The sequence below is a fragment of the Amphibalanus amphitrite genome, unplaced genomic scaffold (assembly GCF_019059575.1).
Source record: "Amphibalanus amphitrite isolate SeventyFive unplaced genomic scaffold, NRLGWU_Aamphi_draft 001995F_arrow, whole genome shotgun sequence".
Lineage (NCBI taxonomy): Eukaryota > Metazoa > Arthropoda > Thecostraca > Balanomorpha > Balanidae > Amphibalanus > Amphibalanus amphitrite.
The window spans coordinates 13,590-79,897 of record NW_024883488.1 but is presented as its reverse complement, the minus strand read 5'-3'; the positions used below and the strand labels follow the sequence as shown (position 1 = coordinate 79,897).

The 66,308-nt window shown below is 47.1% G+C and overlaps 5 protein-coding genes across 8 annotated transcripts; 1 reads left to right on the top strand and 4 right to left on the bottom strand.

Moving 5' to 3' along the window:
* Positions 1–16,573: 16,573 nt before the first annotated feature.
* On the top strand, positions 16,574–17,945 carry LOC122376045. Its single transcript, XM_043355711.1, has 2 exons — positions 16,574–17,344; positions 17,614–17,945. Exons 1-2 carry the CDS (start codon positions 16,631–16,633, stop codon positions 17,617–17,619), a joined length of 720 nt encoding a protein of 239 aa, XP_043211646.1. The 5' UTR covers positions 16,574–16,630; the 3' UTR covers positions 17,620–17,945.
* Positions 17,946–26,210: 8,265 nt separating this feature from the next.
* On the bottom strand, positions 26,211–37,880 carry LOC122376046. Of its 2 annotated transcripts, none has more exons than XR_006255508.1 (2): positions 37,042–37,880; positions 26,211–26,481 (listed from the first exon to the last, which is right to left on the bottom strand). XR_006255508.1 is itself a non-coding variant. In XM_043355712.1 (2 exons), exon 1 carries the CDS (start codon positions 37,817–37,819, stop codon positions 37,100–37,102), a length of 720 nt encoding a protein of 239 aa, XP_043211647.1. In that variant the 5' UTR covers positions 37,820–37,880; the 3' UTR covers positions 26,485–26,533; positions 37,056–37,099. The 2 variants fall into 2 exon arrangements, 1 of the variants encoding a protein (XP_043211647.1); XM_043355712.1 differs by lacking the exon at positions 26,211–26,481 and adding an exon at positions 26,485–26,533 and having other exon boundaries at positions 37,056–37,880.
* Positions 26,211–41,692, bottom strand: LOC122376047. 2 transcript variants are annotated; one of them, XM_043355713.1, is made up of 2 exons: positions 40,881–41,692; positions 26,211–26,460 (listed from the first exon to the last, which is right to left on the bottom strand). In XM_043355713.1, the coding sequence occupies exon 1, from the start codon at positions 41,627–41,629 to the stop codon at positions 40,910–40,912; it is 720 nt and encodes a 239-aa protein (XP_043211648.1). In that variant the 5' UTR covers positions 41,630–41,692; the 3' UTR covers positions 26,211–26,460; positions 40,881–40,909. The 2 variants fall into 2 exon arrangements, with proteins under 2 accessions (XP_043211648.1, XP_043211649.1); XM_043355714.1 differs by lacking the exon at positions 26,211–26,460 and adding an exon at positions 36,741–37,105 and having other exon boundaries at positions 40,866–41,692.
* LOC122376048 lies at positions 26,211–46,219 on the bottom strand. The gene is made up of 2 exons (XM_043355715.1): positions 45,397–46,219; positions 26,211–26,466 (listed from the first exon to the last, which is right to left on the bottom strand). The coding sequence occupies exon 1, from the start codon at positions 46,137–46,139 to the stop codon at positions 45,420–45,422; it is 720 nt and encodes a 239-aa protein (XP_043211650.1). The 5' UTR covers positions 46,140–46,219; the 3' UTR covers positions 26,211–26,466; positions 45,397–45,419.
* A 7,226-nt stretch (positions 46,220–53,445) lies between these two features.
* LOC122376049 lies at positions 53,446–56,638 on the bottom strand. 2 transcript variants are annotated; one of them, XM_043355718.1, is made up of 2 exons: positions 56,388–56,638; positions 53,446–54,649 (listed from the first exon to the last, which is right to left on the bottom strand). In XM_043355718.1, the coding sequence occupies exon 2, from the start codon at positions 54,639–54,641 to the stop codon at positions 53,826–53,828; it is 816 nt and encodes a 271-aa protein (XP_043211653.1). In that variant the 5' UTR covers positions 54,642–54,649; positions 56,388–56,638; the 3' UTR covers positions 53,446–53,825. The 2 variants fall into 2 exon arrangements, with proteins under 2 accessions (XP_043211653.1, XP_043211651.1); XM_043355716.1 differs by lacking the exon at positions 56,388–56,638 and adding an exon at positions 55,364–55,982.
* Between the last annotated feature and the right edge of the window lie 9,670 nt (positions 56,639–66,308).

Sequence of the window (66,308 nt, the reverse complement as noted above, 5' to 3'; positions counted from 1 at the left end):
TACCCTACACTGCCACCGACAGTCCAAGTTTCAGCTAAATCGGCCCAGAAACGGCTGAGATATTGCAAACACAAATTTATCGTATTTACTGGCGAATCCCCTTGGCGAGCGGTGACCAGCGCCGGTATTCGTTGTCAAAGGTCAATGACCTTCCGGCTCTGATTATTTCCAGTCAGTTTTTAAGCGAACAACTGAGCCTAAAGCACGTGCCCTCTGCTCGGCGCCGGTCGCGGCCCCCATCACGTGCACACCGCTGAACCCACCCCCTCAAGAATTTAATACGACAAATGAGTGCACGCGATCGACTTACAGCGAAAAATTTCACCCCCGTAGCCCTTACCGTTCCCGAGCAATAGCCTGTTTTTGCCGATTCTAATGCTAACCCTATGGCGCACATGAGCACGCGCCACGGGCGCACCCCCGGCCGCATCGTGCCCAAAATTTAATACGACCTGTTCATTTACGTGACCCACGAGTCGTGAAAATTTCACCCTCGTGCGTCAATCGACGGCGCCTTAATAAGCCTTTTTGGGAGTAACCCCGACGGCGGCGGCGTGGGCGGCGGCGGACTTTTTAAGATTTATAATAGTAGACTAGAGGTACAGGTTCACGCGATAACTGTATGTTTGATATGTATGATTAACGGATGCATTAGTTTTGGGTGAAGAAAGTTTGCATTTTTTATTGGTATTATTTGTGTAGAACTTGGTAACTGCTTTTAATTGAACTGTAAAGTATGATGGTGATGCATGCGAGTTGTGCGAGCCCTTTGTAAGTTAGATGTTACTCAATGCAACCCTACCCCCTACCCTACCCTACATACCCTACCCTCCTACCTACCCCCTACCCTACCCTACCCTACCCTACCCTACTCCTACTACCCTACACTACCTACCCCTACCCTACCCTACCCTACTCCTACACTACCCTAACCCTACCCTACCCTACTCCTACACTAACCTACCCTACCCTACCCCTACCCCCTACCCTACCCTACCCTTACACTACCCACCCTACCCTACCCTACCTACCCTACCCCTACCCTACCCTACCCTACTCTACTACCCTACCGTACCCTACCCTACCCCTACACTACCCTACCCTACCCTACCCCTATCCTACCCTACCATACCACCCTACCATACCCTACCACCTACCCTACCCTACCCTACCCTACCCTACCCTACCCTACCCTACCCTACCCTACCCTACCCTACCCTACACTACCATACCCTACCCTACCTTACCCTACCATAACCCTACCCCTACACACTGCCCTACCCTACCCTACCCCTACCCTACCCTTCCCTACCCCACCCTACCCCTACACTACCCTACCCTACCCTACCCCTACCCTACCCTACCCTACCCCTACACTACCTACCCTATCCTACCCCTACCCCACCCTACCCTACCCTACCTTACCCTACCCTACCCCTACCCTACCTACCCTACCCTACCCTACCCTACCCTACCCTACCCTAACCTACCCTACCCTACACTACCACCGACAGTCCAAGTTTCAGCTAAATCGGCCCAGAAACGGCTGAGATATTGCAAAAACAAATTAAGTGTATTTACTGGCGAATCCCCTTGGCGAGCGGTGCCCTGTGTCGGCCTTCGTTGTCAAAGGTCAATGACCTGCTGGCTCTGATGCTTTTCACTCAGTTTTTTAAGCGAACAACTGAGCCTAAAGCACGTGCCCTCTGCTCGGCGCCGGTCGCGATTCTAATGCTATCCCTATGGCGCACATGAGCACGCGCCACGGGTGCACCCCCGGCCGAATCGTGCCCAAAATTTAATACGACCTGTTGAATTACGTGACCCACGAGTGGTAAAAATTTCACCCTCGTGCGTCAATCGACGGCGCCGCAATAGCCGTTTTTGGGCGTCACGCCGGCAGCGTAACCCCGACGGCGGCGGACTTTTTAAGATTTATAATAGTAGACTAGAGGTACAGGTTTACGCGATAACTGTATGTTTTGATATGTATGATTAACGGATGCATTAGTTTGGGTGTAGAAACTTGCATTTTTATTGGTATGATTTTTGTAGAAGTGGGTAACTGCTTTTAATTGAAATGTAAAGTATGATGGTGATGCATGCGAGTTCTTCGAGCCCTTTGTAAGTTAAGATGTTACTGAACGCAACCCTACCCTACCCTACCCTACCCTACCCTACCCTACCCTACCCTACCCTACCCTACCCTACCCCTACACTACCCTACCCTACCCTACCCTACCCTACCCTACCCTACCCTACCATACCCTACCCTACCCTACCCTACCATACCCTACCCTACCCCTACACTGAGAAAAAAATTGACTCCATATGGGTCAAAACTCTTGAAAATGCTCCCCTGAAAACTCCTGAAAACCATCGATAACACCCTTTCCAGCAGAGTTATTGAGTGTGTTCTAGGGTAACTTTGAGCCTTCCTCATTTTGCGAAAGAGTTTTCAAGAGTTCTCAATGGATGGCGAAATGACTCCATGTGTGACACCCCCATAACTCTGTGACGCAACTCTCAATTACTCCCGAAAAACCTTTCCCGAGCGTTCCGACAGGAGTAAAAGGGGAGTTACGAAGGGGTTTTAGCATGCGTCGCGAGGCTGCCGTGGCCGCCATCTTTTGCGCGTAGTATACAGCACGTTGTGCCGGGCGGCGGGCGAGGTGTTAGTGAAGAGCGTGTTGACTTAGACGGACCTGACCTATACAGTGACGGATAATTGGACCTTACTTTGGATTTAAAGGTAAGCTTAGCTGTATTTCTCATCATGCTTTTATAGTGCAAAGTGTTATAATGCTGTGATGAGAACATATGGTAACCCCATGTTCTTGATGGGCTGGAATGGTCTGTAAGGGTAATCGATTTGTTTCGTTCCTGAGTGAGATAAAGATCGGAAACAGCATGCTCTGAGTTTCTACATATTGGCAAATATCATACATTTTTTCCCTCGAATAAATTTGAAAGTTAGGGTTATACAAGCTTTACACGTCATGGATCCTATTGTTATTGCCATATTGTTTTAATACCCATGTCAATGACAAATATCAAATTTGAAGGGCTTTCAAAGCAGAGTCAGAAAATTAAACTATCTTGGCATAAAAGCCTTGATTTTCCTAGCCCCTATATATAAAAAATCAGTTACCTACCACTGCCACTGTCCAATGGGGAAAACCACCGACAAACCAGCATGTTTAAATAAATTTTGTCTAAATTGTTGTATTTTTTTAGAAAGTATCCATAAATGAAGTTCGTTCTTTAATGTTAACATGGGTACGTATGCAGCGTGTAACGCGTCCTTAGCTTATTTTTAGCGACCTGCTCAACTTTTTGAGCGCTCAAGTACCTACGTTTATAGCATTTCCCTAATGTGTCTGCAACTAAGATGGAGGCTGTTAACTTGCCCTTTAGACTTTCACTGAAACTTAACTTTATCAAAATTGTAGTGCATAAAAAGTATGCTAACTTTGCAATCTCTTGCTTTCATTATTTTGACATAATGTGCGGAAATGCAGTATCAGTGCCAACATGTCAGGTCGCGTGTGTCTCGTCTCGTCCATCTTGTCTCATCTGCCTACCTCTCAGTCTCCTCCCTCATTTCTTCCTTCCATCTTTCCTCGCTTCCTTCCTAACTTCCTCCTTCCCCTCCCCTCTCTCTCCCTTTCTTTCTCCCTCTCTCCCTCCTCCCTCCCTCCCTTCCTTCCTTCCTTCCTTCCTTCCTTCCTTCCTTCCTTCCTTCCTTCCTTCCCTCCCTCCTTCATTATTTCCCTCCTTCTCTTTTTTCTTTCTCCTCTATTTCCTCCCACGCAATGGTAAGTGTAGGTACCTATAATTTCATGGTGATTAACATTTTTCAGGGGATGAGCTGGAGAGCCTGCATCGCATCCCGCAAGACACGTCGGAAGCCAACGGAGGCCCGCAAAATATCCATCCCACCATCGTGAAAGGAGAGCCGGACGAAGAAGACGCAGTATTCGTCGAGGCCCAGGAGGTGGTAGCGGCACCACCAGACCAAGCATTCCTGCTGTGGTAGGCCGCCTTTTGGATTTTTAACGTCAAAACTCGCGACCGTGTAGCATAGGTATGGAAAGAGATCCCCGGAGAGCGTGCCGCGGCGGGATGTCGAAAGCGTTTGTCAATTTTTGAAGCCTCCCACCGCCCCGGACTATGAATACACATTTCTTGAAATATATTTTTTATCTGTGCTTCGGTACACGAGCTTTGGGTGGTTACGCTATTCGTCCAATATTTATTTTCGAGGGGGGGGGGAGGTGACTGGAGTGAAGTGATGGGAAGTTTGGGCGAGTTTGATGGGGAGTAACTGTAGAGGTATACCATGAAGCTGTAAACGGAGTTTTGGGGAATAATGGAATGGAGTAATTGGGAGTAATTATGAGGCAGTAAGAGAGTCATTGAGAGTAATGGAAGGGAGTTTCAGGGAGTATGTTGTTTGTTTTGATAGGGTAAAGGAGAGAAATGAAGAGTTTTCTAGAACGGTAGGGAGAGTTGCAGAGAGTTTCTCGAGGGAAGTTTTGGGGTGTAATGGAGAGTTTTGGAGGGGGTGTAATGAGGAGTACCACCTGGGAGTTTTAGGGTGTCGTTTTGGTGAACTCCCTCTGGGGGTGTCATGCGGAGTCAGGATTTTTCTCAGTGTACACTACACTACCCTACCCTACCTTACCACTAACCTACCCTACCCTACCTACCCTACCCTACCCTACCTTACCCTACCCTACCTACCCTACCCTACCCTACCCTACCCTACCCTACCCTACCCTACCCTACCCTACTCCTACCCTACCCTACCCTACCCTACCCCACCCTACCTTACCCTACCCTTACCCTACCCTACCCTACTCCTACCCTACCCTACCCTACCCTACGCTACCCTACCCTACCATACCCTACCCTACCCTACCCTACCCTACACTACCCTACCCTTACACTACCCTACCCTACCCTACCCTACCATACCCTACCCTTACACTACCCTACCCTACCCTACCCTACCCTACCCTACTCCTACCCTACCCTACCCTACTCCTACACTAACCTACCCTACCCTACCCTACCCTACCATACCCTACCCTACCCTTACACTACCCTACCCTACCCTACCATACCCTACCCTTACACTACCCTACCCTACCCTACCTTACCCTACCCTACCATACCCTACCCTACCCTACCTAACTCTACCCTACCCTACCCTACCCTACCCTACCCTACAATCCCCCTACAATCCCCTACCCTACCCTACCCTACCCTACAATCCCCTACCCAACCCTACCCTACAATCCCTACCCTACCCTACCTACCTACCCTACCCTACACTACACTACCACCGACAGTCCAAGTTTCAGCTAAATCGGCCCAGAAACGGCTGAGATATTGCAAAAACAAATTAATTGTATTTACTGGCAAATCCCCTTGGCGAGCGGTGCCTTGTGTCGGCCTTCGTTGGCTCTGATGCTTTTCACTCAGTTTTCTAAGCGAACAACTGAGCCTTAAGCACGTGCCCTCTGCTCGGCGCCGGTCGCGGCCCCATCACGTGCACACCGCTGAACCCACACCCTCGAAAATTTAATACGACAATTGAGTGCACGCGCTCGACTTGGTGTGAAAATTTCACCCCCGTAGCCCTTACCGTTCCCGAGCAATGGCCTGTTTTTGCCGATTCTAATGCTAACCCTATGGCGCACATGAGCACGCGCCACGGGCGCACCCCCGGCCGCATCGTGCCCAAAATTTAATACGACCTGTTGAATGACGTGACCCACGAGTCGTCAAAATTTCACCGTCCTGCGTCAATCGACGGCGCCGCAATAAGCCTTTTTGGGAGTAACCCCGACGGCGGCGTGGGCGTGGGCGGCGGCGGACTTTTTAAGATTTATAATAGTAGATAGCAACCAACCTCTAATACTTTCCTAATAAAATTACAAGTTCAAAAATGGCATCAACTTCTTCAGATTACCTACTTTTGGCAACGTGCCACGTGTGGTGTGCCATGCTGTGCTTTTGTTATGAGAGAGCCCCCCAAAAAAGACAAACGAAATTCACAGCTCACGTTTTGGTAATATGGTTTTATTACGTCATTATCGTTTGACCAATGAAAAATCTTAATTTGACCAAAACCGTAATGATTCCAAAAAATTACCCGTAATAGGCCCTTTAAACTAATGACGTAAGATATTGTAATTCTTTTGAAAATGAATAAAACAAAGATGGAAGGCGCACACCGCTCTGGGCCATATAATACCGTTTCAGCTTACGTTTACGTCATTAAATTCAACGCTACAAAGATGATATTCACAAACAATCGTATCGTAAAATTATGTGAGGCAGAAAAAATGAACATTCTTTAAAAAAAAACTCCAGACTTTTGAATTTCCAGTTTGATTTTTTATTTATTTTCATTATACTCGAAGGTAGAACGCCTAGCTCATTTGTTATTTGAAAGGACGTCACGAGTTCTATTTAGATACTGAATAATCATTTTACGGTAAATATCCAAGGCCATTACAATTGATATTTCGCTTCCCATCGCTTCCGCCGATTCCATGACGGTTTTTCGTCCAGCAGATTTTCGTCGGATAATTTTTCGTCCGCAGATTTTCGTCCGACTTTTTTTCGTCTCGCATTTTTTCGTCTGTACATTTTTTCGTCTGTGCATTTTTTCGTCTGTTCATTTTTTCGTCTGTACATTTTTTCGTCCGGACATTTTTTCGTTCGTATATTTTTTCGTCTGTGCATTTTTTCGTCCGGACATTTTTTCGTCTACAATTTTAACGTAACGTAACCTAACCTTACCTAACCTAACCTAACCTAACCTAACTTAACCTAACCTAACCTAACCTAACCTAACCTAACCTACTGATGTTTGCCTACCGGGGGATAAGGAAAAAGTTACTTGCATGAATAGATTGCAAGCAATGGTAAGTCAAATATTTTTAGGTTAAGTGGTTATGCATCAGGCTTCAGGCCTTCGGCCTGAAGCCAGATACACAACCACTTAACCTAAAAATATTTGACTTACCATTGCCTGTAATCTCTCCTAAGGCATTGCCTTCGGCACTGCACTGCTTCGCCCCGAGTATTATTATGACGTCATTTGCCTCACAGTTGAATAGCATTGTAGTATGTTTTCACTCAACCTTGGGTGCACAGACGTAAAACTTATTGAACGAAAAAATGTCCGGACGAAAATATGTACAGACGAAAAAATGTACGAACGAAAAAATGTCCGGACGAAAAAATGTACAGACGAAAAAATGTACAGACGAAAAAATGCACAGACGAAAAAATGTACAGACGAAAAAATGCGAGACGAAAAAACGTCGGACGAAAATCTGCGGACGAAAAACTGTCCGACGAAAAAATGTCAGACGAAATTTTGTCCGGACACGCTTCCGCAGGCTGTTGAATATTTTTATACTTTTGTTTATATCTCAGTTTATTTTATCAAATATTTCTTTCAATAGATTGAAATACCTTTACCTAACCAAGCCACATGTGTCAGTATTATCTTTTATTGTTTATCAATCAATTGTGGTAGCTGGAAAGTGGAAACTGGAAAGCCTCATGGTTGTCCAATGCAAGATTGTCTTATCAATATCATTATGTAGATTCTAACATGAATTGTGATGTGGTAGGTACCTAGTTATGTATTGTTCATTAGTCATTACTTTGACTTACCTCTATGTTAATTGTTAATGCAAACTTTTCTGTTGGTAGGTATGTGAACTGTGAACAATCTTCATGTCACTCAATTCTCTCAAGTTGTGACCGTCATGAGCCTCCTTTATTTTGTATTCTGTATAATGTAACTGGATGCCTTTACTAATATGTCCTTTGTATAAGATTGTTTGTTTCTAACCATACTTTGGTATTCATAACTTCTTATGAAAGAAAGTTGTTAACATTTTGAGCACCTATGAGCTATGATCCCAATGGATCTCACGACAAAATTGGGGAGCCAGATCTATGATCCGAGTGGATCTAGCGACAAAATTGAGGGGTCAGATCTATGATCCCAGTAGATCTCTCGACAAAATTGAGGGGTTGGATCTATGATCTGAATGGATCTCGGATCGGGATCCATGGGATCGGATCTCAGATCCATTTTTCCGGATCCAAGCACATGTCTGGTAAGAAGACTGTGGTCTCAGTTTGGCCAAAAACCTTAAACTTTTCCTACGCCTGGCTAGACGACCCTACATGGCTTCCTAGCCTTGAAAGATCGTCATGAATACACTTCAGCTGAATGCACCGAGGCTGTGACTGCATCACCACTTCCCATCAGTCGCCGGAGGTCACTACAGTCGGGGGGCCGATGCAGTGGGCAGCTCGCAGTTAAGAGCCACTGAGAAGTTGATCGCTCTGTTCGATAGTAGCCGTTTTCACGACGGGCCATCTGGCGAATGCACCTAATTTGACCAACTCTGCACCAAATCTCTTGCATAGAACAAATATCTTCATGTCATGAATAGTTATTTCAGTGTTTTAATCGAAAATGATATCTGATAATTTGACAAATGAGGTATACCTATGAGCATTTGTACAGCCCAAAATGATAACTTTTATGAAACACACTAAACCTAATTTGACCAAATCTGCAGGAAATCTGCACCTAATCAGCACCAAATGTGTACCAGATGGCCGTCGTGAAAACGGCTAGGGATTACGTTAGGCGGTACGGGCGGACATCGATAGCAGCGCCTCTAGCGGTCATTAGGGAAAGCTGGGCTGTAGGCGACTAAATACCGGCTGAGTTGTCACACGTTGAATAGGTTTATAGACATCCGTCTTGTGAAAAAGGTGAACTTTTGCCTTCAATATTTCTACAGGCAATTTTAGAAGTGATCTTCACATCTTACAAAACCGTTTAGATAGTTGTATTCACTTCAAGCCGTCCTTATTGTTCTTGACGATGATGCTGGAACTATTTATAATCAGTGTTTCTAGCTTAGTAAAAGAATATATTGTTCAAACGATGGAAAAAACATAATATGAAAATTTTAAATGCAATTTCCTTTAATAATTATTCGTAGATTCTCTACACATCAAGGAAAATTTGCATGCTAACTGATAATTCAAAGTTCTTGGGGCCAGATGTTTTCTTCTTTTCTTACGTCGCCCCAATGGCCGCGAATACACTTGTGATAACGCCTATCGATTATGTACGGCACGTATCATGTGACCCATCTGTGCCGTCTGGGATTTTCGAAGGCCACTGTCACGTGCCATCCATGTTCGGGGATTCCCGCCAGGTTCTGCAGCGTGTGCAGTTACACGGACGTCTATTGCGAACATAGGGCGACGAACATGCGATTATGCAGTCAATAAAACTCGATTCAACAGGGTGCTATTGGGAAACGGCAAACGTGCTAAGCAACTTTCCAAGCTGTCACCGTGTAGATCCTGCACTCAGTCTTGCAAAATTGACTAGGATAAGGTCAGTGCGAAGTGCAACATCTACAAAATGGATACTGGTGGCCTCTCTGGTTCAAGACAAAAGTTAATCATACCGTATGCTAAAGAGAAAGCTTTGTCTCGCCCGTAATAGCGTGTTTGTGTGGTAAACACTTCAGTATTGTGCTATTTGATTTGGTATTTTACCGCTGTGAACTGTGAACAAATGTTGATTGTTGACATTCATAACTACCCAAAATAGTATTCAAAGATGCCACCATGCTATCTGAATAGTCATGAACTAACATAGCCCCTTCGAGGAAAGTGGTGGCGCCACCGTCGTCCTGATTGGTCGCGGGTGTGAGCGCTCCGCATATATTTGTGTTTTCTATCCGATTTAGACCAGAGTTGGCTCTGGGCTTTTTCCTAGACAGACTTAGAAGTGCGTCGAGTAAAATCGGCAAGTGTACACTCCCGACGATAGGATCTAGAGTCGGAGAAGTGTCTTTGTTTAGGGTGACCCAGCCTTGGTCCGAGCAGCGCGGGTCACGCTCGGGACCCTCATGGTATGACGTCACTTGCACCCAGCTTCGGGACAGGATTGGCTGGGATGGCCTCGGTGACGTCTAACATCTAGAGACGTCACTCGAGACCGACGGTTGTTTACGTCTGGCGGGTCAGGCGGCCGCGCCCCCGGCTCTTGGTCGGCCGAGTTTGAGCTGGCCTCCGTCAGGAAGGGACAAGGACACTGACCTCTGGTGGCCGGCTACGAAAGTGAAGCTTCATCGACGGGCCGGTTTGGAGCTGCAGTCAGAGCTGCTCGCGGGACCTCTGGTGTTGGTCTGCACTCATCAGTGACTGACCATGGGTAAAAAACGCAAGGCCGGCTCGCCGCTACAGCAGAGTCAGGGAGGAGCCGGTGCTGAGCCGGATCAGCGCCAGAGTGATCTGTGTGCGGAATTAAAAGATTTTATTGTCAGTGAAAATGCAAAGTGTGTGGCCGCCATTAAAGACACCAACGAAAGGCGCATCGCAGCGATAGAACAATCCATATCGTTTGCGATGGATTCGATATCGACTCTGGCAGCTCGTCAGCAGTCTGCCGACTGGGATATCCTGCAGCTACGGCGGGGGACGGCAGACATGGAAGCTCGTCTGCAGCGTTTAGAACTGCAGGAGGACCGTGTGCAGCAAGAAAAAAGACTGACTTGTCTTCTGTTCTCGGGCCCAGCCGTGCTGAACCAAAATCGACGGGAGGATGCAGCTGAGTTGATTTGTGCCTTAATCCATCGGTACATGCAGCACGATGTCGAACGAGCGCAAATAAGGGCAGCCTTCAGACTGAAAAGCGGGAAAATTATGATGGACTTCTACTCGGCGGCACCGGGCTCAGACAGGGATGTGATGTTCCGTTCCAAATCAAAGCTGAAAGGATCGGGACTGTACATCTCGGAGTCCCTGACTCCAAGAAGACAGGCTCTGTTCCAGAGTCTACTGCAACTGAAAAAAGAAAAGGCCATCTTTTCAGTCTTCACCAGGTCTGGAAACGTACTTGCTTGTAAGACACGTGACTCCGCCCCGATCAGAGTCAGTAATGAGGAGACTGTGCGTCAGCTATCGGGAGCCCGTCCGCCCCATCAACCGGAGCGAGAGCACACCCAAACGAACGGCCGAGTGTCGTATCTGAGGCGCTCCGCGGATGGCCCGTCTCAAGTTCGAGCCCAGGCGGAAACAAGGACGTCTCCCAGCCTCAACCCTGGAACTGGAGATCGGGATCGTGGAGGAGAGCTAAGAGGAACTCCCGCCGCGCGTTCCGGACACTCGATGGAGGGGGGAGCCGGCGGAGCCGGGGTGTCTCCCGATGACGTCACGGAGGACAGGAGTCGGCGCTCGTCGTCTTCTCTGCTAGACTGCGCCAGAGAGCCGGTACGGCAGGTGCGCCTGCTGCCGCCGCTGCAGGCCGCCTCCACCGCTGATGCTGCGGCTGTGCCGACGGGGAATGGGGTCAGCGGTGTTACTGGGACACCAGGCAGAGATCACCGACAGCCGCCGGGGGGATGCAGTCTACTCCTAGAGACTCAGTGTGCTCTAGAGAGGCGGACAAAGACAAGGAGAGCCTGACCCCCGCCGGCGACGTGGCTGGTGACCGGTCTGTCGCCACTCTATCATGTGAGTCTGGTGGCGGGGAGTCTCCAATGCAGACTGTGTCTCCGGCCACCTCCGAGGGGGCGATGGGGCTCTCGTCGCGGGGCGGCGGGTTGCAGAGGGAGGAGCGCACTCGGCGCTCTGGCGGGAACGACGGGGACCTGGGAGCGAGTGTGTCTGCTCAGGGGGGAACGAGAGCTAAGGAGCCTGCTCGGGGGCGGGGGAGTGTTAAGGTGTCGGAGCAGTCACTAGGTTCGGGTCCAGTAGAGGACCGTTTGTCTGCCGACGTGGTCCGATCGTCGCAGCCGTCTCGTGGTCCTAGTGGGGGCTCACGGGACATACGGGAGTTTTTCTGTTGAGTTATACCCTACGCAGTCTCATAGGCTCGATGTTATATGTTGCGCGAGTTATTACGCGTCGTTTGTTGGTAAGGTGTCTAAGGTACCATTGTAAGGTATTTGCACTGGTATTGACTGGTGATCAGCAAGTGTTCTTTATGTTATTTGTGCTTGCAGGTAGGTGGCATCCACGGAACGTAGCGATGCTTTGGATCCTTCCGACGAGCGACGTAGTGAACGAGCTGTATTTGATTTTTTCGTCTATGTTATTGCTTTGCTTTTCATCAGTTTCCTTTTTTATTTTGTCAAATACGCAATCAAGTCACACAAAAAGGATAGAGAATGAGTATGAGTCTAACAGTGCTTAGCGTTAACGTTAGAGGGATACGTCAGTTCAAAAAGAGACGAGACGTGTTTCAGTACATTAAGGGACTTAGCTGCGCACTGTATTGTCTTGTGGACACGCACATTACCCCAGAAATGAAGGATAGGATTCGCTCGGAGTGGGGCACTGATGTATTCATGAGTTGTGGATCCGGTAATTCAAGAGGCATAGTGGTATTGCCCAGCCCTGGGGCGCCGGTGATAGTTCATAGTTATGTTTCGGACGATTTAGGTAACTACATCATTATGAATGTCGAGTTCGATGGATATTTCAGATGTACTCTGGTGGTGCTTTATGGACCAAACGACGATGACCCATCTTTTTTTGTGGATCTATTTGATAAGATTTTCCACTCATGTGTCGACCAACTACCAGTTATTTTTGTGGGCGACTGGAATTTAGTGATGAACGAAGAAAAAGATACCAAGTTTTATCGACAGATAGGCAATCCTAGAGCTAGAAGGGTAGTGTTAGATGTAATTGAACAAGAAAATCTGATAGATGTTTGGCGAGAGCAGCATTTAAATTTATTAAGGTATACTTGGAGAAAACAAAATCCAGCCAAATACTCTAGACTGGATTTCTTCTTGGTGTCACCAGAACTTTTGTCATATATCACGTCATCGGATATTTCTTATGGGTATAGAACGGATCATAATGCAGTTACAATAACATTCAAGAATCCACAAGTAGATAAGAGAGGCTTATTTTGGAAGTTTAATAATAGTCTGCTTAAGGATGAGAAATTTGCCAATCTTGTCAAGACGGAAATATCACACATTAAAAGGCTTTACGTTTTACCCCCATACTCTATGGAAGCAATACAAGGGGATCCAGATATTCAGTTTACAGTAAACGATCAACTCTTTTTTGAAACCTTGCTGTGTCACTTGAGAGGCATTTGTATTCAATATGCAGCCCGTAAAAAGAGGAATACAAATTTAGAAGAAAAACGCATCGTCAACAGGTTACAGAATTTAATGAATGATGCAACAGGCGACTCTAGGGTTATCGAGGAAGAAGAGAGACTGAGGAACGAACTTTATCTGATTCGGGAGAAGAAGGTAGAAGGGATGCTTCTTCGGGCAAAAGCCAAATGGATTGAGCTCGGTGAGCGTCCAACAAGATATTTTTGTTCTCTCGAAAAGCGCCAATATGCTAGAAAGTACATAGGTAGTTTAGAGGTAAATGGGCATGAAACCCATGACCAAAATGTAATAATGAGCCATTTGAAAGATTTCTTTGAGGAAGTATTTAGGTCTAAAGGGAGGCGTAAGAAGCTAGGTGATATCAGGCACCGACTGGGCGATAATTTTCCGAGACTTTCAACGGATGAGAGAATGGAGATAGAAGGAATGCTATCTGTTCAGGAGGCAAGTAGTGCGGTGGCTAAATTGCATAATGATAAATCTCCTGGACCTGACGGCTTTACGTCGAACTTTTTCAAGTTCTTTTGGAAAGATTTAGGAATATTCTTAGTCAGATCCCTAAACTATGGTTTCGAAAATGGTCAGTTGTCCATCTCTCAGAAACAAGGCATGATTACTTTAATCCCGAAGAGTGGAAAGCCAAAAGATAGAATAGAAAACTGGAGACCTATTTCTTTGTTAAATACGACTCAAAAAATACTATCAGCAGCGATAGCAAATCGTCTGCGTAAGGTAATGGACAAACTGATATCTGTCAATCAGAAGGGGTTTATGAAAAACAGATATATAGGGGAATGCATCCGAACAGTATATGACATTATGTGGGACGCCAAGCACGCAGGCTTTGATAAAAAGGGACTGATCATATTTGCAGATTTCAAAAGGGCGTTTGATACTCTTAATCACGTCTTTATTATTGAAACGCTGGAACTTTTTAATTTTGGTCCGGAGTTGATCCGATGGATCAAGATTATGTTGACTGGAGCAAATTCATGTATAACTCAAAACAAGACTTCGACTGATTTTTTCCCGATAAGCCAAGGTTGTCGGCAGGGTGATTGTATTTCACCGCTGCTTTTCATTCTCTGCGTAGAAGTATTAGGGATTATGATACAGAATGATGCTTCCATTTCAGGATACAGGATAGGTGATGTGGAAAAAAAAGTTGAACAATATGCAGATGACTGTACTTTTATCTTAGATGGAACGTATAGCAGTTATACTAGTTGTGTGGAAACGGTATCCGAGTTCAGCTTGATTTCTGGTCTGTTCCTAAACATGCACAAAACACAACTTTTGTGGCTAGGGTCTTTTCAGGCTCCTGCGTTTGTAACTGATTCTTCGTTTGATGTTATTAAAGAAAAATTCAAGTACTTGGGCATTATTTTTACAAGCAACATGCTAGATATGAGCTCCATAAATTTTGAAGCAAAAATGATCGATATTAGAAACCTTCTGAAGGGGTGGCTCAGAAGAAAGCTTACTGTGTACGGTAAGCGCACGGTACTCAAAACGCTAGCACTTTCGAAACTAACGAACCTATTAACTGTATTACCTGGTCCTCCAGAAGACCTTATCGTAAAACTTCAAAGACAGTTTTTCAAGTTTGTCTGGGACAATGGACAGGATAAGATTAAACGTACTCATATGATTAGGAAGTTTGGTATCCCTTGTTTGCGTACTTTTAATGATTCCATGAAATTGTCGTGGATTAAAAGAATAATATGCTCTGATAAGGATTATGAACATGTCATGCAAAATGTCATTCCAAACAGTCAATTATTATTTACGTGTGGGGATTTGAGTGGAAAGAAAATGGAATCGGTAAGAATGAATCCCTTCTGGCAGGAGGTCGTTAAAGCATGGAATAAGTTTCAGAAAACTTTTCCGGTTTTGTCTGAAAGTATACATTCGCAGCCCTTATGCCTCTCGTCTTTTTTTAAGAGAGGTGGAGAAGCAATTTGGTATAAACGGCTGATTGACTCGGGTAGTGCGTATGTGGGCGATTTCTGGTCATCTGCAGGGAAATGTTTATCATATGTTGATTTTACGCAATCCTATCGAACGAGAATATCAATGATTGAGCACATGGGCATTTTAAGAGCCATAAAAAAGGCCTTTACTGGGCAAGTGCCCTATCGTATGGTAGGACCCAAGATGCAGCCCGCGCTGGAAGCAGTTTTGATACCCTTAACAGGATGCAGACATTATTACAAACAATTAATTAGATTTAACTATAGACCTGAAGAATTGCCCCTTAAATCAGAAGAAAAATGGAATCGGGATTTAGAAACAGAGTTTCAGTGGGACGAACTTTATCGAAGGTTTGTTTCTTGTACAAAGGACACTAGCTTACTGTGGTTTCAGGATAAGATTATGCATCGGATACTGACTACCAACACCTTTGCAGCAAAGTTTACGGATTGCAGTCCCTTATGTACTTTTTGCAATGCTGAACGAGAGACATTACTTCATTTATTTGTTACATGTCACAAGGTAAGGGGTATCTGGGAAAAACTAGAAAATCTTATGAGAAACAAGCTCGGCATTCGAATTAGGATAGATAAGGTGACAATCATAATGGGTATAGGAAAGGATCTGGAAATAGCGGAGGACGTGCAGATCGCTACACAGAGGATCCTTTTGATTGTAAAACGGTATATATACAGGACTAAGGTTGTAAAGAGCTCCCCTAACATTGTAGCGTTGAGGGAGTTCACTAGGCGCTATGGTTTGGCTGAAATAAATAAAAGTTCGTGTCAAGAAAATAGAAAAAGTAGAATACAGCTCGAAGCACATAAACGATTATATGATTGTTTACTTTCCGTGGTCTAAGTTTCACTGGTTGTGTTGTATGTACCTATGTATGTGATGCGTGCTTGTTGGAAGATATGTGTTGGTATGTATAACGAGCTATGTGACTGAGAAAAATAAATAAAAAACCTTATAAAAAAAAAAAAAAAAAAAAAAACATAGCCCCTTCGATAGACAGAGGCCCCCTGGCAAGTGGAATACGGAGGCCCCTGTAAGCCCGGGCCCCTCCCCTGGAAAATCCTGGCTTCGAAGGCCATTGAAATGTATTCTACCTAACACCTGACCGAGCTGCGGCCAGGGCATGGCGAAACTCTAACAACTACGCAACGTTCGTTCTTATTAAAGTTCATACACTTCTTTTGCATTTTGTCTGATCCCTTCGCAATAAATCGGTTGCTAGCCGACGCTCAAAATACCAAACAGGACCGTGTCAACTCCGCAACGCAGAGTCACTGGGGCCCTGAGGTGAGAGGTCTGCATACCCGAGTTGCCCGTCGGGTAGGTATATATCGGCCGGCCCCGGCCAGCCCGTCAGTCCACTGAGCGAGCCCCGCTCCGCACACACCCGTCCACAGACCCGACTCTCGGCACCTCTCAGCACCATGAGAGCCGCACCGCTGCTGCTGCTCGGACTGGCCGCCCTGCTGGCCGCCGGTGACGCCCAGGGCACGGCCAACTGTGACCTCGGTGACCCAGCCGGCCTGCGCGACTGTGTCAAGCAGTTGCTCATAGAGGCGCGACCCACAGTCGCAAAGAAGGTCGACCCTCTCCGTCTGCCCGACCAAATTGAGAAAAATACAAAGCTGACCAACATCAAGGTCTACGGAATCTCCGGCTACAGCGTCGACCGTCTGTCGGTGTCGTTCCCCTCCGCGGAGCAGATGGCCGTCAGTGCCACCATCAGCTGGCCGCACATCAAAGGCAAGCTCGACGGTTGGGCGCGCAGGTGCATTGATATCTGGATCACTGACCTGTGTGCATCAGCGAGCGCCAAGCCCGAGATTACCGTCGGCCGCACGGTGGGCTCGCTCACCACCACCCTCAACGTGCACGTGGGCGGTGACGGCCGGATCACGGTCACCGCCAGCGGCACCAGGGTCTCCCTCAACCTGGCCAGCATCCGGGTCAAATCTAATGTATCTGGCGTCACAGGCTTCTTCAATCGGGTGTTCGGGGACCCGGCGAGCAATTACTTGACCAAGAAGGCCAAAAGTCTGTGGAGCAAGCACAAGAGCACGATCGAACGTAAAGCTAGGGACGCTCTGGACAGCGCGGTGAAGGAGAGGCTGGCGGTTCACCTTAGCCGTCTTCTGAAGCTCTGAACTAGTGATGTCAATTACGGAAAATCGTGATACCGATACCAAACCAAATACCAACAATATCCATGAAAAATACCCAAACCGAACCGAATTGAGAATATGAGGAAAATACCAACTTTTTACCAAATTCTCAGCCTCTTTTACATTAGTGAGGATTCATAATACCAGCAAAATACCAAATGCTTTCGCCTTGAAATACCAAATACCAAGATTGTATCGGTTTGGTATCGGTATACCAAAATGTTGGTATCTGATTGACATCTCTACTCTGAACCATCACGTCGAGGGAAGTCAGCCAGGACTGAAGTCACTCTGAAGTCAGTCAAGATGAGCTTATGATATGCTTATGTTTGAGACACAAGATCCCTTTGTAAGGCAGACCTGTTGTCTGTGCTGTTTATTGAAGGGAAAAATGTCCTTTTGATGCAGTTATATCTGTATGCGATTTGCTCGCAATTAGCGCTTTAAATGAGTCCACTTGTCCTACCGCTATCATTTATAACATAACCAATGTGTTGTTGCATACGTGCATCTAGCATGCACTTTGTACTATGATGAGCTTCGAGGTGTCGTGATGCAATAAACAGTTTGCATTGCATATGGAGGCCTCTGCTAGCATGAATGTAGATGGGACGTGTGAAGAAAAGGCAGCTTCCTCTTCTGCTACTTCTCTGGTGACATGGCCGCAAGTTAAGGAGATTAAACAGCAAAGCATTGTCCCGTAATCCCGTAGATTTTCCGGACCCGTAGCTCATGGGTAGAGCGTTGAACTCCGCGCGTGCCGTGAGAGCACGCGTTCCCGGTTATACTCGTAACAGTCCGGGTTCGAAGCGCGACGGGCGCTTGACATTTATGGGCTCCTGATAGGTATGGTTGCGGTTGGTGGCATTGTCGTAGCCAGGCGAAGTCAGTGAGGGGACCGGCCGTGCGCGGCTACGTGCGCACGTTTAACTTTGGACTCTGAATTCTGCTATAGAACTGGAATTGCGCGATCGGAGGGTAGAGGGCAGGGTCACCGCAGCAAGCTTCGCTTAGCGGTGGCTCTGTTTTTGTGAATCCTTCCTATCAAAAGGTTCGGACTAAATTTATAAAGAAAAAATTGTGCACACATGCACTTGCAGAGGTTACCTGGCTTTAGTGGAAATTCAGTGGCCATCAAATGTGAAAGTACGCAACAGTGACCTCGGAGCCTTAATCATAAGATGGCCGCGCCTTACTGCATTCACAATGTATGCACGATTTGTAGGAGGAGATGCGTTGTACCTCAGCACATGCGTTCGAGCAGCTAGCCGTTGATGCGTTAAAGTTTGATGTTATTCCAAGTTCATGTGACGCGTTAGTGATTTCTGACAAAAAGAGGGACAAATCATGCGTCAAAGTTTGATGTTTCTCCAAGTTCATGTGACGCATTAATGATTTCTGACAAAAAGAGGGACATGCGTCAAAGTTTGATGTTTCTCCAAGTTCATGTGACGCATTCAGGGATGCGGAGCCGTGGAAATTTCAGACAGCTTCGGCTCCGGCTCCGGCTTCGGAGCAATAAAATCGGCTCCAGCTCCGGCTCTGGCTCCGGGTGAAATGTCATGGCGGCTCCGTCTCCGGCTCCGGCTCCGGGCAAAAATGTGCCGGCTCCGGCGGCTCCGGCTCCGGCTCTGCACCCCTGGACGCATTAGTGCTTTCTGACATCAAGGGGGTCAAATCACACTCCCCTTCCTCAGCCCTTGGTGGGCTAATAGCTAAGAGCTATGGATCAGACGGCATATTCAGTCACAGGCTCGTACTCTCACTCGCAGTACACCGAAACCTCGACAGTCTGCACCTTGGCTAGTAGCGACCTCTGCGCTGGGTGTTGATGTCTTCTCTGAGGGCAGGTGACAGCACCAGGCGGCTAGACCAGTGTGGCCCCGCGACGTGGCGGAGGAGGACGTTCCTACGTTTCTACATCCCCATTCTGCGGAATGGAGACATTTCTACGTCCACTCTGCAACTTCGAAGTCGCATCTCGAATATCTGTAGGGGAGAGCGGAAAGAGTTATATCATGTCCAAGTTGTATCAGGGCGAGTTGTGCCAAACTTATCCAATAGATAGCGCTCGTTGCACGACCAGCCGACGAGGTTTTCCGGGCGCCATCTTTCCCTGTTCTGTCGTGTGGCTGGGTGGACGCGTCTCGGGGTGAGAGCCGATTTTATGTTTTTTTTTAATGTCAGATCTCCGTAGCGGTGGTGAGGGTAGGTTCTAAGGCTGCGTGAGTGAAAATGGATTTCTCAAGCTGTCCCAGGGGGGCGACACGGCTATTCACGCAATGTATTCATTTGCGGGCCCCGCGGGGCCTCGCGATGACGCGGCTGGAGGCAACCACTCAGCGCGCTAGGATCCTTCTGGCGGGGCCGGGCGCCGCGCCGTAAAGTGTGCAATGAATGGGCGGGCAGACAGAGATGAGGTAGGTATTGAATTTGAAATGACATCATGAGCAATTGGATGGGGAGAGAGAACGTTTCTAATGGAGCTTGGGATGGGGGAAAACCAAAAATATCATGGTCGGATCAGTGCTCCGACGGGGCCGGGCGCCGTACGGTGCGTAGTAATTTAAACGGGCCAGAGATGAGTTATCGGATTCGGCTCTCTGGTGGAATTTTAACCCGCGCCCTGCTGGGGGGGTGTTTGAACACCCCCCCTTGTGGTTTTTCGCGAATATCTCAAAAACGGCGGCGCGGAGCGCCGCCGTTTTTGGTACACCTTATCATACATCAATTCTACACATGTTGTAAAAATTTCAGACCAAGGTCATTCAAGGTCAGGTCACCAGGTCACTTGAAGTGACCTCACCTCATAAAAAGTTTCAATGTCTGTCATAGCTACACCGAGTGACCGATCGCTTTGAAACTTTCAGCGATTGCTAAGAGCAATAGCATGTACAAAATGTATATCTCAGAATTTTGATATCGATGACCTAAGGTCAGGTCAATTTTGCGACCTCCCCATTATAAGTCAATGGGAGAAAATTGAAATGCGCCTCTTTTGGACGAAAGACATTATAAACACTCCCAAACACCGAATTACAAGTGGTTTAGACACACTGAACATGAAAATGGTGTCCGTGACCCTTGTTTATGCCCTGAGGTCATCTTAGGTCACGAATGGTATCTAACAGTTTTTCGCAAATAACTTTTGATAGAGGCATGCTAGAGCGATGAAAACGCCTTAGATGTGTTCAGCTCGACGATACGGATCGACTGATATGCAACATGACCCTTTCCGGTCAGGTCATGACCTTGACCTGAGGTCAAATTTTCAAGTTGACCTTTCAAGGTCAAGTTATAGTTCATTCGATGCGTCTTGACGAGAGGAACACGATGCCGGTGAAAGTAAGCTCGTACAAGGCTTGGGTCAAAAGTTATTGCAGAAAAACTGTTTCCGAAAAAATCGGCTATTTTTGCAGTTTTTGCCCCCTGGAGGCAAAACCGTTGACGCTAGGTCAAATCTGAGGGAATTACTCAGAAAGGGCGTTAATAGGGCTATCGAATGCGCTTTTCCGCGGCGCTGTAGCTCTATTGGTTCCTGAGTTATGCATTGGCTTCTTGGAAATTTTCGACATTCGACCTGGAAATCGGCGAAATTTTGCCTTCAATGACCTCTGGTGACCTGACCTTTGACCTGACCAAAAAATTGACCGAAGTGATTTCGTCATTATTTTTGACGCTCTTTCGAACGCCGCCTTCCGCGTATCGCTACGTGGCCCAGGAGCCGAGTTACAAGGGGGGGTGTTCAAACACCCCCCCCCCCCCCAGCAGGGCGTGGAAATCCAGGACCCCCAGCCGGGCGCGGGTTAAGACGTTTTTAGTTAAGCTCAGGGTGGGGCAGCCCGCTGGCGATTGCAAGGGAAGGCATTTGGGACAAATGTTATCCCCCACAGGCCCACATCCGGGGCAGCGTCCGAAATCGTCTTTCGAGAATAAAACGAAAACTTCACAACTTTTATGAGGAAAAGTTTATTGATCGGACTGCACAGTAGTGCGCAAGGAACCGAAATCCGATGTTTTTTTTTTAATTCACAGAAACCTTTTTTAGGGTATATGCTCCCCGATGTGTTTAAGACCGCTTCCTGGATCCGCCAGTTAAGAATATGTCACGGTCGATTATCGAGCTTCGGCGGGACTGGGCCGGCTGTATGCGTCGTACCTACAATGAAGAGGCGTACAGACACCTCACCCCACATCCTACTGCTCTATCCGTGCCTCTGGGTGAAGCACTAAAGCATCACGGACGGAAGCCCACAGGACCTGCGAGTCGACGAGGTGGCCGCCGGATACTGCAGCTCCCCGGCGTTGCCCGGGACCGAGGGTTTAACAGTAGTAATTTCACTGGTGGTGAATCCTCGTAATGTAGAGATAATATCCTCAAGGACCTCCGTTACGATTTTATATTCCTAAACAATATGGCACACCAATTATGCTTGCCTACGTTCAGGCATTATCCCTGATGCTTATCCGCCCACTACAACATGTGTTGTCTGTCAATCAACCATCGCTCGACGACGGGATCAATTCTAACCATCGGTATTCGGTTGTCAATTCACCCACCCTGTTTCCCTAAAAATAGACGGGTCAGACTCGGCCTGGGTCCTAACGAGTCCTAGAATCGCCAGAGACGGGATCGGGTCGCCGTTATTGCACCGGTCTTGGCGTCTTTTGGTACATATACATAGAGTAGACAGCTTCGACCACGGACGTCGGACCGTTCTACGAATGTACGCACCATCCAGGCCTAAGATGCGTCGAGCTTTATAAGAATGCAGTCTAGATCAATCAACATAACAATGGTGGTATGCAAACGCTTTAAAATCTCTCCCCGGCTCCCGCAACGTCCCAACGCTCCTCCGTTATACGCTCGCTCGATGCGTCCGCCGAGCCGGCTTGCCTCCAATGACGTCATCGGCCGGCCGGCGGCGTTCAAGGTCAAACGGCTGGTGTCCTTACCTGGAGTTCTATAGCCTTGGGCTGTCCGCTGTTTTTGAGCACGAGGATGTTTTTTCCATGATGGCGGCGAGGTACATTGTTGTATCAGAGCCGGGTGGGGTATGTTGTAACATGTATGTATGTACCTATGGGCATGTTGCTTTTGATCGCGAAAGCTAAGCCCTGTCTCGCGTTTGTAGGTAGCTAGTCAATACTCGTTCCATTTCGGCACAATGTGTTGGCTTCTTTGCTCTTAACGGGCCACTTTTGCATCTAGTCTGTTGATGTTTCGTTCGTTTCGATGTTTCTTTCGGATTGCATTGACCTAAGTTTGGTCTAATAAAAGTGAAGCCTTTGATTGAGCATATACATTGTATTAACCCCATTTAATGTTGTTATGTTCAAAACCAGTAGCAAGCACACTTCAGGGCATATTTTAACATACTGACTGCGTCCCATTTTGGGACGCAGCCCCCTGCCTTTGGGACGTAGCCCTCGCGAAATTTGGACCACTGCGTCCCACACTGAAATGCCACGGTTTCAGCCGTAAAGTGCGAGCAAAAATAAGTAACATGCCTCGGTCTTTTACTGTGTAAAAGATGTTGGCTTTCCGATTGCTTTGTGCCCTGATTTACTATGTACCTAAGCACATACATGCCCTCTCCAGTCCTTGTGCCCTGCCCTACCCTTGGTCATACACCTTATTATGTTCTTCCCTACTATACCCCTAGGATATGTGCCCTGCCCACTGCCCAGTGCCCTGTCCTTAGGTCTTGTACCTTGCCCTGCCCTTTCTTCAGCCCTGTGCCCTGCTCTGCATTCAGGCCCTGTGCCCCGCTCTGCCCTGCCCTCAAACACGATACTTTATATATTCTGCCTGGAAATTTGATGCGCTGCCTTCCCGTCTTTTGGCCCCGTGCCCTGCCCTACCCTAGTTTGGGGCCCCTGCCCTTCTCTGCCCTCAAGCCTTGTGACACGTCCTGCCATCAGATCCCGTGCCGCTGCCTTGTCTTCAGGTACTGTGCCCTGCCCTGCCATCAGGCCTTGTGCCTTCCCATGTCCTCATGCCCCGGCCCCGCGCCCATCCTCGAGCCTAATGCCTTGCCCTGCCTCAGGCCCTGTCCTGTCATGTTCTGCTTCCAGGCCTCATGTGCATTGCCCTGCCCTTAGACCCTGTGTCCTATTCTGCCATTAAGCCTCATGCGTTGTATCGCCCTCAGGCCCGTGCCCTGCCTCGCCCTAAGTTGCTGTGCTCTGCCCTGTCGTCAGGCCTTGTGCCGTCCCATGCCATCAGACCCTGTGTCCTACTCTGCCCTCAAGACCTGTATTCTGCATTGCCCTAAGGTCTCGTGTCCCATGCCCGCTCTCAGGCGCTGTGCCCTGCCCTGTCATCAGGCCCTGTGGTGTCTCCCGTCCTCAGATCCCGTGCCGTTTCCCGTCCTCATGCCCCGTGCCCTTACCTGTCCTCAGAACCTGTGCTTTGTTCTGCCTTCATGCCCTGAGCCTTGCCCTGCCCTCAGGCCCCATACCCTGGCCCTGTTTCACCGGTGATAGCAGCACGCTGCTATTACAGTGTCAAATTGGGTTCCCATGGAGACATCAACAGGCCCATTGCTCAAACACTACCACAAGTATGACGCCAGCTCGCGGAATTTGATAGCAGCGTCCGTGAAACACCGCCCACGTCTTGTCATACCTTCGGGGCCCGAAGGTATGACAAGACGTGGGCGGTGTTTCGGGCCTTGTGCCATACCTGTGTCTTATGTCTTGCTCTACCTTTAGGTACTATTTCTTGCCCTGCTCTAAGATCCTGCGTGTTGCCCTGCCATCAGGTGTGTTGACCATCAGGTGTTCTAAGGCCCTGTGTCTTGCACTACTCTCCGGCCTTGTGTAATGATAGCCTCAGACCCGCGCCTTGCCTTGCCCTCGGACCCTGCATCCTACCCAGCCCTCAAGTATCCGTCTTATCTTAGCTTCATGGCCTGTGCCTGCCCTGTCCTTAGGGCTCAGACTCTGTGTCCTGCCCTTCCCTAAAGTCCTGTTTAGAGATGTCAAGTTGGAGCCCGCAGGCCCGGAGCCTGGCCCAAAATCCGGCCCTACAGGGCTATTGCATGCACAGTGGATTGTATCATTGTTTTGAGGTACCTCATCGAAACGCATCGACTGATATGCGACATGATCTATCTTGGTCACGAAATGACCTTAATGTGAGGTCAAGTTCTGACCTTGACATTTCGAGGTAAAAATGAGAGAAGAACGATCGTGCAAACGAAAATTCTCTACCTTTTTTAGTTCAAAAGCTTTTCATGAAACCTATATTGACAAAATTGTAATTTTACCCGTTTTTGGCTATGGAGCCTTAACCGTTGATCTGAACTTAATTCTGACGAAATATTGACGAAAGAGCTGTTCAAGATATATCGATTGCTTCTCTCCTATCGATTGCGCCCTCCTAGCTATCATAGTTTTTGAGATACATGCACGTTTTCCGAAAAAAAAGTATCGCATCATTGCGAGGTTTGACATTTGATGGCATACGGTCAGATCAGGGCCGTCATGGCCGTCTGGCCATAGGAGGATATAGAGGGGGCCACGGGGCCATGCTCCCCCCCCCCCCCCCCAAAGCGCCCGGAAATGGCACAAAATCGACACATTTCTGGGCATAATAATTAAACAAAGGAACTTCCATTGGGAAAAGTTTGGGTTATATTACATGATATGCAGTAAGGAAGCGAAATCCGAAGCATCCAATTCCAGAGCATCCGTTCATCCAAAGCATTAATCTATGATGGATTTTTTATGTAGCTTTAAAATCCGATGATTTCTTGTCACAACTTAGGTGGGTACTGTTTGACCTTACGTAATCTAATTATTTCAAACACATGGTATCTTCAATGCAAATTGGCAATGTTTCACACGTCAATTTCTATTTTGAATCGATTGATAAGGGTGAAAAACGCATGAAGAGGCGTATGTATCAGTCATGTGCATATTCATTTTTATTCTCTAAGCATAGGTACAATTTGGTGCGTCAAGGGAGGTCAAACACGCCCAACGCCGTTCAGGAAAACGAGCGACTAACAACAATGTAAATGCCATTAAATCGCCGGTCCGCCTTTTGAATGCGGATAAAGAACGCACTACGACTGGGCGAATTTCGAGACTGGCAAAAGCAATCACAGCCCGCTCCCAATATCCCGCTTGCAGTGCCCCTCCACCAGCACAGTACACAATGTATCTGTACATTATCTCACTTGCATTACCTATATACTATTTCGCTTGCAATGTGCCCTTTCCGATCAAAGCGTGTGCCCTATGCCACCTTTGGGACGCAGTGAAAAATCCTTAAAATATGCCCTGGCACACTTCCTGAAACGTGAAATACCTAGTGATACAAATTACCCCACCATGTGATACAACTCACCCAAGCCATGGGGCAAGTTGTATCAAAAACATTGCTCTATTCGGCAGACCGTAGAAGAAAAACTGGTAGAGGTAGCGGAAAAGTTACTTTGCACAAAAAAGCAGAAGAATCAAGGAAGGAGATAGTATGGAAATAATGAGTTTATCACGGATAGTTACGAGGTTATGGGTCTCGGAGTAAAAACTGATACAACGCACCCCACTCTCCCCTATCGTGTCTTCCCTTTTTAGTGCCAATGTGTTCGCATCAACCATGAACCAGCCATTGGTGAACCATGCCAACACCGCCTGAAAGAGCGCGCTAACTCCTCATCCTCATCTCATACACTTCCTAAAACTTATGACTCTGGTCATTAGTTCTAAAATCCGTCTCATTTTCACATTCTGTTGTAACTCTGATGTTGTCTCATCTGTCCTTTCAACTGCTTTCACTGTTTAAGTTGCGCACTGGACCTCTCGAGCTACTTTAAATATGACACGTCAATTCCACACAGTCATGTATTGTTTAAAAATGTCTTAATTCACTCGTCACTTAACAATGCGCCAACTCATATTCCAACGCATATTCCACCAAAAAGTTTAAAGCTTAAATGATACAATGCTCAGCGATCATCCATTAAAGCTCGATTGTCATAAAGTTGCATTGCTGCAACTTGCAGGTCAACAACGTCAATGAAACAAAGCGGGAACCATCTCTACCTTGCGAGAAGCACCTGTGGGAAACGCAGCACGTGTCATGCCATTGCTGACCGCCGATTTTCAGCAGCACGTACCATACCGTTGCTGACCGCCGCTGTCCGCTCAGATTTTCAGCAGCTGCGCCAGGTGAACGGCCACCTTCTCGCGCACCGCCTTGTCCAGCGCGTCCCTCGCCTTGCCCTCGATCTTGCCCTTGTTCTTGCCCCACCACTTGTTGGCCAGCTTGGTGGTGATCTTGCTGGCCGGATCTCCGAAGAGCCGGTTGAAGAAGCCGATGGCGCCGCGCAGGTTGGCCTTGACGCGGATGCTGGCCAGGTTGAGGGAGACCCTGGTGCCGCTGGCGGTGACCGTGATCCGGCCGTCACCGCCCACGTGCACGTTGAGGGTGGTGGTGAGAGAGCCGACCGTGCGGCCGACGCGCACCTCGGGTCGGCCGCGCACGGAGACGCACACCTTCTTGAAGATGACCTTCTTGCACTTGCGGATCTTGGCGTCGAGCTTGCCGTTGATGTGCGGCCAGCTGATGGAGGCCCTGACGGCGATCTGCTGATCGGAGGGGAACGACACCGACAGGCCGTCGACGCTGTAGCCGGAGATGCCGTGGACTCGGATGTTGGACAGCTCGACGTCGCCGTCCCGGTTGTTGGGCAGACGGAGGGGGTCGGCCTCCTGGGCCACCTTGGGCCGCGCCTCGACCAGCAGCTGTTTGATGCAGTCGCTCAGGCCGGCTGGGTCACCGAGGTCACAGTTGGCCGTGCCCTGGGCGTCACCGGCGGCCAGCAGGGCGGCCAGGCCGAGCAGCAGCAGCGGTGCGGCTCTCATGGTGCTGAGAGGTGCCGTGACTCGGGTCTGTGGACGGGTGTGTGCGGAGCGGGGCTCGCTCAGTGGACTGACGGGCTGGCCGGGGCCGGCCGATATATACCCCGCCCGACGGATGATTCAGATAAACAGACTGGCCAGTGCGGCACCTCCCGGGCCCGTCCCTGCGACGGACAGCACGCACCAACCGTGTTTTGGGATTTCCGTGTCCCGTTGCGCCGCGCGGGAGAAAGGGGAGGGGGGGTGCATCGGCGTTAATATTTTCCAGGAGGCATCAAAGCTGATCGTTGCCTTCTCACGTGTGTCAGGTCGAAACAATAAGTCACACTCTATTCCCTTTTTACTCGATATTTGTTCGGCCATTGCCAGAACTGTATTAACCTGCGCTTGCCTCAGGTATTTTCCATAACGCGAGTGTCTGAGGAGGGCTACAGAGGCCCCCTCCTATCTCCGAAACTACTCGGCTGGTTGTCAAAATTTTAACCCGCGCACCGACGGGGGGGCGGATATCCGCCCCCCTGAGGTTTTTCGCGGATAGCGAGAGAACCGCGGGCGAAATTTTGTACGACTATTCTCTCATCAATTTTGCACATGGTGTGCAAGTTTGAACCTCCTAACTTTCAAGGTCAGGTCACCAGGTCACTTTGAATGACCCAACCTCAAGTCACTTTTTTGCAACTTTGTCACCGTGCCAGAGCTACAGTAGATGTCGGAGGCCTTTGAAAGTCGCAGGATGTTATAAGGTCATTAGCAGACATGTGCATGGATCCGAGAAAATGGATCTGGGATCTGATCCCACGGATCCTGATCTCGGATCCGTCGGGATCATAGATCCAGTTCTTAAATATATCGAGAGATCCGTAGGGATCATAGATCCGCGTCTAGTATTTTTGCTTGAGATCCAGTGGGATCATAGATCCTCATGTATTTTTGTTCAACACAGAAATCCCGAAAGATCACTCGTTGCAACTCACAAACGTTCTTTTTTAGTGTTTTTATGTGATAACACGTCATAATCCATAGTTTTATGGCACTTATTGACATAGAAACACTTGAAAACCTGGTTTCAAATGCTGTGCATGGCGGGATCCACTGAGATCATACAGGGTGTTTCACTAAAAGTGTCAAAAAGTAAATGCCTATTAAAGTTATATAAAATATGCAAATCACGTGGTTGCGCACGTGGCTTGGTTACAAATTTTTGGACATTTATGCTTTGTCCATTTAATATATATTTTACACTCATACGGAGCGAGGGCAGGAGGCCAAAGTTATTAGTCGTTTTTTTCCTTATGCAGAACAAGAACAGGTTATTTACACCTCAACAGGAGGGGTGAATTACACTTACCTTTGGTGCCATCAGAAACATTGAAACCGTATGCCGACTTTTCAGGAAACGTTTTATTCTCTCACCTCGCTACGTTCCAGATTATAAAAGGTTCAAAGGGCTTCTTGAGAGGTTTAAAAGGGTTCCTTCGATGCCGGTCGCAGTTCAAAAAAGACGGGGTCCCCCACCTCTCGGCGGAAACCGTTGAAAAGGTCAGGGTCTTTTTGAGGGTCTTTGAAGATAACAAGAAGCTAATTTCAACATCAGAAATAGCTAAGGCCTTACAAGTTATCAAAAACAGCCACTATAATGGCTGTAACCACCAGGAACTGGCTGGATTAGAAGTTCCTGCACCGAAAAATCAGCTGCCTCGCCGCCCGCCTCTGGCCAGCGCAAAGCCCCGATCTGTCACCGTTTTACTTCTGGTTTTGGTCAGTAGCTCTCGCAGAGCTGAGGAAGACTCAAGTCGCATCACTTCGGGAGCTGAAGAGCACCATTCAAGGCTTTGCCGACAGTCTGGACGCTGAAGATGAAAACGGGCTGTGAGGCACCTCCGGACACGTGCCGAAACGGTGCATCAAAAGAAGGGGCGGATATGTGGAATAGGTTTGAGTGACGGTGCTATCGTTTTTATATATTCAAATGTCCAACAATTGCGGATGAAATGGTATGCAAATTTCCGTAGAAAACATTGTTATTATGTGCATCATGACCTTTTACTTTTTGACACTTTTAGTGAAACACCCTGTAGATCCATGTTCTTCGTTTATCGTCAGATCCTGTGAGATCATAGATCCAGGATACATTTTTCACACAGGATTCGGTGGGATCATAGATCCGAGTCTGCAATTTGCCTCGAGATCCACTGAGATCATAGATCCATCACTCGGATCCATGTACATGTCTGGTCATTAGTAGCTACAATTTTTATATCTCGGAATTTTGATGTCGGTGACCTAAGGTCAGGTCAATTTCGCGACCTCCCCATTACATATATAGTCAATGGGGGAAAAATCAACTCCCTGTTTTTACCACTAAAACGGGTTGGAATGGCCCCATATACCATACCTGACTTCATATACGATCAACCTTCACTACCTTGAGGTCTGTTTTGCTGTTGGGCAGCTGTAAGGTCATGTGACGTCATCAAAGGTCACCAGCGGTTTTTTGCCAATAACTCCGTACAGGAACAAGATACAGTCGCGCGGATGGTCTCATTGTGTTCAGCTCGTCAAGACGCATCGAATGATATACATGATGACCTCAAGGTCACGTGACCTGAGGTCAACCTTTGACCTTGACCTTTCGAGGTCAACATTATATCATTCGATGCGGATTGACGAGAGGATCACGATGATGAACTTAGTTTGTTCCTATCTTGACTAATTCGAAAGTTATTCGAGAAAAACTCTCCACATCTAGCGCCGCCATTTTGACTTTTTCGACCCGTGTGACGTCATCTTTGACCTGACCTGAAAATAACCTTTGTAAGAATTGTAGACCTTGTCCGTGCGTATCCGATGCCGTTTACCGCTTGTCGCTACCTTGCTTCGTTCTCGAGATCTCAGGGGGGGGGGGGGGGTCATCCGCCCCCCCCCCCGTCGGTGCGAAGTTGGCGCAGACCCCCGTCGGTGCGCGGGTTAACGGCGTCTGATAGCCCTGGAAAAACTGCCGAGCGAAGCTTAATTTCATAGACTTCGAGGTGATCGATGACGTCACGGGTAAGGTCAAAGTAAAAATTATTAGCATTTTCGCTTGTTCACAATTTAGGCTCAGGCCGCTAGCTCACAAGCCCGATCAGGCTCATTTTTGGCTTACGCACTCCTTGATATATGCCTTAGATACAATGAGGGCACCAAACTTGAACTTCGAGTTTTTCAGGTGAAGTCCAGGTCATCCTAGGTCACGGGAATTTTATATCATGAATCGGTCACGTGACGCATGTTTTATGGTATCTTTCAGCAATCCATTTCGAAAGCATTGTCTCCTGTGCACTTGAAGACCATTTTCAGCTGAATATATCTGGTCAGGTCACTTTCAGGTCAAAAAAGTCAAATTTGAAATATTATAGTTGATGTTGTTGAGCTGTGACAGTGGTATTGTTCTTGGTAAGGATTGTTCAGGACACCAGCTTTGTTTATTTTGATTTCTGTGTTGGTCTTTTATAGGTTATTTTAGTGCTTTTACCACATGCCGAGATATCCCTTTAACATTAGCACGTGCATTTGGGAAATGGCTTCGGCCCGCCTCGGCTAATGTTGAAGGTATTTGGGAAACGATTCGGCCCTAGGGCTTTTTGATTTTCCCAGACAAAGTTTTACTGAATATTCTGAGCGGAAGAACCAATTTCAAAGAAGATATTTACGGATTGTGTGTTCACTAACAGCAACAGCAAAAGTAAGTGACTGCGTGTTTACATACTTTTGCTGTCAACGTAATTCAACTAAACAAGGTTATCGTTCCAATGCCAATGTATTTATTGCTGCAGAACATGGTCGGAATAATCATTATTTCTACATAATGCACGCAAAAAAAAAACGAACAATTTAAATGCGTGAAGCATCTTAACCCTCGCCCATGTAGGGGGGGGGGTTGGTGCAACCCCCCCTGAGGTTTTTCGGAAATAGTACAAAAACGGCGGCGCGCAGCGCCGCCAAATTTTGGGTACCTTATGGGGCAAACCTTGCGCATCTTTTGATAGAAAAATTTTGACCGGGTCATGTCAGGTCACGGAGTTATGACGTCACAAAGGGAACAGCCTCCGGCCGGATTTTCACAAACTGAGTGCCAACGCCCGAGGTTTCCTGCCGGTGGTACGGACATCGGTTGATGGATCGTGATGAAACTTCCCATGCATGTTGGGGCAAGTATTGGCTATCATATGGTATAAGAAACTTGACCGGGTCAGGTCAGGTCACGGAGCTATGACGTCACAAGAGGAACAGCGTCCGGTACTATTTTTGAAAAGCGCCCGAACCACTTTTTTGCTAATTCTTGTCACCTCAATGGGAATATGCAGCAATATTAGCTTCTATAGGGAGCAAATGGACCTTCCAAATCCAAAAATGCAATCAGATTTCAAAAATTTAAATTTTGATTTTTCGAATTTCTGCCGCCGACTGTGACCTTGCCGACTTCCAGCGCTCCCAACGCGCCATTTTTAGAGCTAGGGAAACGAAATACATACCAAACGATAGAGAATTGATCAAGGAACACGATAGTGAAGGTTTCAAGTCGATATCTTCCACCGTTTTGCCGCAATCTCCGCGGAAAGTTGAAAAAAGTCTATTTTTCCGAAAATTTGACCTTTGACCGGTCAAAAGTAGGTCAAATGTTGACCTAGGACCAAAAAATATACCACCAATCGCGAGATCTCGGCGAGAGCAATCCGTTGGTCTTTTCCGCTAAGCTCTACGACGCTCCGTTTTCAAACGCCAAGGGGGGGGGTCGCACCAACCCCCCCCCCTGCATGGGCGAAGGTGGCAGATCGCCGTTTACGGGCGAGGGTTAACGTGCCACAATGAGACATTTGATATTGTTCCGGCTGGGATCCAAGACGCGTTTGATTCAGCGTTTCACCCAATTTTTAGTTTTCCTCACGGTTTCCTCACTCCTGCTGGACTCCATATCTTTATTCTAACTTCTGGCGTTTCACCATGTTCATCCTCAGCTTTTTCAAACCCTAAATAAGGGGAAGTAGGAATTTCATCTTTCATAGGTACTCAACGCAGCCTAATAATGAAAAACACAAACAAATAATCACGGTGACTATAAATATGAACATAGTATTAATATAATATTAACACAATATTAAGATTAAAGTGTAAAATATCAAATGAATATGATATTAACTGTTGCGCCGGTACGGCATGTGGTAAATCTCTTCCCAACCTTGGGCTGTGAAAATGCAGTTTTATTCACCTCGGTTTTTTGCTACGGACCTCGTGCCTACCGGCACTCGGTCCTCCGCACAAAAACCTCGGTGAATAAAACGCATTTTCCCAGCCCCGGTCGGGAATATATATAGACAGGCTGATGAAGGAAGACGGATGTCTTCCAAAAGCTACCAATAAAAATAAACAAAGCTGGTGTCCTGAACAATCTTTACCAAGAACAAATTTGAAATAGTAATTTTTCAACAGACACGGCGTTTATCAGATGTAGTTTGAGCTCGTGAACACGATGGTGCTATTCATTTTGATGAAAGATGTCAAAAGAAACTGAAAATGGTCGGATTTGAAAAATTGATCAGGGTGCAATTCGGACAAAAATGCGTATAACTTAGCTATTTTTGATGATATAGGGCTGAAGTGAGTAATAGAGCTAGAGCGAATCATCGGCATGTGTTCCATTACACTTCTTCCGATTTTTGGAACAGTCAAAATATCTTATTTAAAAAGATTAAAATGTCAGTTGTCAATTGTAGTCAACTGTAGCCAGTCCATTCACCGTTGTATATGTATATTTTCGAAAATTTAAAAATTGTGAAAATCCGAGATAGCAGTTCGATAGCCAGCTGCATTTCTAGTCCCTTCATGCAAAGAAATTGTATCTACACCTTTTTAGGCGCAATTTCAAAAAGTTAAAGACCAAATTCAAAAAGTTTACATTCGAAATGCACGTGAACGTTTTGAATTTGGTCTTTGAATTTTTGAAATTGCGCCTAAAATGCTGTAGCTTAAAAAACTGAACTCTTGAGAGCGATTGCAGTAGTTCAATGTTTGCATCAAAATCGGCACGACATGACATCACTCTGGCGTCATTTCTGGTCGATCTCTGGTAGTTAAGAAATTGTAACTTTGACACAAGATGTTACAGCAATGCAGCTAAAGGCACTGCCAGTTTCGTGTTAATACGTCCAGTGGCTTAAAAGATATTACAGAAAAACGGGAGGCGAGCTCTATAGAGCCCCCCCCCCCCAGTCATGCGCGGGTTAAGTCGAGTAATGTCGAATCATGCTTATCAAGCGAAGTCTTACAACGGCTTGATTCAATATCAGTATGAGTCCTGATTGGTTTGTGGCGAATTTGCGGTAACTGAGCTGCTCATCTTAAAATTAACCCGCGAGTGACTGGGGTATTTTCCATAAAGCGGTTGACTACGGGGGATTAAAAAGAGCCCCTCCCCCCCCCCCCAATACCTCCGAAACCTCCGGGCCGATTGTCAAAATTCAAACGGCTCTGTTGGCCCTAGACAAACTGCCGAACGAAACATAGTTTCATCGAACTCGAGGTCACCAATGACGTCACAGGTCAGGTCAAAGTAAGAATTATCAACATTTTGGCTTGTTCACAAAATGGGCTCTGCGCGCCGGCTTACAAGTCTGATCAGGCTCATTTTTGGTTCACACACTCATTGATATATGCATATGGTACCTTGGGCGAAACCAGCTTGTACTTCGAATTTTTTCAGATTAAGGCCAGGTCATTCTGGGCAACGGAAATGTTATATCATGTTTCAGTCACGTGACACACGTTTTATGGTCTATTTCAGCTATAGGTTTCGAAAACAGTCTCGTTCGTGTCATTTGAGGCCATTGCAGCTGAAGAGAGCTGAAGTCAGGTCACTTTCAAGTAAAAAAGGTCAAATTTTGAGGTTGAATGTTTTTGTTGAGGTCAGCCAATAGCAGAGCGTGCCAGTTTAAAGGTAGTGTGCCAGCTTTCTTGGACCGTATGGAGTTAATGGCCCAGATAAGGAGAACCGGATTTTTAGAACTTATCCATACCTTCAAAACTCATGGAAACGTCTTAAATTCTTCAAATTTTGAGTACCCCAGTGCGAAATTCGCCCCGACGGGTTGTCGGTCGTACCCCAACCACATTTCACACCACTATGAACAATAAATGCACACACTGAAATCGCTATTACCGATATGCTCATCCAATCAAGTTTCGATAAACCCGTTCATCATCATCTCCTGCGGTTTCGAACACGCCTGTTAGGTGGCTTCTGATGCTCGTCGAGGTCGGAATTTCCAAATACGCGTGGTGCGTCGGGCCGCGCGCTCTGACTTCGGCCAAGAAAAATGCGTCAGCTGATCATTGTCATTTCTGCCACTTGCTTGCGTGTGGTGAAATGGGGTCATAACTTATAAGACGGCTTTTTCATATCAATTATTTTACATAAAATCATATTTCAAACCATAAATAATGTTCGACAGCCAAATAAAAGAAACAATACAATACGGGCTTACAGTTTAAGGCTCGACATTGTGTTGTCTACGATTAGACAGCTGATAACTCATTCCCGTACGTCGTATGGTCGTAACACTATAATGACCTTTGCTTATTGTCACAAGTGCGCCGCATTCGCGATTGTTGCCCGACGCCTGTTTGCAGGTGAGCCCACTACAGTTGTTATACATATCTAAAAACCGAAAAACTTTTAGGCGAAAAAGGCACTATTCCAGGCCCATTTTTGATTTTTTTGCGATATTAGGTAAAAACAGAAGCTTCTTATCCTAGGAAAAATAAAATGGGAAATCTTTCAAAGGTGGCACACTACCTTTAATGAAATTTCAACAGTTACCGAAAGCGTCAGTATCACTAGTGTCCGCTAGCAGCGTTCCGTGTAACGGGCCTGAACAGCGATTGAAATGAAGCATCGTGCGGGCACCAGCACCTGAGACATCTGACAAAGTCACCCGACCTGGCATCAAATGACTTGTTTGCTCCGGAAGATAAATGATTTTTCTGCATGGCGGTGATTTGGTGACAGCAATGACGTTCACGAGGTGAAGCAGTGATTTACGGGGCAGTTGGAAGTGTTCAATAACGGTGGTCTGAGGCAGCTAGAAAACTATATGAAAATTTGTGTTAACCCGCGCCCCAGTGTCAGTCTGGATTTTCCACGACCTGGTGTGGGGGGGGGGGTGTTTGAATACCCCCCTTTTAACTCGGCTCCTGGGCCACGTAGCGACACGCGGTAAGCGGCAATCGAAAGAACGTCAAAAATAAGGACGAAAACGCTTCGGTCATTTTTTGGGTCAGGTCAAAGGTCAGGTCACCAGAGGTCACCAAAGGTAAAATGTTGACTATTTCAACATTTTGGAAATTGCCAACGGCTATCTCCGGAACCGATAGAGCTACAGCGCTGCGGAAAAACGCATTCGATAGCTCTTTTACAGACCTTTCTGAGTAATGTTCTCAGATTTGACCTCAGGTCAACGGTTTAGCCTCCAGAGGGGAAAAACTCCAAAAATAGCCGTTTTTACGAAAATCGGTTTTTCGGCGATAACTTTTAACTCAAAAGAGCCATGACATTACTTTTGCCAGCATCGTGTTTCTCTCGTCGAGACGCGTCGAATGAACTATAAGTTGACCTTGAAAGGTCAACTTGAAAATTTGACCTCAGGTCAAGGTCATGACCTGACCGGAAAAGGTCATGTTGCATATCAGTCGATCCGCAACGTCGAGCCGTACACATCTAAGGCGTTTTCAGCGCTCTAGCACGCCTCTATCAGTAGTTGTTAGCGAAAAAGTGTTAGATTCTGTTCGTGACCTGAGATGACCTCGGGGACACAACGATGACCACAGTTGCCATTTTCCGGTTCAGTGTCTCAATTTTACCTACATCTCGATGTATGAGAGTGTCTAGAATAGCGTTCGTGCGAAACAGACGCTTTTCAATTTTCTCCCATTGACTTATAATGACCTGACCGCAAAATTGACCTGACCTTAGGTCACCGATATCAAAATTCCGAGATGAACATTTTATAGATACTGTTACCCTCATCAATCCCTGAAAGTTTCAAAGTGATCGGTCACTCGGTGTACCTATGGCAAACATTGAAACTTTTTATGAGGTGAGGTCACTTCAAGTGACCTGGTGACCTGACCTTGAATGACCTTGGTCTGAAATTTTCACAACATGTGTGGAATTGATGTATGATAAGGTGTACCAAAAACGGCGGCGCTCCGCGCCGCCGTTTTTGAAATATCTACGAAAAACCGGACGGGGGGGTGTTCAAACACCCTCCCCCCACACTTGGGCGCGGGTTAATAGTTTTGTATGCTAGCTTTTGGAGATGTAGGTAGTAACTAGTAATGTGAAACAAATGTCAGTTTTTCTTGTTCCTTCGTTTTCGCATTGGCTATTTTTATGGTCTTTCGCTCAAGAACGAACGTGTTATTTTCAGTTTGATCGGTTACGAGCTGTAATCCCTGATCACTCAGATTCATTCATTTATTTCAGCAGTTTATTGTCTCGATGCTTCATGAAAGCACAACAATGCACATTACTTATACAAAATATGGTGAAATATGCCAATGCAAGTAGCAAAAACGCCAACACACTCAATAACATCACCATTTAAAGCTCAAACTGCAAACAGCTGCATGGCCGCAGCTCCCTGAAACGGTACCACGGCCCTGGTAATACAGGACCGGGCCCGGGACTCCAACCCTACCACGAGGAGAGCGTTCCATCTCTGATGAAGGAGGGACGTCCCACCCCAACCGACCGATCGCCGCTGTCCGCTCAGATTTTCAGCAGCACGTGCCATGCCATGGCTGACCGCCGCTGTCCGCTCAGATTTTCAGCAGCCGCGCCAGGTGAACGGCCACCTTCTCGCGGACCGCCTTGTCCAGCGCGTCCCTCGCCTTGCCCTCGATCTTGCCCTTGTTCTTGCCCCACCACTTGTTGGCCAGCTTGGTGGTGATCTTGCTGGCCGGATCTCCGAAGAGCCGGTTGAAGAAGCCGATGGCGCCGCGCAGGTTGGCCTTGACGCGGATGCTGGCCAGGTTGAGGGAGACCCTGGTGCCGCTGGCGGTGACCGTGATCCGGCCGTCACCGCCCACGTGCACGTTGAGGGTGGTGGTGAGAGAGCCGACCGTGCGGCCGACGCGCACCTCGGGTCGGCCGCGCACGGAGACGCACACCTTCTTGAAGATGACCTTCTTGCACTTGCGGATCTTGGCGTCGAGCTTGCCGTTGATGTGCGGCCAGCTGATGGTGGCCCTGACGGCGATCTGCTGATCGGAGGGGAACGACACCGACAGGCCGTCGACGCTGTAGCCGGAGATGCCGTGGACTCGGATGTTGGACAGCTCGACGTCGCCGTCCCGGTTGTTGGGCAGACGGAGAGGGTCGGCCTCCTGGGCCACCTTGGGCCGCGCCTCGACCAGCAGCTGTTTGATGCAGTCGCTCAGGCCGGCTGGGTCACCGAGGTCACAGTTGGCCGTGCCCTGGGCGTCACTGGCGGCCAGCAGGGCGGCCAGTCCGAGTAGCAGCAGCGGTGCGGCTCTCATGGTGCTGAGAGGTGCCGAGAGTCGGGTCTGTGGACGGGTGTGTGCGGAGCGGGGCTCGCTCAGCGGACTGACGAACTGCTCCCCGCGGCCGGCCGATATATACCCCGCCGGACGGATGATTCAGATAAACAGTTTCGCCAGTGCTGCACCTCCCGGGCCGGCCCTGCGACGGACAGCACGCACCAGCCGTGTTTTGGGATTTCCGTGTCCCGTCGCGCCACGCGAGAAGAAGAGGACGGGGCATCGGCGTTCATGGTTTCCAAATTCCAGGAGGCATTAAAGCTGATCGTTGCCTTTTCACGCGTGTCAGGTCGAAACAGTAAGTCGCACTCTGTTCCCTTTTTACTTGATATTTGTTCTGCCATTGTCAGAACTATTAATAACCCGCGCGTGCCTGGGGTATTTTCCATAACGCGAGTGACTAGGGGGAGGCTACGGAGCCCCCTCCTATCTCCGAAACTACTGGGCCGATCGTCAAAATTTAAACGGCGTCTGATAGCGCTGGAAAAACTGTCGAGCAAAGCTTAATTTCATCAACCTCGAGGTTATCGATGACGTCACAGGTAAGGTCAAAGTGGAAACTATTTGCATTTTACCTTGTTTACAATTTAGGCTCTGGCCGCTAGCTCACAAGTCTGATCAGGCTCATTTGTGACTTACGCACTCCTTGATATATGCCTTAGATGCAATGAGGGCACCGAACTTGCACTTCGAGTTTTTCATGTCAAGGCAAGATCATCTTAGGTGACGGAAATTTTATGTAATGTATCGGTCACGTGACACATGTTTTATGGTATATGTCAGCTATCTATTTCGAAAACATTGTCTCCTGTGTCATTTAAGACCATTTGCAGCTGAATACAGCTGAGGTCAGGTCTTTTTCAGGTCAAAAAGGTCAAATTTGAGAGAAGTAAGTTTCGAAAATTCAACAATTTTGAAAATCCGGGATCACAGTTTGATAGCCAGCTGCATTTATAGTCTTTTCATGCAAAGAAATTGTTTCTAGCTTAAAAACTGAACTCTTGAGTGCGATTGCCGTAGTTCAATGTTTGCATCAAAATCGGCCGACATGACATCACTCTGACGTCATTTCTGGTCGATCTCTGGTATTTAAGAAATTGTAAGTTTGACACAAGGTGTTACATTAATGCAGCTAAAAGCACTGCCAGCGTGTTGATCGTTCAGTGTTTTAGAAGATGTTACAGAAAAACGGGAGGGGGCTCTTTAGAGCTCCCCCCCCCCCCAGTCATGCGCGGGTGAAGTCGAGTAATGTCAAATCATGCTTATCAAGCGAAGTCTTACAACGGTTCGATTCAATATCAGTATGAGTCCTTATTGGCTTGTGGCGAATTCGCGGTAACTGAGCTGCTCATCGCGCATGACGGGTATTTTCCATAAAGCGGCTGACTACGGGGGATTCGAAAGAGCCCCTCCCCCTTCATATCTCCGAAACTACCGAGCCGATTGTCAAAATTCAAACGGCTCTGTTGGCCCTAAACAAACTGCCGACCGAAACCTAGTTTCATCGACCTCGAGGTCACCAATGACGTCACAGGTCAGGTCAAAGTAAGAATTATCAACATTTTGGCTTGTTCACAAAATGGGATCTGCGCGCCGGCTTAGAAGTCTGATCACGCTCATGTTTGGTTCACACACTCATTGATATATGCCTATGATACCTTGGGCGAAACTAGCTTGTACTTCAAATTTTTCAGATTAAGGCCAGGTCATTCTGGGCAACGGAAATGTTATATCATGTTTCAGTCACGTGACACACGTTTTATGGTCTATTTCAGCCATAGGTTTCGAAAACAGTCTCGTTCGTGTCATTTGAGGCCATTGCAGCTGAAGAGAGCTGAGGTCAGGTCACGTTCAAGTAAAAAAGGTCAAATTTTGAAGTTGAATGTTTTTATTGAGGTCAGCCAATAGCAGAGCGTGCCAGTTAATGAAATTTCGGCATGGCGGTGATTCAATGACAGAAATGACGTCGTTCACGAGGTGAAGCAGTGATTTGCGGGGCAGTTGATTGTGTTCTACAACGGTGAACTGCGGCAGCTCTAAAACTATAGGACGATAGGCGTTATCACAAGTGTATTCGCGGCCATTGGGGCGACGTAAGAAAAGAAGAAAACAACTGGCCCCAAGAACTTTAAATTATCAGTTAGCATGCACCTTTTCCTTGATCTGTAGAGAATTTACCGATAATTGCTAGAGAAAATTGCATTTAAAATCTTCCATCTATGCTTTTTTCATCGTTTGCACAATATGTTCTTTTATTAAGCTAGAAACACTAATTAGAAATAGTTCCCGCATCATCAAGAACAATAAGGAAGGCTTGAAGTGAATACAATAATATAAACGGTGTTGTAATCTATGTGAAGACACTTCCAAAATTGCCTGTAGAAATATTGAAGGCAAAAGTTGAACTTTTTCACAAGACGGATGTCTATAAACCTATTCAACGTGTGACAACTCAGCCGGTATTTCGTCGCCTACAGCCCAGCTTTCACTAGTGACCGATAGAGGCGCTGCTATCGATGTCCGCCCGTGCCGCCTAACGAAAATGTGTGTTTATAATAGCATGGTATGCTAACTTCTGGAGATGTAAGTTGTAACTATGTGAAACAAATGTCAGTATTTCTTGTTCCTTCGTTTTCGCATTGGCTATTTTTATGGTATTTTGCTCAAGAACGAACATGTAATTTTCGGCTTGATCGGTTACTAGTTGTAATCCCTGATCACTCAGACTCATTCAGTTACTTCAGCAGTTTATTGTCTTGATGCTTCATGAAAGCACAGCAATGCACATTACTCATAAAAAATATGGCGAAATATGTCAGTGCCAGTAGCAAAAACGCTAACACACTCAAAAACATCACCATTTAAAGCTTTACTGCAAACAACCTCATGGTCGCAGTTCCCTGAAGCGGTACCACGGTCCTGGTAAAACAGGACCAGGACCCACCCTACCACGCGGAGAGCGTCCACCTCTGTTGAAGGCGGGACGCCCCACAACGACCGACAGACCGCCGCTGTCCGCTCAGATTTTCAGCAGCACGTGCCATACCGTTGCTAACCGCCGCTGTCCGCTCAGATTTTCAGCAGCTGCGCCAGGTGAACGGCCACCTTCTCTCGGACCGCCTTGTCCAGCGCGTCCCGCGCCTTGCCCTCGATCTTGCCCTTGTTCTTGCCCCACCACTTGTTGGCCAGCTTGGTGGTGATCTTGCTGGCCGGATCTCCGAAGAGCCGGTTGAAGAAGCCGATGGCGCCGCGCAGGTTGGCCTTGACGCGGATGCTGGCCAGGTTGAGGGAGACCCTGGTGCCGCTGGCGGTGACCGTGATCCGGCCGTCACCGCCCACGTGCACGTTGAGGGTGGTGGTGAGAGAGCCGACCGTGCGGCCGACGCGCACCTCGGGTCGGCCGCGCACGGAGACGCACACCTTCTTGAAGATGACCTTCTTGCACTTGCGGATCTTGGCGTCGAGCTTGCCGTTGATGTGCGGCCAGCTGATGGTGGCCCTGACGGCGATCTGCTGATCAGAGGGGAACGACACCGACAGGCCGTCGACGCTGTAGCCGGAGATGCCGTGGACTCGGATGTTGGACAGCTCGACGTCGCCGTCCCGGTTGTTGGGCAGACGGAGAGGGTCGGCCTCCTGGGCCACTTTGGGCCGCGCCTCGACCAGCAGCTGTTTGATGCAGTCGCTCAGGCCGGCTGGGTCACCGAGGTCACAGTTGGCCGTGCCCTGGGCGTCACTGGCGGCCAGCAGGGCGGCCAGGCCGAGCAGCAGCAGCGGGGCGCCTCTCATGGTGCTGAGAGGTGCCGTGACTCGGGTCTGTGGACGGGTGTGTGCGGAGCGGGGCTCGCTCAGCGGACTGACGGGCTCCTCGCGGCCGGCCGATATATACCCCGCCGGACGGATGATTCAGATACCTAAACAGTTTCGCGAGCGCAGCGCCTCCCGGGCCCGGCCCTGCAGCGGGACAGCACGCACCAGCCGTGTTTTGGGATTTCCGTGTCCCGTCGCGCAACGCGAGAAGAAGAGGACGGGGCATCGGCGTTCATGGTTTCCAAATTCCAGGAGGCATTAAAGCTGATCGTTGCCTTTTCACGCGTGTCAGGTCGAAACAGTAAGTCGCACTCTATTCCCTTTTTACTTGATATTTGTTCTGCCATTGTCAGAACTATTAACCCTCGCACGACCAGGCCATTTCTCATAACACGAACGACCAGGGGGGGGGGGGGTTGTAACGACCCCCCCCCTGGCGTTTCGAAACGGAAGGTCGTAGAGCTTAGCGGAAAAAACCAACGGATTGCTCTCAACGAGATCTCGCGATTGGTGGTATATTTTTGGTCCTAGGTCATTATTTGACCTACTTTTGACCGGTCAAAGGTCAAATTTTCGGAAAATAGACCTTTTTCAACTTTCCGCGGCGATTGCGGCAAAACGGTGGGAGATATCGACTTGAAACCTTCACTATCGTGTTTCTTGATCAATTTTCTATCGTTTGGTATGTATTTCGTTTCCCTAGCTCTAAAAATGGCGCGTTGGGAGCGCCGGAAGTCGGCAAGGTCACAGTCGGCGGCAGAAATTCGAAAAATCAAAATTTAAATTTTTGAAATCTGATTGTATTTTTGGATTTGGGAGGTCCATTTGCTCCCTATGGAAGCTAATATTGCTGCATATTCCCATTGAGGTGACAAGAATTAGCAAAATAGTGGTTCGGGCGCTTTTCAAAAATAGTACCGGACGCTGTTCCCCTTGTGACGTCATAGCTCCGTGACCTGACCTGACCCGGTCAATTTTCTTGCACCACACGATAGCCAATGCTTTCCCCAACATGCATGGGAAGTTTCATCATGATCCATCAAACAATGTGGGTATCACCGGCAGAAAACCTAGGGATTCGGCGCACACGTTTGGTAACTGTCGGCCGGAGGCTGTACCTCTTATGACGTCATAACTCCGTGACCTGACATGACCCGATCAATTTTTTTCGGCAAAAGATGCGCAAAGGTTGCCCCAGAGGGTATTGAAAATTTCAGCCCGCTACGACAAGCCGTTTAGCGTGCACTTCGAAAAAACCTCAGGGGGGGGGGTTGATACAACCCCCCCTAGGCGTTCTAGGGTTAATAACCCGCGCGTGCCTGGGGTATTTTCCATAACGCGAGTGACTAGGGGGAGGCTACGGAGCCCCCTCCTATCTCCGAAACTACTGGGCCGACCGTCAAAATTTAAACGGCGTCTGATAGCGCTGGAACAACTGTCGAGCAAAGCTTAATTTCATCAACCTCGAGGTTATCGATGACGTCACAGGTAAGGTCAAAGTGGAAACTATTTGCATTTTACCTTGTTTACAATTTAGGCTCTGGCCGCTAGCTCACAAGTCTGATCAGGCTCATTTGTGACTTACGCACTCCTTGATATATGCCTTAGATGCAATGAGGGCACCGAACTTGCACTTCGAGTTTTTCATGTCAAGGCAAGATCATCTTAGGTGACGGAAATTTTATGTAATGTATCGGTCACGTGACACATGTTTTATGGTATATGTCAGCTATCTATTTCGAAAACATTGTCTCCTGTGTCATTTAAGACCATTTGCAGCTGAATACAGCTGAGGTCAGGTCTTTTTCAGGTCAAAAAGGTCAAATTTGAGAGAAGTAAGTTTCGAAAATTCAACAATTTTGAAAATCCGGGATCACAGTTCGATAGCCAGCTGCATTTATAGTCTTTTCATGCAAAGAAATTGTTTCTAGCTTAAAAACTGAACTCTTGAGTGCGATTGCCGTAGTTCAATGTTTGCATCAAAATCGGCCGACATGACATCACTCTGACGTCATTTCTGGTCGATCTCTGGTATTTAAGAAATTGTAAGTTTGACACAAGGTGTTACATTAATGCAGCTAAAAGCACTGCCAGCGTGTTGATCGTTCAGTGTTTTAGAAGATATTACAGAAAAACGGGAGGGGGCTCTTTAGAGCTCCCCCCCCCCCCCCAGTCATGCGCGGGTGAAGTCGAGTAATGTCAAATCATGCTTATCAAGCGAAGTCTTACAACGGTTCGATTCAATATCAGTATGAGTCCTTATTGGCTTGTGGCGAATTCGCGGTAACTGAGCTGCTCATCGCGCATGACGGGTATTTTCCATAAAGCGGCTGACTACGGGGGATTCCAAAGAGCCCATCCCCCCTCATACCTCCGAAACTATACCGGGCAGCTTGTCAAAATTCAAACGGCTCTGTTGACCCTAGACAAACTGCGGAACGAAACCTAGTTTCATCGAACTCGAGGTCACCAATGACGTCACAGGTCAGGTCAAAGTAAGAATTATCAACATTTTGGCTTGTTCACAAATTGGGCTCTGCGCGCCGGCTCACAAGTCAGATCAGGCTCATTTTTGGTTCACACCCTCATTGGTATATGCTTATGGTACATACCTGGGGCTAAATTAGCTTGTACCTCGAATTTTTCAGATTAAGGCCAGGTCATTCTGGGCAACGGAAATGTTATATCATTTTTAGTCACGTGACACACGTTTTATGGTCTATTTCAGCCATAGGTTTCGAAAACAGTCTCGTTCGTGTCATTTGAGGCCATTGCAGCTGAAGAGAGTTGAGGTCAGGTGACTTTCAAGTAAAAAAATGTCAAATTTTGAAGTTGAATGTTTTTATTGAGGTCAGCCAGTAGCAGATCGTCCCAGTTAAATGAAATTTCAACAGTTACCGAAAGCGTCAGTATCACTAGTGTCCGCTAGCAGCGTTCCGTGCTACATGGGCCTGAACTGCGATTGAAGAAAAGCATGGTGTGGGCCCCAGTGCCTGAGACATCTAGACCTGGCATCAAGTGACTTGTTTGTTCCGGAAGATAAATAATTTTTCGGCATGGCTGTGCTTTGATGACAGAAATGACGTCGTTCACGAGGTGAAGCAGTGATTTGCGGGGCAGTTGATTGTGTTCTACAACGGTGAACTGCGGCAGCTTTAAAACTATAGGAAAATGTGTGTTTATAATAGTATTGTATGCTAACTTCTGGAGATGTAAATTGTAAGTTGTAACTATGTGAAACAAATGTCAGTATTTCTTGTTCCTTCGTTTTCGCATTGGCTATTTTCATGGTATTTTGCTCAAGAACGAACGTGTGATTTTCAGTTTGATCGGTTGCTAGTTGTAATCCCTGATCAGTGATCACTCAGACTCATTCAGTTACTTCAGCAGTTTATTGTCTCGATGCTTCATGAAAGCGCAACAATGCACATTACCCATACAAAATATGGTGAAATATGTCAGTGCAAGTAACAAAAACGCCAACACGCCAACATCACCATTTAAAGCTCAAACTGCAAACCTCATGGCCGCAGCTCCCTGAAGCGACACCACGGCCTTGATAAAACAGGGCCGGGCCCGGACCTCCTTTCCACCTCGCGAGTCGCGAAGAGTGTCCATCTCTGTTGAAGGAGGGACGCCCCACCTCGACCGACCGACCGCCGCTGTCCGCTCAGATTTTCAGCAGCACGTGCCATGCCATTGCTGACCGCCGCTGTCCGCTCAGATTTTCAGCAGCCGCGCCATACCATTGCTGACCGCCGCTGTCCGCTCAGATTTTCAGCAGCTGCGCCAGGTGAACGGCCACCTTCTCTCGGACCGCCTTGTCCAGCGCGTCCCTCGCCTTGCCCTCGATCTTGCCCTTGTTCTTGCCCCACCACTTGTTGGCCAGCTTGGTGGTGATCTTGCTGGCCGGATCTCCGAAGAGCCGGTTGAAGAAGCCGATGGCGCCGCGCAGGTTGGCCTTGACCCGGATGCTGGCCAGGTTGAGGGAGACCCTGGTGCCGCTGGCGGTGACCGTGATCCGGCCGTCGGCGCCCACGTGCACGTTGAGGGTGGTGGTGAGAGAGCCGACCGTGCGGCCGACGCGCACCTCGGGTCGGCCGCGCACGGAGACGCACACCTTCTTGAAGATGACCTTCTTGCACTTGCGGATCTTGGCGTCGAGCTTGCCGTTGATGTGCGGCCAGCTGATGGTGGCCCTGACGGCGATCTGCTGATCGGAGGGGAACGACACCGACAGGCCGTCGACGCTGTAGCCGGAGATGCCGTGGACTCGGATGTTGGACAGCTCGACGTCGCCGTCCCGGTTGTTGGGCAGACGGAGAGGGTCGGCCTCCTGGGCCACCTTGGGCCGCGCCTCGACCAGCAGCTGTTTGATGCAGTCGCTTAGGCCGGCTGGGTCACCGAGGTCACAGTTGGCCGTGCCCTGGGCGTCACCGGCGGCCAGCAGGGCGGCCAGGCCGAGCAGCAGCAGCGGGGCGGCTCTCATGGTGCTGAGAGGTGCCGTGACTCGGGTCTGTGGACGGGTGTGTGCGGAGCGGGGCTCGCTCAGCGGACTGACGGGCTCCTCGCGGCCGGCCGATATATACCCCGCCCGACGGATGATTCAGATAAACAGAGTGGGCAGAGCGGCACCTCCCGGGCCCGTCCCTGCGACGGGACAGCACGCAACAGCCGTGTTTTGGGATTTCCGTGTCCCGTTGCGCCGCGCGGGAAGAAGGGAAGGGGGCATCGGCGTTCATGGTTTCCAAGAGGCATCAAAGCTGATCGTTGCCTTCTCGCGCGTATCGGGTCGAAACAATAAGCCGCACTTCATTCCCTTTTAGTCTATATTTGTTCTGTCATTGCCAGAACTTTTCTGTCAAGTCGAATAAAGTCGAATAATGCTTATCAAGCGAAGTCTTGCAACGGTTCAATTTAATATGGATATGAGCCCTTACTGGTTTTGTGGCGAGTTGGCGTGGTGACTGAGCTGCTCATCTAAATGTCACCTTTCTTGCGGTCCATTCCCGCACACAGTAAATGTGAGAACCTTATGAGTTCTGTCGTTATTGCCTTCAAACAAAAGTAATGAATGATGGACCAATGCGTAAGCATAAGCAATAAACCATGTTTTTGGGGACCAGAATCATACGTGTAACTGCTTGCTTTTATGTATGACTCCAGTGTTCCCAGCGACAATAAAATGTTAAACCGCGTATTGCTTACGTACCAAGTCATGAAATATTGTACTTCAATATCAGTCGTTTTTTCAGCTAGTCACAATGTTGATTCGTCCAACGCATCGAAAGTATGAAAATGGCTACATCTCAGGGTTTTTGACACACCATAAGATGACACACCGTAAGTTTCAGTTTAACCATAGGTTTGACACACCATAAGTTTCAGTGCTAGGCATTTCTAGTCATTCTTGTCAAGTAACAAGATCACGTCGAGGGAAATAGCCTCCAGAAAATTAGTATTTTCGTCATAGCTAAACCAACTGAACGTTTGCATTGAATATTCAACCCGGCAGGCGGTGGGCCTACCAGCCACCTTCCGCGCGGTGGGGGGGGGGGGGCACTTTTTTGCCCCCCCCCGTATCTCCGAAACTACTGGACGGATCCGGAAAATTCAAACGGCGTTCGATAGCCCATTTGTTGAGGGAAACCAAATTTCATTGACCTCGGGGTCACCGATGACGTCACAGGTCAGGTCAAAGATAAAATGTTTCACCGTTCACGGGGCTTCCAGGGAAAGCGCTATAACACCGAGTAAAACGCATTTTGTCGAAAATCAGCGATAAGGCGTCAGTTGTCTAGTACATATGTTGCTATTAGAGGTCACTGTTCATACCAGGTCAGGTCACAGGTCAGGTCACCAAAGGTCACCAAGGTCACCACATGAGCCCAACTTTACTAAGGTTATGCGATGCATGTGTTATGGCCAGTTTTTCATTTCCAACTCAATGGTGTTGGTTATAAGACCATCAGGTAAGGTTAAGGTCACTTTCTGGTGGAGGTCAGGTCAAGGTCAGGTCAAAAAAGGTCAAATTTCAAACTTGATATTTTTGCATAAAATGGGTATCGATTCGATGCAGCTCGACACGGGGAGTCTAATGGTGGTCTTTGTTTTGCGCTACGAGGTCTAGAATTGCTAAAAATTGAGTTTGAAAATTTGACGTTGAACAGTTTTTTCGCTATAACTTGGCCAAAAAAAGAGGTATCGATCTCAAATTTGGTATGTAGATAGAAGGCGGTAGGGGCTATATCACATATATTCCGGTTTTTTTTCGAAATTCAGAAAACTTTTGGATTTTTTGGCTATTATATTCAAAAGATCTATTTTTTATTTTTGGGGGTCAAAATCCAAAAAATTCGAAAAACCGAAATAGCGGTTTTGTAGCCCTGTTAATTCCACACCTTTTATGTCTTAAACATTTTTCTGTATCTCTAAAGCTGTAGGCCTGACAGCTCTTCCCGCGAAACCTTTTTTTGGGTCGAAAATGGCAAAAATGACGTCACTCTGACGTCATTAGCGGCCAACCTATCATAGCCTTTGGAAAATTTTTTGGTCACCATGTGCGCTAGCTGCTCCCGGGAGGGTACTGAAAGTTTGGTGACGATCGGCGCAGCGGTTCTCGAGATATATCGAAAAAACTAAAGGGGGGCAAAAAAATGCCCCCCACCGCCTGGAAGGTTAACGATTGATTAGGGTCACAGTTTGTCACATATATTTCTATCAGATTGTGTATCGCTCAAGCATGTGAGTCGCTGTTCTCTCGGTCGCTCTGAACGCGGTCGCTATTTTGAGTAAATCGCTGGTTTCCGGTCCTTGTTTTGAAGTCGCCCTTTCCTGAATAGCTGTTTGCGTACGCTGGCACTTTTACTTATAAGGGGGTCGGATGGACCCTAGCGGTTTTTCGCAAATAACTCGCAAAAAAGTGGCTCAATGCGACCAAACTTTCAGCTCCCTCAAGTAAATCAAGTTTGCACTTACTCTGAAAATTGTATGATCTGACCCAACTGACCTTTGACCTGTGACCTGTTTCTCGAGATCATATCAGGCTGGAATCTCGGTTCGACGTATGTCAATTGTCAACGCATACTATCCGTGCGTTTCCAGACTTTTTTGTGATTAGAAACGTGGCAGTGTGTTAAAAGACTGAAAATGTCTGAAACTGAAAGAAATGTTTGTGTGAAACGATTGAGAACCGAAAAACTTCTACGTATATTTCTTCATTGCTCTTTATCTAGCTAACTCTTCTCCATTTTTAAGTCCTAGTGAAAACATTCGACAACTTAGAGACTTCCGGAACACATCTAAATCCCCGATTCTCTTACCGTCGCAGCTGGCTGAGAAACATATGCAATATGCATGTATTGCACATTATTTCAGCATCGAAAACATCCACAGTGTTCGGGAAAAACAGGAGCCACGATGTTGGAAACCGCAGCTGCTGATTGATGCAATTGTGCGCCCGCAGCTGTCGCAGTGCCACCCGGGCTGGGTCATATGACGCCGGATGTGGTCCCGGGTTCGTCCTGTGTTATGATTTTCTGGGCCTGTCCAGTTGGGACCCGCCTGCCCTCCCCTCGGGCGGGGGGGGGGGGCGCCTGCGGGCTCGCTCTCAGCGGCGGCGGCGCAGTACCGGCGGCGGTGCTGACGTCACAAGTCGCCCCTCCCCCCCTCCCCCCGTGGGAGGTCCAGCCGCTGCCACCCCACGGCCCACACTGGGTCATTCCGGCAATTTTGCGGGTACTCCCGGTGCGGCGCAGCGTTCGGTGCTGGGCCTTTCCGGGTGGCGGCTGCAGAGGGTAGTGGAGTGCAAAATGGCTGATAATAGTCCGACGAGCGAGTGATGGCAGTAGATGACGGCTTCGGCTCAGCTGGGAATGAACGTTGTATATGCTATAGTAAGGGCCTGGAATGAACGTTGTATATGCTATAGTAAGGGCTTGGAATGAACGTTGTATATGCTATAGTAAGGGCTTGGAATGAACGTTGTATATGCTTGTAGCGAGGGATAACTTTCCCCATTGCGTTTAGAATGTTGAAATGCACAATGGTCGTTCAACTCACCGCAAATATCATGAGAATTAGGTATGAATTACCGTGGCATGCAGAAACTCATGGGTTACCTATGGAGCTCTTGCGACCCGGGGCCAGAAACCATTTGGGCTGCATACCTACTGACGGGGATAAATAATCGCAAAATGGACACGCACACAAAGATCGATACAAAAGTAAAGCACATGAACGAAAAATACATGCTTTGAAGTCTTTAGTCGCCATCATTAGTCCTTTGACGTTCACGCCATTGTGAATCCAGTTACGCTCCAAAGCAAAAGTCATTGTTTATAAACATCCAGACAATAAAAACACCACTTGATGAGATATGTCATCATATCCTAATCACAAGCGTCAAGCCGTGGCTCTATACCTACCAGATAATTTGAGCCGTGAATATAGCTATTCTAATACTGCTTGCCTGGCCTATTCAAATACCTTAGTCAGAGAGGTATGGTGTAAACTGATGTAATCAAATTAACCACGGCCAAAAATGGTACACCAGTTTGCACCAGCACACCACGAGTGTAGCGGCAGCACCACCCGTGGTACCGTCAAACATTCCTTCAGCGGCAACCCCCCCCCCCCCGGCTGCAGGAACGCTGACGTCACTGGACGGCAATGACGTCATAGTGGGCATGCCGGCTGCGCAGTATGCGTTGATGGCGAGAGTCGTTTGAGAACTGCAACGGCTGGTCAGGTAGGCTTTCCCGACAATTTGACACCCGGTGACTCACGGTCAAGTCCGTTGTCCAGTAAAGGGAAGAACACATGTGTTCTTTTCAGACTACGTAAGGTTTTAAGTCATTAACCCTCTAGTGCCCCCGGTATCATATCTGTAAGTCAATTTGCAGAAAATTCGCGTGCTAATCCTGAAGGCGAAAATTGTTGAAAACCCTGCTGTATCAGAAGTGGTACGTCTTGGTAACCACCTGGTGGCAAAATTTTTAAGTAATGATTTCTCAGTTTCCCACCAGGTGATTTTGAAGAGGGTCAGTTTGTCCTTTGCTGAAAAGCTATTTGAGATGCAAGTGTAAATTTTAGCATTTGAAAAACAAAGAAATAGTTATTTGGAAAAAAACTTGGTATACTGTGAGACAAATGTCCAGCATTTATCACAGTATGTTGCAATACATCGCAGCTATTTCAGGGTCAAAGATATGGACCCCTAATTTGGGGGATACTAGATATGATACAGTGGGCATAGCACTTCAATATTTTCTATGAAATTTTCGCCGCTGCAACATACGGTGTGCCAATACCATAAGTTTTCTCAGGTGATAAGCATTGCAATGGCCTGTGAGTCATTGAAAATGACGATGGTACAAGATGCATAACTTTGTGAAGTTCGCACCTCTGGCGTCAGATAACTCTATTTCGCTCCAGACTCGATATTTCATAACGATATTCGTACGCCTATGCCGCCTCTCATCCTTGTCAATCACCTAACATCTAGCTGCCCATGAGTGGCCTTACATGCCTCATACATCTCGACTTTTCTAACGCTCATAGGAATCTGGTTTTCCAACTGTTTGACGATGATAACAGTGAACTTTTTGATCTGCAGGACACTAGCAGACCATATCTTCTAAAACCACGTTAGGAATGACATGCCATCGATGACAAGCTTGTTGATTTCAAGGGACGATCATCCGTGCAAGCATTTATGCTTGTGAAACCAAAAATTGAGACTTGACTATGTATGTTTGGGAAAGGAGGATTCAGCGGTCTCTTGCACAATTTCGATATTCCAACAGGGTTTGTGGACGGGCTTATGTCTTGTGGGTCTATGTCTTAGCTGGGCATGGCCGAAGACTTGCATTAGCAGCCAGCCAGCTCTTTTCATTCATACTGGAGAACGACTCACAATTTGTTTGCGATTCAAATCCCCTCCGTTCATCCCAGTATTAAGAGATTGAATGTGGAGTGGAAAACTACACCGTCATCGTCAGAGGAAGCTAGCTAAACGGACTCGCCATGAAGACAGACGTCAAGACCGAAGGACGTGGTTCCTTTGATTTACGCATCCAAGAAGTAGGCAACCATGCACTGCTGCCAGGATCCAGCAGGTGCCTGACACCTGGCAAACATTTTTACTGCCAGGTATGTCATTTGTTGTCATATATTGACATATGCCGCCAAGTATGGTAGCTGATTGCCACTGAACAAATAGGATTTATACTAAAACATGGACACTGACCATAAGAATACAAGTTAAAGTGCGGCATTGCGTACGCTCACCTCCATATGAGGTCAATGAACATTGTGCAAGTTCCTGCCGATCGGTACACAGTTACCTGTACCTTTGTTGTCTGACACGTACAACGGTTACTGCACTGGTCGCTGGTCAGTGCGCGGCTGTTGTACTGACGCCGATGACATGAGGACCGCACGACCAGTCAAACTGCTAACTGACGATTCACAGGCTGAGAGTTTCAGTCACCAGGGATTGTCCGGCTATCGTGAAGATAAACCAACATTCGTCTTTGGCATCGATTCCGGTCCGTCGGCAGGCTGTCCAGCATTTTGCATCAGAACTGCTTCACTTCGACCATCTACCGACCAACCGTAATGTCTTCATTTTTGTATCAAGTATGTATAATGCACGTTTGAGAAGCATGGCCCACATGTCTGAATTATGAAAAAATGCACAAGTGCAACGCGCTGTATCGTGGAAATTAAAGGAATAGAAGGCACTCGTAAAAAGATGCCTATGATTAGCGTTGTTCCCTTAGTACCGACTGAAAGGGCATTTTGATACAAGTAGGATGCCAATGAAATATTAAGAAAATGTTCTGATAAGTGGCGCACAGTAAAGGATTTCTTGTTTGCATTTTACACATTTTAACTGCCGCTTTTATCTCTGAAATTTTTCAAAACATATATCTTCTCATCTATGTCTTCACTTCCTTCTGTGTGGTCTGATACCACTAAAAATAACCAAGTGGAATGCCCAATGTATCATATTTGATACACAAATTATTTCCGAAATTTGAACTGCGAAAAATTTTTTGACTTCAGATTTCGAACAAGGGACCCAAAATGAATCATAGATCACGAGGTGCTAATTTTAGGAACCATGGAACTATGTGTGGGCATTAGAGGGTTAAGTTCGGAGATCTGGCCGCGCACTCCGAACGCTCAGTGCCCCTGATCCAGATATCTAGTGGCACCCTCGCTAGTTTAGAAGTCGGCTCATTTGTGACTTCGCTATAGTTCAGAGTTATAGTTGGAGCCGTTAGCAGCCGCAACGCCGTTTCGTAGTGACCGTAAATCTATGTTTGCTAGTGTTCAAAGGCTTTGCAATCTTTCTATTTAATAGTTCTTTTTATCGATAGGGATTTCTCGTTTGAGCTTCACGTTAATGTCTGTACGAGGCCACTACTGTCACGTCATGTCAAGAAGTCAGCTTTCTATAAAATTATAGTGGCGTAACGTAGTGCATGATCTATGGCTAGTTTTATGTTTGAAATTCGTTGGTTACGAGTATTTTGACCATAAGACACTAATAGTCAATGCCTCTTTCACGTCAAGTACAACCCAAACGAGGTTGAATTAACCTGTTCTTTTAGAATAAGAAGGATTTCCACCGAATTCAACTCAGTACTTATAACAAAGAACCCGCGAGGGTGGTCTAGATTTCACATTATGCGATTCAATTGAAACTTCGAAACTGAACCAGCGCTGGCGAACAAAGCAGAACAGCGACTCAGTACGTAATCCTGATGCAATATCGAGACATAATCACCGCTGCAGCAAATAAACGTGTATTTTCTGTGCATTTGAACAAACAACCGACGAATGAACCAGCTGTAACAATGAGTATAGGTGCGATAAGGCATTTTTGATTGTATTTACAAAGAATGAAGATAAAATAGTTTTAGGCTAACGATAGCATAGCATTACTGAGTAACATATAACCGCTAACCAGGCCTTATCAATTAGAACATAACACAACGACAGGCGATAGCTGAACAATATCAAATATTTATGTTAAGGACGGACACAGAAACTAGATAAATCACTTCTCATCTTCACATACTAAAACATACTCTTTACTTTTTTACATAGTACGTCATCGTCATCGTCACCGTCGCCGTCATCAGCGTCGTCATCGTCGTCATCGTCACTGCGCCTTTCCATCATCATCACCGATCGCCATCACTGCCTGTCGACGCCTTGGAGGCTTTCTCTGACGCCTGACAACCATTTCCTCCAGAGCTTCACTGACGCTCCAGCCGAAAAACGACAGCACGCGCTGATTGTGCCGACCATCCTCGTCTTCATCGTCGTGCAGATCGTGAATGAGTTTGCACTTGTCGCCGTACCTGCAGTTACCTCGAGTGAATTGTTCGCAGCAGTGAAGTCTCATGCAGTGTCCCTCGCAGCCCGATGGCCGGCTGAACATCATTTTGCAGACCTCGGGCTTCGGAGGAGAGCAGCTTTCTCGAAGTTTCAGCAGAAGTGTCATGTCGGGCTCGGTGGACCAGTCAGCAGCCCTCAGGAGCTTGGCGTTGTGTGAGACGCCCTTCAGCTTGTGGCTGAGGTTACAGACCTCCAGCGGGCAGTCGTCGAGGACGTAGCGGTAGCAGATGTGCAAGCGGGTGCATCTGGTGGTAGCACAGCGGCCGAGGTTGTACCTCATGCACACGCCGAAAGCATTGCGGTACTCCTGCTTCCGGAGTTCTTCCATCGCCAGGTTTAGGTCGTGATGAACATCCCACCCGGCCAGCTCCAGAAGTGAGATGTTTCTAGAACTTTCCAGCGTATGCTCTTTATCACATCCGGCTTTGCATTTGTTATGCAAAACGAAGGACAGGCACAGGTGAAGGGCTGGGCAGTTGGGGTGCACGCAGCCACCTTTCTCAGTGCTGTAAGCGCGACAGATGGCCGGAAGGCCGCTCCGTGCGGCCGATTCCTCGTCGACGTCCTCTGTATCCATCACCGGACCTGAAACAGACCGCGTGACAGAGGTGAGTGGCGCGGGAGGAATAGATAGGGTGCATGCACATTGCGCATGCACTTCGGCAAGTTATTCTGAGTCATTTATTATTTTTTATCCAATTATTTGTTTATTCATTTATTTATTTATCTATATGTTACCTCTTAATCAACTCAATATAAATTCCTTATTGTCTTTTATTTTTATGTTTCAATTTGTACAGGCTCTAAGGGAACGAAGCCTAGGCCATAGGGTTTGAAAATATCTATTGTTATGGACAAGTTTTGAGGTAGTTTGTCGACTTTTCACACCCGAATGACTTGGACACTCAAAAATCACATGCAAAAATATGATCTTTTGAAACTTGAACACTACATACGGAAAGGAATATAAGACATATTCAACTTGAGTAAACAAGAGGCGCTGACTCAAGTTAACACCGATATCAAAGAAGTTCAGAAATGAAACACTTGGTCTGATCGGCAACATTATAAGAAAAACTCTGACATGCAAATTTGACTCATTTTGACTGAATTTGACTCTTGTAGGTACCTGATTGTGATCCGAGGTGATGAGAGAGGGGTGGATCCGATTACAATTACTTCTGGTTGGGGCGCCCCTGTTTTGGTCAAAAAGACAGCAAGTGATAGTGTGAATGTAGTTAAAAGTTGTCTTAACAGCTCCTTTGTAAAAACTGCCATGTTTAAGACGCCGAAACTTACCTGTTGCGGATACTTTTGTCTCGCCCTGACGGGACGCGACACACTAGCTTTACCATTCCGCGAAAAAAGACAACACCGCCATACTCCTCACTTGCCGCGGTCAGCTGTTGCGGCTGACCTCTCATGGTCACGTGACCTGCCCCGCAGCACCATCTACTGGCGGTCAGCACAGCTCAGCTTGTACAGCCTTATAGATGGCGCTGCCGCTGCCCGTATCTTCATGGAAGGGGCGCCGGGTGTCCGCCTTGCTGCCGCTGCAGTCCAGTATCCAGTTAGGCCGTCCGCGCTGCTGAGACTCCTTCGGCTTCGCTCGGCGCTGCAACTTCACTGGTCGCTGGTGGCCGATCCGTGCTGGAGGACACCTGCTCCAACGACTACTCGCCTATTTCTGCTGCCAAGATGCTAGAAAGCTGCTCCTTCAAGGCGATAAGTCCGTATTATCCTAACGCAGTGGCTACCTCTCAGTCAAGTCGCTTACAAATAGCTTCCCAAGCTTACGGTGAAATCGAGACGAAAGAACACAACCAAAGCCCCATGATATGAATAAATCCTGGAGTAATATATGAAATAAGAGATATCGAATTCATTTTGGTTGTAGCCCCTCATCAGCTTTGATAATGGTCTACCTACACCTCAAACCTTTTTCTCTCCAAGTTCTCTCTTCATGAACCTCAATGAAACATGTTTGCTCATACCACTCATGCAAGTTTGAAGAAGCGTTTCTATTAATTTAAAGGCCTTCCTAAACGCTTATCAACAGCGTTTCTATGTTGGACAACATCTAATATGTAGTTCATTCGAATAAAAAGTCATTTAAAATAAGTCCCTACTAGACATCCACTGGGAAGCTACCTGCTTCTCCTCTGCCTTCGACGACCGGTAACCTTGCACGAGCTAGTACTACTACTTAGTAAAAATGAGGACCAACAGGTCTACACAGGCCTCTAAATTCCGTGTACTCCTAAGGTAAGGTTAGGTAAGGTAAGGTAAATAAATTATTTTTAGTGTTTTCTAATAGACTCACCTCCTATTTCGTTTCTGGAATATCTTCACGACTTACTCGCGGACGGCTGCCCTCTCTTAGCACGACATTTGCAATGAATTACTGGGTGAAAAGCGGCACTTGACCTGTTTGCGCTCAGAGGCATCTGCAGACTAACTGAGCTCAGGGCTGTTTATACGAATTTATCGAGAGAACACCTCCCACCTGCTTCGAGAGTAGGGTTATCGAACTTTCAGCTTTAACCGTCTTTGTTCAACAATCCTTTGTCAAATAGATTGTGGCTGCTTGGCGTTATCGCTGTATTGGGCCTTCATATATCTGAATGCTCTATCAAATGACGCAGTGAGTGATGCATGCCAGCCTTCAAATGGGGACTGACTCTCGAGCCACTCATGGATTATGACTAGCTCGGCTCAGGTTGTTTGTTTATGTGCCTACATCACCTCCCAGCCACTTGGTGAATCAGTACCTACACTCGACATGTTTCACCTAAACAGCCTCAACAAAGATGGTGTTATTTGCAAATGGATCGCGGCTGTTGTCTGGCAGGTTCCACGTCCTGTTGGGGGGGGGGGGGGCAAAAAAGAGCCCCCGTCATATCTCCGGAACCAATAGCCGGATCGGAAGATTCCAAACGGCATTCGAAAAGAGCTCATCGAGATGCACAAGGTGCGATATCGATGACCTGGATAGTTGAGGTGTGACGTCACAGGGAGGTTAAACAAGGTCAAAGCAGTCCAATTTACAATGACGAGAAGTCGGTCATAAAAAAGAAGTCTAGGTTTCAAAAATGAGTCCGGATGTGATGTTTATGATAGACCTGACATGTGGATACTCATCTAAATGGATGCTGACCTGTGACGTCACAAGCAAGGACAGCCTCGACCAATCAGAAAACACGTTAATCGTATAGAACGGCATGCTGAATTTTGAATAATCGAGTTTTATGAAGGTATGTCATACATATGAAGCCACTGAAACCTCTTAAGCCACTTTTCTTTGGCCTATGACGTCACCAAGAGATCAAAAAGGGTCATAATGTACCGGTTTACAATAAAAATATTTTAATATATAAAAACTAAAAATGATGTTTAGGTATTATGTAAAAAATAATTTTCGGTAAAGAAGAGGTGAATATGTATCATACATATTATCCTAGGCTGATTTTGAGTACAAATAATGAACATGTTGTGCCGCCATAAGAAAAGTCACTGATGTTTTAGTCATTCAAACGGCTATATCTCAGGCAGTTTTAGAGATCTTTTTTTGATTTTTGACATGTGTCACACAAGTATGACATATATTCCAGTTTTTGTAAAATTCCCAAAAATTTCAAGAATAATTCAAATCAAAATTTTCAGTTAGAAAATTTATATATCTAGAGATTTAATATTTATGAAATTTTCAGATGAAAATTTCGTTTGCCATGCTTTTTTGTACCTACGCTGTAATTTTTTAATCTAGGTTGGAATTCTGTTTTTGGGGATTTTTCTCCGTGAACAAATTTTTCGACGAAAAATGGCCAAACATGACCTCAGTTTGGCCTCTATAATTCGTGACCTGACATGACCCGGGAACCTCCCCCCCCAACGGGTCGCGGGTAAAAGGAGCATTATGTAAGCGAGCAGAGAAATGTAGAATTTAATGTGCCGTAGTTTTAATTTCAAATTTAAAGTCGGTAAGAATAATTAATATACAGGGGTGTGCACTAGAATCCGGAAAAAACTTTAGCTTGGTATATCGTATAAACTTTTTTTAATATATCACTCTTTTTTTCCTCATAGGTTTGTGACTTGAGTCGCCTTCGATCGGGAACAAAATAAGTAGAAATGTCCTCTGAGTTCGAGCGTTGCACCGCAGTTATTGTGGCCCTCCGTTGCGGCCGCGCGCCCAAGGAAATTGTGAACTTCTTTCAGTTCCCGAAATCGACCGTGTACGACCTTGCGAAATCCTTCAAAGAGTCTGAAGAGACGATGAGTGAGTCTCTGATTCCCAAGCGGAAGGAACAGGGCCAATTCGAGGTTCGGAAGCGGAATAAGGACTTCTTGGAGCAGCTCGAGGCCATGATTGGAGAAGGTCCGAGCCTGCCCATGCAGAATGTGACTTCGAGGCTCAATGTGCGCAGGGCAACAGTGATTCGTGCAATTCACGAGAATCTCCGATACAGGAGCTGCGTTTTCCAGGTGAGGCAGATGCTCTCAGAAGTCATAAAGACCAGGAGACTCGGAAATGTTAGCTGCTCATCACTTCTTTGAACCAGAGAGTTGCCGGCCGGGTCCGCTTCTTTCCCTACGAGAAGATCTTCTGTGTCCGTGCGACCATTATCTCTGGGGCGTCCTTGAGAGAGAGTCCAACAAAGGAGCTCACAACACTTTCGACTCCCTGAGGACCGCCATTATCCAGGCCGTGGTCAACTTCACCCGGGAGCAGGTCACCAACGCCTGTGGCAAGTTCCGGCGTCCTGTGGAGGCTGTGATTGGAGCTGGAGGGGGTTGAGTCGAGTGACAGTACAGAGGAGGGATCAGTCTTCGCTATAAAAGTAAATTTTTTTAAGTGAAGCCTTGCGATACCAAATAAACCCTTAAGTTCTTTCCTTAAGTTTTTTTTTCCGGATTCTAGCGCACACCCCTTGTATGTTGATGCAGTTTCATCGTACCACTGCAATCCGGGATGCTAAATGCTTACCCATATTCGGTCTCTTGGCATACAGATAGATGGCAATAAGCCACAATGACCTTATCGCCATGCTAACGTTGCATTGTAGGGCGATTGAGGCCATCTTCAAGCTCGACCAAGCATATTGAACAAAGTGACAAAACTGTGTTGCTACAAGACGCCTCGATGTGTTTACGAGAATACGCTTATTTACGAGTACTAGGGTGGAAGTGGACACTGGGCAGTGGGAAAAAGTGTAGGCGAGTGGCAACACTGCACAGTTGTTTTACATTCAGGCATCGAATGTCATCTAGTGGGGCCAGCCAACTGGCGTCAGTGGCGTCACCTGCCGTTCAGACGATACTACTACTGGTCACCCTTCTATCCGCGGCGGGGCGCTACTGAGCAATTCCAACAGAGGCCAAACCAAGGATGGGCGTACACCAGGCGCGGATACAAGGGGGGGGGGGCCATGGGGGCCATGGCCCCCCCCCCCCCTTGGCCGATTTTTTTTTCAAAAATAAAATAAAAAGTTAAAAAGTTAAAAAGCTGAAAAGGGGGCCTCCTGAAAATAAAGTGGCCGAAATCCGATGAGTTTTTTTAACCTACCCACTTAGTTATTTCTTAGAAGACTAGCTGAGAAGACTCCTTTGTTAGAAGATTGGTAAAGCTTTTCATAACTTGGAGGTCTCTTATACTCACAGAGATGACCACTTTTACAGGGCCTCCTAACCTGCACAGAGGGCCTCTAAGCCTGCACAGATGTTGAGATGTTGCCTGAACAGCTAGATAAGCTCAATAGACGCAGTTTTTTTTGGGGGGGGGGCCCAACAAGTGGGAAGATGGGGCCTCCAACAGGTGGGATTATGGGGGGGCCTCCTGGTTTCTAATGGCCCCTCCCTTGGAGATTTTCTGGATCCGCCCCTGGCGTACACCAACTACCTATGTATAGATCGGCTGATCATTTGTTCTGTAACTCTGTGCCGGCTAATCTATTTCCATCCTCAGCACACTCTCTGTTATCCCGGGATGGCAATCAGCCCATCAGAGGACAGCCGATGGAGGGCAGCTCTGAAAGGAATGCAACTCATCATTAGGGGACGGTACCTACGGATAAGGGAAGCTAACAAAAGAGCACACGCCACCTAACGATGGAAACCGTTTGACTGGCTTGGATGGCCTGCCCTAACAGGAAATGCTCGCGACTGGCTCACCAGTAGTGATTGGCTGGTGATGAACCAAATGTCTTCTTCACCTATACTCGCATTCCACGGCCAGCTGAAATGGTCTCATATAGACCAAAATAAACTGATCCAACAAAAGAAACTGCATGCAAGCAGGCAAGCGAGCAAACGGTCACTAGTGAACACAGTTTGCTGAAACGTAGATGGGGGGGGGGGGGCGGGTTTCTTCGAATAGTTGCTATCCCCGAAATGGTTTTCAATTCAGCGTGAAAAGAATTGTGTATCTAACTAGTTTATGATGCCGAATCAATTATTTTTTAATTGAAGTTTACTCAAAGGTCAGTTTGAAGCTATTTTAGCTCTGATTACGATGTGAAAAACAAATATTCCCTTTTCTTTCAGATTTCCATGACATAAAATATTTACCTTACTACCTATTTACCACGGATCCTGAGCAAGTATTATAGATATGTATTACGAAAGAATTCCTCTATCCGTTCAGCAATTTGATGCGCTTGTAACGCCTGCCTAGTATCACTTACTTACCCTATGTCAACGGCAATCTGTGCACTATCAACGAAAGCAGAATGCAATATCCAGTATCGTGATATTCATGGCCGATTAGATAAGCGACACCTGACCAGAAATTGATATGCGACGATAGTCGATAGGTATTGATATAATTTGTTGATAAGCGAGCATATCATCGTATCCTATCAGACTGAGCATCGATGAATCTGATTGTGTTATCTCGCCACGCAATAAAAGCCACAACAAAATGGTTCACTGTGAAGTTGCTAGAGCTCAGATGAAGATGAAGGTGGCAAGAAATCGGACAACATAAATACGGGCACCGAAGAGTGAAAGAAGAAGAATCGAACTGCCAGGTAAGCGGGATAGAGAGAGAGAGAGAGAGAGAGAGAGAGAGAGAGAGAGAGAGAGAGAGAGAGAGAGAGAGAGAGAGAGAGAGAGAGAGAGAGAGTGCTCACCCATTTAACTAAGTAATAAAAGCAATTATACTCTGTTCCGTTTCAAGTTTGCAGCCGAAGTGCCCTGCGGAAAGCAGTGCGTGATTTCTGTATATACAGTTCTTACATTTTGAGGCGCAGATTCTTGAGCGGACGAGCGATCTGCCGAAGAAACTCCGACTGCAAGCTTGATATGGAACAGACTATAATCGCCAATGATAAATAAAGAGGTAGGCAGGTGCATACATCTGATTAGAACAGTAAAAAAGCGACGAGGAAATGTACATAATAATAAAAGAATGCCCAGCAAACTTTGTCCTTGTTTCAGCGACCATTATGAGGAGTAAGATTGCCCGGAAGATACCCGTCATATGCAGCTGCTACAACTCTGGGAGAGGATGTGGTCGCAACAACTGTCAGCATCTACACGTCTGCCTCAACTTTGTGCAGGACCGGTGCGATTCCAGCGACTGTCCCAAAAGTCACAGCGTGGTCACTGGCCGAAACAGGAGGCTCCTTGAGCGAGAGGGATGGCATGGTGAGGATGCCCTGGGCGCGGCGAGGGCTGAACTTCACTGGAGAGAGCGTCGCAGAAACATTGGAGTGTGTCTGAGATACAACCTGGGACGCTGCCTGGCGGAGAATTGTTCGTACATGCATGTCTGTTACCGTCACGTACGGGATAGATGTCCCCTGGATCACTGCGATCTCAGTCACGAGGTCAGAAGCGCTGGGCACAACGCTCAGCTTCTCACGTTCTTCGAGTTGGTGGCTCTGCCGGAATCCACCCTTCTTCGACGCCTGAAGCGGAACCTGCAAGCCCCCAGGCCTTCCGTGTGTCTCTCTACGTTCGGTCATCACCCAAACAGCTGCCAAAGTCACTGCCTCCGACTTCACTGGTGCAAGGCGCTGGCACTCGACTGCTGCAGGTTCGGGGACCGCTGCTTCAGCTGTCACAGTCTGCAGGACCCACACAACCAGGAGGCGCTCCTCTTCTTTGGCTGGTCGAAGACGGCTGCAAAAGCTGCGATTCGGCAAGCTGCAGTGGATGACGCTGGTTCGAAACTGGAGAGGGGAAGTGAGGCAGGGAAGGGGGGCGAAACACTGAAAAGTGAAGTTGGAGGTACTCGATGGGACACGGGCCGATGGAAGTCGTCGAGGGAGACAACGATGGTCACTCAGCGCTGATCAAGGCTCGAGAGGTCGGCGGACCTTCGGTTGATAAACTTGTACACGGTTGGTGCCGATCTGTGGCACCATACTCTTCACCAGGAGCCTGCCAGTACTCATTTCATTTCTGTAGTCGCCCTCTGAAAATAGGTGCCGTGAATATGACACAATGAGCCCCGGGTGAAGGATATGTAATATTAATGGGAGTTTTTTTTTTGGGGGGGGGTATTAAGCGATGTTTTGTGTTCTGCTTATTGTGAAGAGATTCTGTTTCCCGATATCATGAACTGATCATAATTGAAGTGCTGTGTAATGTGTCTTGGTTCGGCATATGATGCCGGGGCATGCATGTTCAAGGCTTGAATCCGTGTCGTGTCTATCCCTATCAGTAATCCGTGTCGTGTCTATCCCTATCAGTAATCTCCGCATTAAACTGTTAGACCTATGGTTGTGCAGTGTGCATGGTAAAAGAGCTCATCCTATGGTATCTTTTGAACCCCTGCCAGCATACTTTTTAAAAATGATTCTCGTTCTTGGGCTACGTTCATTTACAAGCTTGTTGCGAATTTTAAAGTATTGTTACTCATTATGTAATATCATAATCAAAATAATCATAATATCACAGTGCAGCGTGCTGGTTATCAATACCAGTCAGTTTCAATTAGCTCGTTAAAACAAGCTGTAAACGAAATAACTAGCCTCATCAAAATGTGTATGGCTTTAACGATAATTAGGTGGCAAGTTTAATTGCACGGGCTATTTTGTTGGTACATTAGCTATGGATTTGTCAGCGTTAGGTTTCAAATGTGTCTTACTTTAGTTAGGTTAGGTTATTTCACTTGCATTCGGCAGCATCAACACCGAACATAGCGTGTTTTAGCATGTCCATATGAACTGATTCATGTCTTTATCAGCTGGTCGTGACCCCGTAAACAGCTGATCGACAAATACGCTGCCAGAAATCGACAAAGAACATCGGCAATCAAGTAGCGAGTTCGGTTCGACAAAGAATTTGATGATGCATATAGTGTGAGTGGCGTGGGTAGGTGTTAGTCATGTATCAGCCACTTCAAGATGACAGAGAGCGATGCATATCAACTCGAGGTGTGATTGACCAGCGGTGCTTCTGACCTGTATTCTAAATATAGATACGTACACGTGGTATGCTCGTTTATTTTGGTAAGCGCGAATCGAAATAAAGGTAGTACCTATTCTAAGACTTATCGGCTGAAAGATTGCGTTACCACGCTTGCAGAGTGTTAGTTGAAGTAGGTATTTCAAAGTGACGCACAGTTTACCGTTCGTTTTAAGCCTTCGCGGCGCGTCGTGTACGCGTGATCAAGATTTGCATCATCATTACAAGTAAATTAGTACAGACTTGTATTTTGGAGTCGGCATGTGGTCTCAAGTGTTATGATGTGAACCTGCCTGCCAATTCCACATTAATGACGTCCCATGATACGATTCCACCTAAATATCCAATGGTTTCCTCGAATGGTTTATTGAATTCAGTTAGGTATGCAAGAAAAATGCGCTCAAAGTAGACGGTGAATATTCATTGCTACACTAACGTCTAACAGTTCCCTTCCTTATAGTTTGTTTGTACCCATCAAAACACTTCCTAATGCTATTGGAAAAAAGACACAACCGCCTTTATCTTCTAGACGACCAAGCCTTGCAGTTTTATGACCAGCAGGCAGATATACGCTCTGCAGCCTCCATTATCCCTCGCCCTGGCAGGGGGGGTCGATGCGACCCCCCCCCCCCCCCTATGGTTTTTCGAAGATAGCGTAAAAACGGCGGCGCGCAGCGCCGCCAAATTTGGCACAGCCTATGGGGCAACCTTTTTACATATGACCTTAAAATTTCAGGTCCGGGTGACCTTGGGTCAGGTCACCAGGTCAGAAAAACCGGTACAAGGTCATGGTCAAATTTCAATTTTCTTTTTGCACCTGTCCAACTCACAGTTTTGCACTGATTTCCTTCAAACTTTCAGGATGTGCTAAGTTCACCGAGTTGTATAACATATAGTTCGGGTTTTTTGAGGTCACTGACCTGAGGTCAGTTAGAGGTCATTACGTCGTAATGTTAAGCCTATGGGAAAATATTAAATTCGGAAAATACTGGAGATATCCGCTTCGTTCTATCACTTTTGTGCTTTGAAACCACAGCACTTAACAGCAGGTCACTTGGTGCTTCTTTGTTTGGTGTACTTATCCATGGGTCAGGTCAAATGAGGTCAACTGAGGTCAAATGACGTTTTTGCCAATAACTTGGCACATAATGACGCTAGAGCTTAAAAAATGGTATCATTGTGTTCCTGGTGATCAGCCGAATCGAATGATATGCGATATGATGCAATTTGGTTAACTTGAACTTAATTTACTAATTTAAGTTTACTTAAAATTTAAGAAAAACTTTAAGTACACTTAAGCATGCTAAAAAGTATATCATTCGACGCGCCGTGACGTGCTGAGTTCACTGGTGCTTTTATTTTTGCTCTATCTTAATTAGATCAAAAGTTATAAGCGAAAAACTTTTGGCCTGTTTTTAGCGAAATTTTTACATTTATACCCCCCAAAACCCCCCTAAATATTGACCTAGAGCAACCAAATTTGCACAGGGGCGAGAACTCCAGGGGGCCCACCTACCTACCAAATTTGGTGTTTCTAGGTGCCATAGGAGCCAATCGCGAGGGGGGGGTCGCATCGACCCCCCCCTGCCAGGCCGTGTTATGAAAAATGCCCTGCCAGGGCGAGGGTTATGATCGATAAACGAACAATGAACGATAAATGAACGATAAATGAACAAAGCCGTGCGGGTTGCGTTAATTTCTCTGTCGGCTAGCCGAGATAATGTCGAGTGGCGGTAGCTCCCTCGCCAGCAGGGTTGTGCTTGACTCATGAGTCGAGTCAGAGATTTGACTTAACTCTGACTCAGATGAGTCAGGTTTGAGTCGAGTCGGATAAAATGTTGAGCTGTTGAGTTGAGTCAGGGTTGAGTCAGACAAAAATATTAAGGTGTTGAGTTGAGTCAGAGTTGAGTCAGTAAAATAACTTTTGACATTGAGTTGAGTCAAAACATTTAGGAACATGAGTCAGCTGACTCATCTTTCTAGAAACAATATATAAGCTTTTCATTCTCCCCCCGCTTAACAACTTAGGCCTGGCCCTGCTGTCGGATTTTTTTTTCTCACCCCCCCCCCCTCTCAACAACTTTTTATCTGAGTCAATTTTGAGTCAACACACTTGGCTCAACAAAAAAAATTGAGTCAAGTTTGAGTCAACTCATATTTTCATTGAGCCGCTTGAGTCATGAGTCGAGTCAAGGGAAAAAATCAGCTCCTTGTTTGAGTCAGAGTTGAGTCAGGGCTTTCTGAAGTTGAATGATGAGTCGAGTCGGATTTTTTTTTTTTTGAGTCGAGCACAACTCTGCTCGCCAGGGCTGGGCTGTGATGACTGCAGAGTTCTGCCGACACTTCTACCGAGATCCGAGATCCGAGATGGGATCCAATAGGGTTAATTCTATCGGATTGACCGAGCATTTGTCGCTTTCCTGCGCGCGCACAGTGCGTTGAACGGACGGAGGCAGAGGCGGAGGTTCACACTGCAAGGAGAGAAACGTGGTGATTTGTTCCACTTCAGTAGTGCTTTTTACCATCTTAACCCGCGAGTTGCTGGGGGGGGGGCGTTAAACGCCCCCACTTTTTTCGCCGGGCCGCGCCAAATTTTTGGGTACCTGTAGGGAATTAATTGAAGTTTATTGTGACGAAGTTTCAAAAAAATCGGTCGAAAATTTTTTGAGATATCGAGGTTTTAGTGACGTCATGATTTCTGAGTTTTCGACCAAAAACGGCATATGTTCAAAAAATCATATAAAATCACAGAATAAACATACAGACATGCCGTAAACGCCATCAGACTGCCAATACCATGATCAATCAAATGGCTATCTTCGATTATTGA

Excerpts from the sequence above, each read along its gene's own strand:
- LOC122376046 (XM_043355712.1), bottom strand. The coding sequence starts at position 37,819 with ATGAGAGCCGCACCGCTGCTGCTACTCGGACTGGCCGCCCTGCTGGCC.
- LOC122376047 (XM_043355713.1), bottom strand. The coding sequence starts at position 41,629 with ATGAGAGGCGCCCCGCTGCTGCTGCTCGGCCTGGCCGCCCTGCTGGCC.
- LOC122376049 (XM_043355718.1), bottom strand. The coding sequence starts at position 54,641 with ATGGATACAGAGGACGTCGACGAGGAATCGGCCGCACGGAGCGGCCTT.
- LOC122376045 (XM_043355711.1), top strand. The coding sequence starts at position 16,631 with ATGAGAGCCGCACCGCTGCTGCTGCTCGGACTGGCCGCCCTGCTGGCC.
- LOC122376048 (XM_043355715.1), bottom strand. The coding sequence starts at position 46,139 with ATGAGAGCCGCCCCGCTGCTGCTGCTCGGCCTGGCCGCCCTGCTGGCC.